This window comes from Lolium rigidum, chromosome 3, assembly GCF_022539505.1.
Source record: "Lolium rigidum isolate FL_2022 chromosome 3, APGP_CSIRO_Lrig_0.1, whole genome shotgun sequence".
Classification (NCBI taxonomy): domain Eukaryota; kingdom Viridiplantae; phylum Streptophyta; class Magnoliopsida; order Poales; family Poaceae; genus Lolium; species Lolium rigidum.
Window position 1 is genome coordinate 210,304,668 of NC_061510.1, and position 72,089 is coordinate 210,376,756.

General features: G+C 41.9%; 2 protein-coding genes across 5 annotated transcripts; one reads left to right on the forward strand and one right to left on the reverse strand.

Annotated features, from left to right (window-relative positions):
• The first annotated feature begins 19,024 nt into the window (after positions 1 to 19,024).
• LOC124702951 lies at positions 19,025 to 27,903 on the forward strand. Of its 4 annotated transcripts, none has more exons than XM_047235134.1 (9): positions 19,025 to 19,264; positions 21,988 to 22,097; positions 22,211 to 22,274; positions 22,366 to 23,170; positions 23,903 to 23,963; positions 24,044 to 24,162; positions 25,036 to 25,126; positions 26,095 to 26,142; positions 27,305 to 27,903. In XM_047235134.1, exons 3-9 carry the CDS (start codon positions 22,211 to 22,213, stop codon positions 27,344 to 27,346), a joined length of 1,230 nt encoding a protein of 409 aa, XP_047091090.1. In that variant the 5' UTR covers positions 19,025 to 19,264; positions 21,988 to 22,097; the 3' UTR covers positions 27,347 to 27,903. The 4 variants fall into 4 exon arrangements, 3 of the variants coding, with proteins under 3 accessions (XP_047091090.1, XP_047091088.1, XP_047091089.1); XR_007002841.1 differs by lacking the exon at positions 19,025 to 19,264 and having other exon boundaries at positions 21,993 to 22,097; positions 27,305 to 27,431; positions 27,463 to 27,903; XM_047235132.1 differs by lacking the exon at positions 19,025 to 19,264 and having other exon boundaries at positions 21,993 to 22,097; positions 23,906 to 23,963.
• A 20,938-nt stretch (positions 27,904 to 48,841) lies between these two features.
• Positions 48,842 to 50,629, reverse strand: LOC124698906 (UDP-glycosyltransferase 72B1-like). Its single transcript, XM_047231300.1, has one exon. The coding sequence runs from the start codon at positions 50,544 to 50,546 to the stop codon at positions 49,119 to 49,121; it is 1,428 nt and encodes a 475-aa protein (XP_047087256.1). The 5' UTR covers positions 50,547 to 50,629; the 3' UTR covers positions 48,842 to 49,118.
• Between the last annotated feature and the right edge of the window lie 21,460 nt (positions 50,630 to 72,089).

Consider the following 72,089-nt stretch of genomic DNA (forward strand, 5'->3'; position numbering starts at 1 on the left):
CATCATCATCATCGTCGGTATCGGGGGCTTGAAGATCTTTCCCGATGCCAAAATGTTTAAGATCGTATCTTGCTTTCGGTCCATCCTTGGACTTCTCTGAGTTGCAAAGAGTGCCAAGCAGACTCTCGGTAACGTTCTTCGTAATGTGCATGACATCGAGGCTGTGGGGCGTGTGGAGGACCTTCCAGTACTCCAAGTCGTGGAAAACAGACCTCGCTTTCCATACACCGAGCAGCGGCTCTGGCTTCGGTCGCTTCTTTCAGAAGATCATCGATTTCTGCACCGCTCCTCGGGCGTGGGGGTCCATCGGGCTCATCTTTACCATTGAACAGATCACCGTGTTTTCTCCACGGGTGATCCAAGCGAAGCCACCTTCGAGCACCTGGGTAGACGGTTTTCGAGGACCCGGGATCCCTTGGTAGTTGTAGATGCGGGGTATCGTCCATGCACTTCACACAGCCGTTGAATCCGTGGCCCACCCGGGCGGATACATATGCGTAACCAGGATAGTCCGTGACCGTCGTGATCAACGCGGCTCTCATATCGAAATAAGTTCTAGTGTAGGCGTCCCACGTACGGGGTGGCGTCTTCCACAACGTGTCTAACTCCTCTTTCAGCAGCCCGAGATACAAATGCATGTCGACACCTGGTTGTTTCGGCCCTCGAATGAGAATACTCAGGTGTATGTACCTTTGCTTGGTGCACGGCCACGGGGGTAGGTTGTAAGGCCATACAAACACAGGCCAGGTGCTATGCGTGCTACTCGGTTGCCGAACGGATTGAGTCCATCGGTGCTCATACCCAGCTCGATGTTCCTTGCGTCGCCCCGAACCTAGGGAAGGCGATGTCCAATGTTTGCCACTCGTCCAGCGTCCGAAGGGTGTGTCGACATATAGCCCATCTCCGGATCTTCTTCGGGCTTCGCGCTTTCCTCGTGCCATTGCATGAGCTTTGCTTCCTTAGGGTCCACGAAATACCGCTGCGGACGGGGAGTGATAGGAAAGTACCATACCACCTTTCGAGGTACCTTCTTGTTCCCAACCTTGTACCGTCCGTGGCCACACACCGGACATGTGGTTCTGTCCTTGTACTCGCACCTATAAATCACACAATCATTAATGCAGCGTGGTATTTTTCGTGCGGTAGGTCAAGGGGACACACGACTTTCTTGGCCTCCTCGGTACTACTTGGCAATGTGTTCCCCTCCGGGAGACGATCGTGCCAGAATTTTAAGCTCTTGCCTGAAGCCGGAATCGGTCCACTTGTTCTCGCGTCTTCATCTGCAGGTAATCAAGCGTTACATGCAAGCGCGTATCCTGCGGACGACACCCAGGAAAGATCGGAGTCATCCCGTCTTTCTCCATTTGCGACAGCTTGGCTCTCTCTCTAGCTGCAACTCTATCGTTGCTCGTCTCCTGGAGGAGCAGATCTTGAACATGAGAGTCCCGCAAGGCCGAAATTAGCGTGGTCGCGCCGGAATCTTCTTCTTCATCATGATGATGTTCTCCGCCGGCATCTTCTTCTTCATGATGATCTTCTCCGTCGACTTCTTCTTCATGATGATAGTCCCCGTCGGCATGATGATAGTCTTCTTCATGATGATAGTCGTCTCGCTCGACATGGTCTTCATGCGCACCATTTGATGGGGCCGGCCGCGCCTGGTTGTCTTGCATGAAACCGCGCCTCGGCAGGTGCTGCTCCGGTTGTCCGGAATCGGGGTTGATCCAGGCGCTCGAGTTTGCATGATCGACACGGACATCTTATCCGGCGCCTATTGTTCCGAATCATGTCCTCCTTCGCGTCTATCTTGTATCTAGAGATTCGAGCGGAACTCATCGAGAGGACCATGCTTGCTCGCAAATGGTATACATAGAACAGGAAATTAGAACCGCACCAAATGCACACACATGCATGGGCCGTACCTCTCCTCAAGGTATTACATGGAGTGGAAAAATTCGGCATGACCTCTCCTCAAAGTAGGACATATGGGTAGTGCAAAACTTGCCGAAACGGAAATGAATCAACATTTCGGCAAACATCCATGCACCACACCGGCACACACACAAGCGCTTCACCCGCAACAAGCATCCATACACACGACGGCCACACAAGATCTACAAGCATATGCATGTCTCCTCCAAGCATATGTATGTCTCCTCCAACTACTCACCTTCTAGATTCGATACCGAGACGAGACCGCGATCGATGACTTCGAGAGGAGGAGAGAGTATGGAGAGCCTTCTCCTCAACTCCAATTAAGTATCAACCAAAGTAAGTGTAATAAATACCCAAGCAAGTGAAAAGTGGAGTCAAAATGGTATGAGAGAGAAGGGGGGACGAGCTAGATGGAGGAAGAAGAATGGCTTGTGTAGTGTGGTAGGTGGGAGGTTGCTCACTTTTGTAGATCCGGTTCGCTAATTCCGTGGCGCACCAACCACGAGTGCGCCACGAGAATAGCTTATTTCTGTGGCGCACCGACCGCGATGCGCCACGGAATTACTTATTTACGTGGCGCACGGAATACGATGCGCCACGGAATACCTTATTTTTGTGGCGCACTGTCGCCGTGCGCCACGGAAGAAGTAATTTACGTGGCGCACCGAGGTTTGTGCGCCATAGAAATTGTAAAACCAATGATTGGGGGTGACAGGGTGTGGGGCCCACCAAGTTTTTGTGGCGCACGGTTTAGCGGTGCGCCACAAAATTAAGCTATTTACGTGGCGCACCGAGCTTCGTGCGCCACAAAATAAGTTTCTGTGGCGCACCAAAAACGGTGCGCCACAGAACTAAGCTTCGCCTATAAGGGTTTTCCTACTAGTGAATTGGGTGTGTCCATTACATCATTCACATAATGACATAACCTTGTTATTAATAACATCCAATGTTCATGATCATGAAACTATGATCATCTATTAATCAACAAGCTAGTTATACAAGAGGCTTACTAGGGACTCCTTGTTGTTCACATAACACACATGTATCAATGTTTCGGTTAATACAATTATAGCATGGTATGTAAACATTATCATAAACACAAAGATATATAATAACCATTTATTATTGCCTCTTGGGCATATCTCCAACAGACTAAGCGTATAGCCACACGGGGCCCATGGGAACCCCTTGGCCCGGACTTGCCTAGCTTACCCATGAGTCAATTAGTTTGCGAGTTCCATTTGCCATACACATGGGGAAAAGGTGAAAAGGGTTTTCAAAGGTGCATCATACAGGGCGTTGCCGGGGTAAAGGATGTTGGAGGCATTGAACTGGATCCCGTGCACACAATGACCGGGACCGTCTCGGAGAATGGCTACCTACGATGACGGAGTTCCCCAGTTAGTTTGACTCATGGAATATGCGAAGCAAGGGAAAGGTTTTGGTTGACCACCCTCTGCCGGCACACCAAGGAAGTGTGCTAATGTTCTGGAGTTAAGAGTCGGTCGACGCGTGTGCGTAAAGTTGTACACCCCTGCAGGGTTAGATCTTTTTGAAAAGCCATGTCACGGTTACAGATGACTTGGTGATGGATTCTGTGATCATAGACAACATGGACCTAATCGTAAAACTTGACAAATGTGTGATAAGGATCCCTTCTCAGGGTATCCAGGGGGTGATCCTAGTTGATAGGTTCAGGTAATGATGAAGATTTAGTGGATTCAATATGATGATCAGTAGATCTAGTGATATCGCTCTCTTATCCCTTTTTAAAATGATCTGAGTAGACGAGCTTCTACTCCCTCTTGTTTTACAAAGGAAAACTGGCTTTCCACAAAATAAGCTCTACATAAAGCCTCGCATACCAGCTTTGCTAATAGGTTGTACTAAGTCTTGTTGAGTCCTTGTACTCATCTTTGCATACTTTTGTTTCAAACGAAGTTGCTCCAACAGATGGTGGTTTCTAGGTCGACATCGACGAGTAGCTTGGGATTCCCAGGTGGCATCCTGGAATCTTTGGGCTGGGACGTTGCCGCTATGCTCCTGGCCTCTTAGGCCTTTTGCTATCTTGCTATTTAGAATATCATAACTTTGCTTTCGTTGATTGATGAAATGTCAGATCAGTGACATCTGCTTGTAATACTTTGGTTATTTTGCTCAGTTATGAGCTTGTATTACTCTTTGAATCATAGAGTCACTTTTGTGTTACCGATTCTCACCCTGTAGGTCCTAGAGATCTAAGTTAGGCTTATGCTAGAAGTGAATCTGGGTTTGTCTAGCCCTGACCTCCGGGGTCGCCACAACACCAAAGGTAAATATTATTATATGAATGATCTTATCCATGCAAGTACTACATACTTATCACCCCATGCTTATGTTTCAAAGACTGTCTGATCTCAACCGTAACAACTCTCCCCTTTTACATCATTGTTCCTTTTCGTCTTGTTTAAAGCTTTAACAAAATAATCACCATAGTTCCTTTAGCTTGTTTTGTTCATACAAAACTAGAATTGTTACACTCTAATTTGAGAGAATAAATATCTTTACATTCTTACTCCAAAAGATCATAATGTTACTCCCCATTGGTAGGTGTGATACGTTGCAAACGTATCTATAATTTTTGATGCTTCCTGCTTGTTTTACACCAATTGCTATATGTTTTGTTTACACTTCGTGGCACCTTTATGCATTTTCCGGAACTAACCTATTGACAAGATGCCACATTGCTAGTTCCCTATTTTTTGCTATTTTGTATTTCAGAAAATTTATACGGGAAATATTCTCGGAATTAAACAAAACAAAAACCAATCATCCTATTCTTCCCGGGACGAGGACGGAGTCCAGAGTAGAGACGGAGGAGGGCCAGAGAGGGGCCACACCATGCCTTGGTGCAGCCCATGCCCTGGCCACGCCATTGGGTGGTGTGCCCCCCCTGGAGTCCACCGACCTCGCCCTTTCGCCTATAAGAAGCCTCCCGACGCGAAAACCCTAAATCATCCAGCCTCCGTCCACGAAAATTTCTGTAGCTCCATTGCCATTGCAGACAAGTTTCGGGGGACATAAGTCTCTGTTCCGGCACCCTGCCGGGACGGGGAATTTCCCCCGGAGCCATCTCCACCGACTCCACCGCCATCTTCATCGTCGTTGTTGACTCTCATGATGAGGAGGGAGTAGTTCTCCCTCGAGGCTGAGGGCTTTACCGGTAGCTATGTGGTCTATCTGTCTCTCCCATGGTGTGATCTTTATATGATCGTGACCTTTGTAATCTAGTTGAATAAGTAAATGTTATTCTTCAACTATTATGCTACTCAAATGGTTTTATTATGTGATCTCTGGGGACACCTTGTCCCACGGTGTGAAGGTGACGGTGTGCATACTGTGTGTGTCTCAATACTTATGAATTCTGGTGTCTTGTTAGTATCATCTTTGTATGCTCAAAGTGATAGCGTGGGGCGTCCATACATTGGGAATGCGAACTTTAAGGAGTGATTATGCAGCCCTACGCAGTGAATTTGTGTTTTGTGTTCAACCGGGAAGTGGTTCAGAGTAGCATGTGTGAAGAGATAATATTTATGTATTCAATTATGATATCATTGTTGAGAGTGTCCACTAGTGAAAGTATGATCCCTAGGCATTGTTTCCAAGCATTGAAACAGCGTTTACAACCAGTTCCGCTACATGTTTGCTTGTTTTCATTTTTATTTCAGATTGCAATTACCGCTCATAATCATACATATTACTTGTATTTCACTATCTCTTCGCTGAAGTAGTGCACCTATACACCTGACAAGTGTATTAGGTGTGTTCGGTACACAAGAGACTTCTTGTATCGTAATTGCAGGGTTGCTTGAGAGGGACATCTTTGACCTCTACCTCCTTGAGTTTGATAAACCTTGGGTGTTCCACTTAAGGGAAACTTGCTGCTGTTCTACAAGCCTCTGCACTTGGAGACCCAACACTGTCTACAAGAATAGAAGCGTAGACATCAAGCTCTTTTCTAGCGCTGTTGCCGGGGAGGTAAGGTAAAAGGTACTCACATCCTCTGGCTACTAAGTTTTGTAGTTGCTGGTGAGTGCTCGAAGTTATTTCCTTTAGATTCTGCAATTATATCTTTTTGTTTCTTGTTTTTATTTTCACTAGTTAGGCTTAATGAAAAAACAACAAAATTAGAGAGTTTTATAGTATTTATCTTGAGTTAGGACATGAGGTGTTTGAAGAGAAAATTTAAAAACCTATGGAACTTTATTTGCATGCTAACATCAATGTTATTAGTATGAATGCTTTGAACACTATTATTGCTAATACTATGGAAAAGTCTAAGCTTGGGGAAGCTAGTTTTTATGATATTTTTAATCCCCCAGCTTTAGAGGAGAAAATTTGCTCAGATGATATTTTATCTCCCATATGTGATAATTCTAATGATGCTTGTGATATCTTAAATCAACCTACTAAAAGTATTCCTTTTAAAATACCTATGAAAATTGTTGAAAAGATCATGGATGAACGTTATGCAGGGGATGGAACCGTCCATCCAAGTGATCACTTGTTGAAACGTAAAGAACTTTGTGAGTTGTTTAAAGTTGCAGGTTTATCAAGAGAAAATGCCATGAAGAAATTATTTCCATTGTCACTTAAGGGAAAATCAAGGGAGTGGTATCAGCTATTAGATGATCCTCATCATTCGGAGTGGAAGGAGCTTGAATCTCTCTTTTACTTTAAATTTTATCCTCCTCATCAAATGCAGTTAGATAGGAATTATATTTATAATTTCATCCTCATGATGGATAAGGTATTGCCCAAGCGTGGGGGGGATTGAAGTCACTAATGCTCAAATGTCCCCTTCATGAGCTCCCTAGTAATATTGTTATTAATAATTTTTATGCAAGGCTTTCAAGATAGTACAAGGACTATCTAGATGCTTGTTTAGAGGGATCTTTCACAAGCAAGGAGGTTGAAGCTAAGTGGGATATTATTGAAACAATTCAAAGCAATACTGAAGATTGGGATAACGACAAAGGTAAAGAATCAGGTATAAACTATGAGTATGATAGCATTAAGTCTTTCGCTAAAATTGCTGATTTTCAAGAGCTTAGTGCTAAATATGATCTTGATCCTCAAATTATTGTTGATTGCTATAGAGCCTTTGCTTCTCATATTAATGTTCCTAAAGGAAATTGGGACATATATCATGAACCTTTTAAAGACACTTGCATGAAAAATGAAACTGTTATTAATGATTGCAATAAACATGCTCAAACTTCTGAAAGTACTATTTCTTATAAGCATGTTAATTTTTGTGGAGAACTAGACCTTGTGAGAAGAATCAAATCGATGAATATTGTATCCATCACAGGAATGGAGAAACTAGAATGTGGCACAGGGCTTTAAATGATCTTGGTGAAAAAGTTTGTGCCCTCTACCCTTTTGTTTGTGAACTTTGCTATGAAGTAGGTCATTTCAATTTTGAATGCTCAGGTTATGATAATAGTCTTTCGAATCCAATGAGTACTGCAGGTTTGTATTGTGATGACATGATCACTCCTAATCAGCATGATGAACTTACATTATTTTTGGGGTTTGAAGAGTTATCAAGGAGAACTTCTTTGGTAGACATGAGTGCTTTTGATATGAGCGCCCTGCATGGATGTCATCTTTATTGTGTTGATGAATGTCATGCAAATACTTACATACAAAATATTGTAAAAGATGAAACTTTACCAAAATATGACAAGACTAATATGTGTTTTGCTCTTATTAATTAAAAGGAGGAATCCTCCAAAGTTTCTTCTATGGTTTCTGACAATAAACCAGGGTATGTGGAGAAGCTTCCTTTCAAGCCTCTCACTCCTGAAGAGAAGAAGAAGAAGAGGAGGAGGAGGAGGAGGAGGAGGAGTAAAAGGATAGAGGAAACAATATTTTCCCCTAAACATGTTGCTCCTATTATAGTTTTTGTTGATGAGTCTGAACTCGATGATGAGCTTATGTCTATTACCTATAGTAGTGATCATGATTGGGAAAAGCACAATACTTTTGATATTGAAAATCTCTTTGGTACCAATTCTTAAAATGATGATGTCAATAACTTTTGTACTATTAGTACTATCCATGTTCCTTCCAATGATGATATGTTTACAAATGAACACACTTTAGAAGATAACTATTCTATTGCTTATGATGATACTATACCTCCAATATATGATGATTACAATGATGAATATGGTATTTTCAGTGCACCTACTATCGAGGAGGAAGTTAATTATGATTACAATATGCCTCCTATATTTGATGATTATGCTGATGAGAACAATAATGATAGCTATTTCGTTGAATTTGCTCCCACTACAATTAATAAGAATGACTATGCTTATGTGGGGAGTAATAATTATTTTATGCATATGGCTCATGACAAGAATGTTTTATGTGATAGTTATATTGTTAATTTTATTCATGATGCTACTAAAACTCATTGTGGGAGAGGGAAACATGGTTCTATGTATCTCAATAATATTAAGTTTCACCTTTTTATGTTGAAAATCTTGAAGTTGCACTTGTTTTGCTTTCTTATGCTTGTTGCTTTGTGCTTCCATGACTTGTTTATTTACAAGATTAGTTTTCATAGGAAGTGGATTAGACTTAAAGTTTTATATTTGCTTCTTGATGCTCTCTTTTACTTCAATTCATATTTCTTATGTGAGCATCCTCTCAAACTACTGCGACTAGCAGAAAGGCGTGAAAGAAAAGCACTCTTGGGAGATAACCCATGTTTTATTTATGTAATTTTTCTTTTGTTGAGTCTTGGAAGTTGTTACCTATGTAATAACCTCTCCTTATCCTTTTTATTTCGTTTTTGTGCCAAGAATAGCCTCTAACAGGAAGAAAGTAAGATTTGGGGAAGTTGCTATCCTGAAATAGATTATGTGTTGTCACCAAACAAATTCGTATTTCCAGCCATAACGTAATTTTGAGCTGCCAATTTTTGAGAATATGACCGAGGTTATTATATAATTTTCTTTAGTTTTGCACTTTTCAATTTGAGCAACAGAGGATTTTCTAAAAAATTGATCTTTACCTGCTATTCCGTTTTGACAGATTTCTGCCACTATTTGCATTTGCCTCTTAATATTTTTCTTTTTGAGTTCTTTTGAGAGAAAGAAATTTTTGAAGAAGTTGCTACATTAGATAATATTTTAATGGATGTTTGACATATGTTAGAACTGGACCAAGTGGATTTGTTATTTTGATGCACTAATGCTGCTACCGAAAATTGTGTGAAGTTTTGTATGAAGGAAATTTTCAAGTGTAGGGAGAGAAGAATGATGTAATGAGATGAAGAATGAACAAAAGCTCAAACTTGGGGATGCCCATATCACCCCAAGAAATATCCAAGAGGTACAAGCGTCAAAGCTTGGGGATGCCCAAGGCATCCCCTTCTTCATCAACAAAGTATCAGGTCATCTTTCTAGACGCTATATTTTTATTGCTTCATATGCTATGTGTTGTTCTTGGAGCATCTTTATTTTTGTTTTTAGTTTTTTTTGCTGTAGCGTATGGTTATATCCTAGCATTCTTGTGGGAGAGAGACACGCACTCTGTTTTCATTGCATAGAACACTCTAGTTTTCACTCTTATTGTTCTACGAGTATTCTATTTTGCTAGTACTACGTTTAGCTCTTGGTTTTCCGTTCTTATTTTGTTCAGAGCTTGTTAATTTTCTTTATTTAGGTATGATTAGCTCTCTGGTATTTATTGATTATTATCTATGAGAGTTGTTTCAAATAAGTTGATTGGTGTTGGAGACCAGTAAAATGTTTCATGTTTATAGTGGTGCAAAAGAAAGCTTGTTTAGACTGTGGTAGACTGTGGCATAGATTTTAGCATGTCATGTTGGATGTTATTCTTATAATATGCTTAGTAGTTATTGTTGTAGCATGACTTGTCTCAAATAGCTGAGAGTTCATAATGTGCCATTGAAAGAATCATGTTTTGTTTCCATCATAAAACGCATAATATTGTGGTATTCTCCTTTGATGTTTTATTGGGTTGACTTGGCACATGTTTCCATCATGTTATGACTATAAACCAGTCAACTAAAGCCTCTATGATCATTTAGTTTTTGACTTGTAATATCACTTTATTCTTTGATTAATAATGTTTTGTCGCTATGCATGATTATGGCTATTATTGCTCTCTTAGTTGGTCGCTCACAGTCTTTTGCTAGCCTTCGCCTGTACTGAGTATGAGCTCGACTCGTGCATCCAACCACCAAAAACCAAAGTTTTCAATTGTGTCCATCATACATACCTATTTTTGGTATTTCACTGCTAGTCCAAAGTGAATTTCTTGTGTGCTACCTTTAAACTTTCAAACATTACTACCTGTTTTGTGTTTTGTTTTAGCTCATGAGGAAGTATTGAATGGTTTATTGTATTTTCATGACTTTACACTCTGACTAAGCATGAATAATGTGCTAAGTCCTTAATATTGCAAAAAGGAGCAAGGCAACTAGGTGCCCAGACCAAACAAAATATAAAATAAACAAATAAAGTTTCACACATTATGTACTGGAGAGATCCTAAATAATGGTGTGCAAATGGAGAAGTACATGGGATCCACTCTTGAGGTCACTATATGAAAGAATGATAGATCATTTGATGCCATTCGTTGACATAGACATGCATACCTCTCAAAATATATTTTTAACACTCCTATTGCATTCAAAATAAAAAATCTCTAGCACATGAGTAATCTTGCTTCCCTCTGCGCATGGCCTCTCTTTTACTTTTACTAGTAAGCTTGCACGTGTCACGCACGTTTCATTAGTGCAAATATACACACTAAATAAGTCACTCTTTCTATATTCTGAAGTTATTTTCTCTATTTTGCTTAAAACGAATAGCTAAAATAGTCTAATCCTTTACAAAGATAAATCTCACATAGTGCATGGCGTATAAGAACTTCGCATTGACAACTATCATCAACCAGAAGCACTCCAATTGTGTGGTGCACAAATAGCAAACAATAGTAATGAAATAATATATAGTTCTTACTGATGTAGTATGATGAATTACCCTCAAATTTACAAAAACAAGTCAGCCAGCATCATCTAGCAAGATCAATCATACATGTTAAGACCCTGAAATTCACAAGAAAGAAACATTTACAAATCCCCTTATTCGATTGTCAAACATAACCATACCATGCCGTACTTATATCACTGCACTCTGTCCGTCATCCAAAGGACCCTTCCATTGAAATAAGATTTCTCTCGGTCATGCAATCTGCATATGAAAGAACATAAATCACTATCCAAAGTTTGATACTTATTATCTGTTAGAAACGAATAGTATTTCCGCAAAATAATGGTTTGACAAACTTGCACCGCAGGGCAGCCCCTGCTATTGTTGGTGCTCAAAACAAATATCAAAGCTAGAAACAACAAGTGTTGTTTAAAGTGGTAGGCAAAGTAGCACTATATTGTGGGGAAATTCAATTCGGCACATGAGAGTTTTCTAAGATACCTGGCCATGTCTATATTACTCATAATAGATCAAAGAGTAACATCAGCCAGATTTTTTTTGTACAAAAATCCAAAGGTAAATCTTATTCTTGCCCTTCTCCAGATAATAAATACTCTCCACCTCTTACGATGATGCATTACTAAGTGGCAACAACATACTAAATGGCAATACATCGGTCCTATCGTAAGCAAGAATTTTACAAACTTAATCATGACAAAGAAGAACTACGATATGATCCATAAAAGATATTAGAACCAAGAATTATCAAATTCTGGTCTTCACGTTGTCCAAATAAATAAGCACACAGCCTGTCTAATAAGAATTCTCCTATAATAAGAAGAAAATAGCAACAAACAAGAACCTGCTATACTACACAGTTTTAGGCAATTTTATCTCCTATAGTAATTAAAAAAATATCCTAGCCTAACTCTTTTCTTACATTTATATTGTGGTATCCACAACTTCCAAAACACCTAGTTAACTTAGCTAGAACAAGTTATACGTCTACTATAAATAAAATAAGAATTCTCATAGTATTCCAATAAAATTACATTAGCACACGTTACTACTTTTGTATAAAACTTGCATGACTTCTCGTCTTGCAAGAGCTGCATATCTGATAGTGGGAAATATATAAATATTTAACCTCCGGCATTTTAAGAAAATTAGTAGCAGTCTAAAAAATACCAACCTTGTGTGCTGCGAGACAATTAAGAAAGAACAATATGGGGACAATCAGAAGTTCTATAGTTTGGGAGTGCACCTCTTCTTTTTACCTCAGATTGTTTTCATTCAAAAAGCAAGAAGATTATACCGAAGTGGTTCTGAAAACTGCTCTAGATGTTCAACCAACTGCAATACTGCAATTATTAATGTCAATCCACAATCACATGGGCTGCCTGCTCTCTTCTCTTGTGATCCCAATATCGAATATTGCAACATCTTGTAGTATCCACATTATTGCATAAATGATGCTAAATCTGCCAAAATATCCACTCCAAAGGAAATAGGAAGATTCTTCTGTCCCATGTAGGCATATACTGAAAATAGTAATGAAGATGAGTAGTAAACAATTAGTAATAGCAGAACTGGATGGATCACATGTATTAGACATTCAAAAGGATGCAAAATTGAATGGATGGGAGGAACAATCTAGATGGATTTGTAGAACAAAGGTTAGCACATTAACAAGAAGAATCATGAATGTTGTTTAATTATATGGATAAGGCAAATTTTAAATTATAAAATTCGACATATGGAACAGATTAAAAGCGTGAAAAAATGGAAATAGGCTAGATCTAATCGATTCAGAAACCATGATCTAAATAAAATGCAAAAAGATAACCGCTAACTATTGGCATAAAAAATCTACAATAGTAAATAGAAATGTTAGGCTAGAAATGAAGCAAGTGGCAACAAAAAAAAGTCGTCCACAAATTCACTAACATTTCAAAACTAACTCCATATGAATCAAATGGCGACTGAACAAAATGAAATTTCATGCCAATGTACTGAACATTTGCAAAAAAGCATGTTACCAATGAAGATCAGAATGGTGATGATGAGACTACCATAAAGTAGGTAGGGTGCTATCAAACATCAGTCATGCGGACACTTGGCCAATGTAACCAACTAAATAAAGCAAGAAAGTATTCAGAATTTCAGATACATGCTATATCCGGTACCTGCAAGGCGCTATGTAGTACAAGCTGTACAGGTGGTATACAATTTTTTCAGATATAAATTTTGCCACGGGAATTGTACAAAAAATTAACTCAAATTCATACCAGATCAGAACGACAGTATCAAGAGGTGCATAGTAACTCAGTCAAAGTCGCATTTGAATGAAGCCAACTGAAATACAAATGTAAGCTCTATTTCCAAACCTGTAAAATGGACAATAAAATAAATAAAATTATTTTATGGGTATTATGTGAGATAGATATCTTGAGAGGAATTTAAGACAAATTCTTCAGAAAAAAAATGCAAAATGTCATTCAGTCATGGATAACAAAACATGTATAGAAACTCGCATTTTAGTGTCAGACTTTAACAGAGTTATAAATCGTATACAATGGTCTGCTTCTAAACAAAAGCATATTAAGGTAAAGCCTATGTAGAAAATACATGTCCATACAACAACCCGTGTAAACTAAGATCGCTACTGCATGTAGTAATTTCGCATGATAGAAAAGTTGCATCATCCAAGCAAAAGGTATATGAGGCAAATTCTGAAATCAGACAGGCCGACAGAAAGAACTTCACACGATGCTTGCACGAGGGGAAGGAGCTTGTCGTTGTAGTGGGGAGGATGCGGAGGAGTTGCTTGTGGTATGGAGGAACCAGGCATGAGAGACATCCATGCTGATGGTTCAATATTGTCGTGAAGAAAACACTTTACCATCCATGCCGATAGTTGCCTTGTAAGCATCATGACAACTTTATATAACCTCATCCGGTGTTACCATGACGGAGTTACAAAGAGCATATGTCGGCTTCAGGATCACACATGAAAAACAGTAGGTGTCCATAGGCGTCAACGGTTGTGTGATGGAACTTCGATTTTTCATCTTTCGGAACCGAGGATAGCCTTTTTTTCCAATTGGCAAATTCAATGTTGCTAACCTAAAGGATAGATGCAACAATCACAAAAATAGCTTCATGTAAACAAGTTTAATTGCAAAATTCTGCAACTTACGTCTTCAGTTTTCCTTGACGGCGGTGGCAGTTGCGTGGTCCTTGACGGTGGTGGCAGTTGCTTCGTCCTTGATGGCGGTGGAAATTGCTTCCTGTACGGCGTACCGCTGCGGTGGCGCTTGCATCCTCCACGGAAGACGCCGGCGTGGCGCTTTTCGGCGACGCGGTTAGGACGCCGGCGGCCGGCGGTGGCTCTTTTCGGCGACGCGTGATGGCTGACGGTAGAGTAAGGAGTGGAGGCGCGTACGGAGGCGGCGGATAGAAGTGGGAATGGAGGACTACGGCGGGGATCTCAAGGGCGGCAGAGTTGGTCGCGAGGAGGGCGTACAGCAGCAGCGGATGCGATGCCCTTTTTCTCTCAGGCGCAGAGCGAGAACGAAGGATGTTCAGAACTTCAGATTAGATGAGAGGGATTAGCGGTTACGTGGGAATCGGCGCTCAACGCGTTGAGTGCTCAACATTGGGTGGTTCTTGATCGTTGGATTTGCCTGCATGAACGGCCCAGATCATTTGGATCTGCCCCTCTCTCTCTTTTTATATTAGTGGAGATATTGAGTCTTCATATTTTTGCTTTATGCACCAATTAAGAGAGCATAGTTGTCATTCTGAGTATAATGTGCATAGTCCCAAAATTTATTATTGATTGATTCATGATTATAATATTGTTTGTTCTCAAATTACTTGTATCTAGTCACCCTTTGAACTTTGAAGGTGTCCTGGGCATTTATATTTTGCTACTTCATAAAGGACAAGTTGAGTACCACTTTGCTACGTTTTCTCTATGCTCAAAAGCAAACAGTTGCTTTCAGTGCACAATTATTCATGATCCTTTGTTTGAGTTACTTCTAATGTTGAAACATACTTGCTAAGTTCTATTGTTAGAATTATATCTTCCATGTCTATGTTTAGAGTACTTTGATCCCAGCTCACAATGCTTTTACAATAACTTGATCAAGATTGTGTTGGCTTCATGTCACCTCAAAAATTATTTTTGTTATCACTTACCTACTCGAGGACGAGCAGGAGTTAAGCTTGGGGATGCTGATACGTTGCAAACGTATCTATAATTTCTGATGCTCCATGCTTATTTTACACCAATTGCTATATGTTTTATTTACACTTCGTGGCACTTTTTATACATTTTTCGGAACTAACCTATTGACAATATGCCACAGTGCTAGTTCCCTGTTTTCTACTATTTTGTATTTCCGAAAAGTTGTACAAAAAATATTCTCGGAATTGGACAAAACAAAAGCCAAACCTGCTATTTTTCCCGGGACGAAGACGGGGTCCAGAGCAGAGACAGAGGAGGGCCAGAGAGGGGCCACACCATGCCTTGGCGCGGCCCAAGCCCTGTCCGCGCCATGGGGTGGTGTGGCCCCCCTGGCGTCCACCGACCTTGCCCTTTCGCCTATAAGAAGCCTCCCGATGCGAAAACCCTAAATCATTCAACCTCCATCCATGAAAAGTTTCGTAGCTCTGCCGCCATCGCAGACAAGTTTCGGGGGATAGAAGTCTCTGTTCCGGCACCCTGCCGGGACGGGGAATTGCCCCCGGAGCCATCTCCATCGACTCTACCGCCATCTTCATCACCGTTGCTGACTCCCATGATGAGGAGGGAGTAGTTCTCACCCGAGGCTGAGGGCTTTACCGGTAGCTATGTGGTCTATCTCTCTCCCATGGTGTGATTTTATGTGATCGTGAGCTTTATAATCTAGTTGAATAAGTAGATGTTATTCTTCAACTATTATGCTACTCAGGTGGTTTTATTATGTGATCTTCGGGGATACCTTGTCCCACGGTGTGAAGGTGACGGTGTGCATACCGTGTGTGTCTCAATACTTATGAATTGTGGTGTCTTGTTAGTACCATCTTTGTATGCTCAAAGTGATAGCATGGGGCGTCCATAAATTGGGAATGCAAACTTTAAGGAGTGCTTATCCAACTCTACGCAGTGAATTTGTGTTTGTTATTCAACCGGAGAGTGGTTCAGTGTAACATGTGTGAAGAGATAATATTTATGTATTCAATTATGATATCATTGTTGAGAGTGTCCACTAGTGAAAGTATGATCCCTAGGCCTTGTTTCCAAGCATTGAAACACCATTTACAACCTGTTCTGCTACATGTTTGCTTGCTGCCATTTTTATTTCAGATTGCAATTACCACTCATAATCATCTATATTACTTGTATTTCACTATCTCTTAGACGAATTAGTGCACCTATACACCTGACAAGTGTATTGGGTGTGTTGGGGACACAAGAGACTTCTTGTATCGTAATTGCAGGGTTGCTTGAGAGGGATATCTTTGACCACTACGTTCCTGAGTTCGATAAACCTTGGGTGTTCCACTTAAGGGAAACTTGTTGTTGTTCTACAAACCTCTGCACTTGGAGGCCCAACACTGTCTACAAGAATAGAAGCGTGCGTAGACATCAAGGTGCTACAACAATCCCCTTCACTTTGGGTTTATCATAGATCCAATTTATATGCATATAAAGCCCCCATGCTGAATCCGATGAGAACGCTTATGGTTTAATGATTGAGTTATCAATATTAAGATTCTCGAGAATGAATGCACTCTAATTCTCTAAAATAAGATCCACAAGTAGATGACTTAGAAGATTAACATGCACCTCGATACAATCTTGTAGTCGTTACAAAGACTAACATGTCAAGAATCCTTAGTGCAATGCAAGCGAGGGATCTTTTGTATGAGAACTATAGATGTGTCATTAACACTGGAGGCTTAGTTCCAATCACAAAGAATAACTTCATGCATCAACAATTTCCTCCTTGATCACACCTAGTTCCTTTGGTAAACCTGCTAGGGACCCCATCAGGACCTGGCGCCTTCAGCGATCAATTTTTTAACAATGCACCTACAATAGCTGGTTTAATAAACTCTTCACATAACTTTTCATTCATATCCATATTAACGTTTTATAGAATTACATCAAGTGCATCGTGCAGAGCAGTGGTTGGGTCCTTTAGGAATATCTCTTCGAATATGTAGCCATGTGCTCCATCTCAGTTGAGATCCGAATCCACAATCCGTCTTCCTTCCGTAGCCAACTAATCATATTTTTTGCGGGCTCTCCACAACTTTACGGTGAAAAAACTAGTATTACAGTCCCCTAGTTTTAGCTAGCTTATTCTTGATTTCTAAAGCCACACTATCTCTTCTCCATGGAGAAGTTCATCGATTGACGAGGGATTAATTTGTCAATTGCTACATATTGTAGACTTAGGGTTTCGTAAGAAGTAGAGGGCAAGTAGATCTCGAAGGTTCAGCCGACAAAGATGCTTGACTCAAGATTACGGTGGTTCTGGTGGCAAAGATTTCGATCCCTCATTTCTCCCTCGGCTCCCCTTTATATAGGAGGTGGAGCCGAGACTTTTCGTGTCGTACAAGTTACAAACTATCCGAGGCGTATTGGGCCTTTCCTATGTGGGTACAAGATTCCTACTACAACTCTACTTTCCTTATCCGAAGATCTCTGGGCTTCTGGGCCTCCAAAGTTTCGGGTCCGTGGGCTTCATGTCCTCTTTATTTAACCAGGGCACTTTATTCGGTATGCCTGCTAGGCGTACCTATGTAATCGATCATGTCGATCTTCTCTTGTATCATAGTTCTACCATCATTAGTTGCTTGGAGTTCCTCTAGCTCGGCTCTTGATCTTTCTAGATCACATGCGTAAAATGTCCAAATTTTTCCTTGCTCCACCTCTGGTTGTTTTGTGTAACCTAAATCACCACCGGAACAATGGCCATCCCAAGCTTGCTCATCCATTTTTGGAGGGAATGATTCATTTCCCACATAATCTCATAACAAGGTCTACCGTTCCTTGTTTTATCACCATACTCACACGACAATGAACCACAATAGGATATCAGTCCAATTTGGAAGACGTGAGCTGTCTGATCATTGCTCGAGGATACACGTCTCTCCAATCTTGATCAACACATGCTCTATGTAGCCAAACATGTACATTTTTATTGTCGCTTCTTCTGTTATCATATGTGGATGGAACCCCAAATCAATCAACTCACATAAGATAAGGATAGCACTGAAAACTGCCATCTAACTTTCCCTAAGTGGCGTGTTCATGCCGCCTCATGGTTTAGTTAAAAACGCCACAAACTAGCCATGAGACTAAGAATTGAGCCCTCACTCGTCAACCAACCCCACATGATTTGTCCATTTTCAACTTTTGGTTCCCCATACATAAAAGTTGCTCTCCAATTGTGACCTTTCACAACATCATTAATTAAGATATCAATGAAGCACATATTATTTTCTAATACAATAACTTGTAGTTTCATCCCAAAATAATGCAGGGCCTCCGCTAAGACCATTACTCTAACAACAGAGGACAAGCGTAGCCTGCTTCTTCACCTTTTCATCTTAACATCAGAAATTACCTGATCTCACACAAGAAACCATCCTTAAGGGCATATTAGCCTAACACACATGTCTAATAATTCTCAAAGATTCCCCCGCCTCAATACACACAGTACGAAAATACTCATTAGATCCGGCGCGACTCCACGTAAGAGCGCGCCAAATCAGAAGTTTTGTGTAGGGCTTAGGGTTTAGTAGTATATTTTTGTATGTCAACCTAAATAAGATTTAAGTGGTATTATTTTATTTTCTTTTTGTAAACTTGGGATCTTTTAGTGGTAATATACAAAACCTATTTCCCCTTTTCTTAGGCACATTCGAGTCGGACCCAAACCCAACAAGAGCGCAGGCCTGTTCGAACTGCTGAAAAAGCACCCCCCCGCATCCTCCGCCCGCCGCCGCGGCGTAGCCCGCCGTTCATCCCCGCCCTCCTCCGCCAACGCACTGGTCTCTCTGCCGCCGACATCGCCCTCTGCCGAAACCACCCTCCTCCGACGCCTGGTATCTTTCCCCTCCTTCCTGGCGCGGAAGCCTAGCTCACGCCATCGCCCTTTTCGCCCGTGCACGCGCCTCCAGCCTCCTTCCGCATCGAAGGAACTCTCTGCTCGCCCTCGTCGTGGTTATCCTGATCACTTCTGCGGCTCTACTGGTATTGGACTGGCGTGGAGCGGAGATCAATCAATACTTGGGGTTCGTTTCTTTCGCTGGTAAGGAACCCTAACTTGCTTTGATGGATTTTCTGGCTTTATGGGAACCTTTAATTTTTTTACAAGCAAAGAAACCAAGAATTTTCCCTTTATATCTCGATTAGTTAGTTTAGTAGTGGTATGGATTGTTGAGGCCTAGCAGCTATGAGCCATCTCATGGTAGTTAAACTGTTGTTCTTCATTCTTAGAAATTAGGGGAGAAGAGGAATGTTGCGGCGCTGCAGAGGTAGATGGTTTTGCGGCAAGAGAGTTCACGATTTATGTGTTCATAAGTTATAGCACATCGCTGGACTTTCTTTTTGCCGCTGGTTGTTAGAACGCCGATGCCGTCCTCTAACTGGTGGCAGGTTCATGACGTTATCCTATGTAGATGGAGGGACGGTAGGCAGCGAAAATGAAAATTCCGATCAAATGTTGCTTTGGGCGGGTGGGACGAGGTAGGGTAAGTGGCAGCTACCGGTAGCAGGCGGTGGAATGGAGGACAGGGGTTCGACATATGCATCGGCGGACCCAGAAGTTTCTAGAAGCCTGGGAAAACATGCCTACCATGATAATTTTTTGCCAAAAAGCTATAAAGGTCACGTGTTATAAGGCGTCGTGCTGCCGGCAAGCCCGCCGGGCAACAGGGATGGTGGATCCGCCACTGGACATATGCACTTGTAATATGCCTCACCAGTAATTTTTCAGAGGTGGTAGCATCCACTCTTGTCCCTTTTGAAGTCTAAGGCTCTTTCGGCAATAATTTATGGGTTACATCTGCAATAACATATAAGCCTTTTTCCCAAGCAAGTTGGGGTAGGCTAGATATGAAACCCAACAGAAACAATAAGGAAACCAAACGAGGAGAAAAAGTAAACAGGAAACGACCCCCCCCCTCCCCCCTACTATTTTCCATACTCTTTGGAATAGAGGAGGGTTGTGATAGGCTTGGCGAGCCAACGTAAAAATAGCCATTCCTATGGATATGAAACTCAATACAAATTTAAGGGTTACATCTAATATGGTATTTTTATTCATTATTACGAGAAGTTTAGCATCATAGCAATTTTGGATTTTGTTATAGGAGATTAAATTCGAGAAAATGCAATTCATGGTAAAAAATGCAATGGAGGATGAAGTGGCCTAATAAAGGGAATAATACCCATCTGGGATTGTTGATAATTTCATAGTAGCAGTGTCTTCCCAGAGAATCTGAATAAGAAATTACAGAATATACTTAGGAAATTAAAATTAAATAGCTTAGAGGTTACACATAACTGTGTATGGGCAGGCGACTTGTTTACTTGGTCCTGATTATTTCAATTGAGTACATGGCATGCATTCACTTGCGGCATCTTAATTATATTTGTCTAATAGAAGATAAGTGAACAATATACCATGTCGTTATCTTGGACTATTGATTCTTTCAAGTTTTACATCAAAACCAATTGGATATGTTTTAATATTGATGAAACATTTAGCTCAAGAAATTGTGGACCCAAAAAAGCACAATCATAAATGTTATCTCAAGTTTATTATTGTTTTGATTTTCCAATGCTTAGATGCTATCAAATATGTCAAACCCATTGCAGCTGTTGTTTTTCCTCCAATAATTTTTAATGATCTGTTGACACCTTTGTTGGTTTTAGTGCCCTACTGGGTATGAGGTAGGTTTCCGCTACACAATAAATGCTTCATTGACAATGTGAGATCTGAGATCTACTTTACCCATATATTTTGTTTTTAATTCTGGGTTTATTTCTTGTTGTGATTTTTTCAAATAATCATGTTGTGCTAGGCTATTCGCACCATGCTTCTACCTCACTTATGGATCTACTGCCACTTCTCTCTTAAGTGCCAACCGCAGTATTCTGAATCGGAGTTAGATGATTGGAGGTAGAAGCATAGATAAGAATTGGGGGGATGGGGGTGGGGTGAATTATAGGGTTTAATTTATATCTGCTTCGTGCGTGGGTGGCTGGTTTACGTTCATCACTTCATGCCATTACCCTAGATGTGCATGACTATAATTGAACCGTGAAATCGGTCTAAATTACATCAGGATGGCACAAAACGTAGTATTTTGAACTCAATTGGTTGACTTTGCACTCCTGTGTAAAAGCCCCCACCTTAGCCCGACTTCCGGAGCCTCGCTTGCCGACGCTGCCAATCTATTGTCTGGTGTTTAGTGGTGTCTGTACCAAGGTTGTACGTGTTAACCCACAATAATTACTTATCATCCTAGAACCAGTAATAGTAGTTGGTCAAGTCATTAATATGTAATACTATAATGCTTGTGTGGATTTTAATTGGGAGGAGGGATTTGGGATGGCAGTAATCCGCATCTACCCTACTATGTAATGTATCCAAATTGCATGATTTGATGGGGACGCTCAAAGTAATCTTCATTGATTGGACTTTGTTGCTGGCATAGGTCCCTGTATTCATCGGCTCCTTGATTTGCTTGTGATAATGTGTAGCTTGTGCTATACAATCTTTCTGAATTTTTGGCAAAGTTACTAAAGCCCGTGAATACAAACATCATTGTGTTTCTTCAGACTTTCAGAAAAGGTGTCATTGCAAGAATCATTAAAAAGCCGTTTGGTATATTGTACTTGTTACTTGTCTGCATGTTTCACACCTTTGCTAGTAAAGTTCGATCTTATATGTTGTGGTTCTGCTTTCTGGACCTCACTCAATGAGTTGTGACCTCACCAGTTCTTATTTGAATTATTTATATCCAGGAACTTATTCACTGCCTCGTAAAAGAAGGAACTTATTTGCTGGAATTGGAGGATGGGGTTACTACATTAAGTTTGAGGGTCAGCTTATTAAGCATCCTTGCAATAGACCGGTATAATCTCATGACTTCTTATATATGAGTACTTAAGTATGAATCTTCTTAATTCCAGTGTAGATGTCTTTGTCATCTGATTATATGTGGCGTCTGGTTATATTTGGTAACAGATGACTCCAAAATGGAGCGAGTGCCCTTCAAATAGTTACAGAGAAGAATCTTTGCATGAAAGTGGTGAGTGAGGTTTACACTTAACACAGGCACCCTCTTCGTCTACAAGTTATGTTTGTTTACCGGCTGTTAACACAATGTGCACTATCTGCAGAAAATAAGGATGGCAATGTTTATAAAAGGAGAAAGATGGATAAAGATTCAAATGCCCTTGTAGCAGATGAAGAAGTTAAAGAAATGGCAACTAAAAGTTGCACTACCGCTGAAGATCACTCTTCCTTACTGCGCCCTAATCCCTCAGATCCAACATTCTCAATTGTGACAGCAGGTAAGATAGACCCTGTCCTTGAGATTGAAGAGCCTGCTGGAGTTTCTTTGGAGCCAAATTCTGGTGTGAACAAGACATGTTCAGTGTCAAGTATGCTGCCATCTTCCGTGATGCTAGACAAAAATGCTGCTGCTGAATGTTCCTCATCATATATGAGCCCTATAGAACTGATAACAGAGATCACATCAGCAAGGGATCTATGCATTGCCATATTGAGAAAAGATGGGCTTCTCACCGAGTCACGAACTAGAATCACTTCAGAGGAATCGGCTGATTGTAATGCCAACTGTTTGCTGGCATGCAATACTTGTGGGAGCTTGGATGATCCACTAAAGATGCTTATATGTGATTCCTGTGAAGCAGCATTCCATTTGTCTTGTTGCATCCCTTGTATTAAGGAGGTACCAGTTGGTGAATGGTATTGCCCCCCATGCTTCAGGAAGAAACCTAAGAGTCTTTATGGTAAACTGTCAGAGGGAAAGGTGAAGTCTTCCGGGAATATGGAGCAAAGGCCTCATGGCATGAGTCATATAGAGTACATGTTCAAAGATGCTGAACCATATGTTTCTGGGGTTCGAATTGATAGAGATCTCCAAGCAGAAGTGCCAGAATGGTCTGGCCCCACTTTCAGGTGTGCTGCCATAGTTGCTAGTAGTTCTAACATTCACATTAGTTAGGAATGGTAACATGTAAATTTTGGTAGAATAAATTTAAGTACCTGAAAATATAAGTGACTATCATATTTTGTGCACTCATCATAATCTTTGTAAGATATGCTCTTTATAATCCTTGAATCAAATTCATAGCCGAATCATCTTCTTAGATATTAATTAACCTTTAAATCGTGCATGTGCCCAAGTACTTATTTTCATATATTCTAGTCGAGTGGTAATGGTACTAAGCTGCTACTTCACTTACCATTGGATATGAGTTTTTTTTTTGCAAAGTCTGATGATTGCAGAATAGTTACATGCAATGCTTATGCTTGATTGTTATCTGTTGAGTAATTTAGAAATTAAGATTTTCATAGAATGGAAGATCTATACGATCAGGGAACAGAGCAAATTTTAAAAATCCAAAAAAGAAACTAAAGGGTTTGAGAGCAAAGTTGCCTGCAGTCATGACAGGTTGGTTAGGAATATAGTGCGATCAGATGGCTTTGTGCTGCCAAACATATGGTACCGTCTACCCTAGTTCTGAACTAGTATCTACTCTGTTCAATGTTTTTAGTGTTGGTGTAGTTCAGTGAATAAATTTTGCTGAGAACTCATAATGTGTTATCTTGTTGTATGAGTATCCCCGACTTAGTTTTGCTTACATTCTTAATACTATTCTCATGTTTATTCTCCTTCGTTTCATGTAGTAGCGATGGTTATTTTGAAGCGCCCTCTGAATTTTATCCTGCTGAAGTCAAGAAATTGAATGTAAGATTTGTGCTTTACTGCTTTTGAGTTACTAGTACTTCCTGCATGAAGTTTCTTAAGCTAGTTTCTTGCTTGCATAGTGGTGTTCAATGAATAACCACATCAGATCTTCAAGTTCAACTGGTAATTGGATACAATGCCGTGAGATCTTGAGCACAAGAGATTCTAACAAGCCAGTAATCTGTGGCAAGTGGAGAAGGTAAACAACTTTCACTATTATAACTTTCAGTTTTATTTCAGTAGGTATTTATAAGAACTTTAATTTTACAACTCAATTAGTGAAAATATTAAAATTTTAAATTCCTACGTCAGCCTCTCTTGTCTGAGTCACTACATGTTGTTAGTCTAGTTATGGTTCCTTTTCTGTACAAGGTCCCTAAGCAGTTTTTTGAGTGTGGAAGCTACAACTATCTTTTCCATCCTATTTCAAGGTGGTTGGCTTTGGTCCCCACTGGGCTAGGTATAGGAGCTTGTCTGAACTATGAACTAGTGCCACTTGCTTGATTTTGGCCTGATGCAGCACAGAGAGTGACATTTAAACACGAGATTTGGAAACCGTCTTATAGCCTACATAAGATTTGATAGAAATAGGCGTTGGATATTCTGAGAATGTTGCAGAAAATTGGTGGTTGTGAGACAATGTTTGATGACTCGTCATATTTCGGCAGAAGCCTACATCTCCGGGAGCCCTTGCTCAGGTGCTCCTCCCTGCTGTATGGCATAGTACACGCACAATGAGTCGATGAAGAAACTCACAGAGGTTCCGATGACCCGCCATGGTTGGTCTATCCGCTTCTCGCATGGTTGCGCAGACCGCCCGTCTTGTGATATTGTGTCTAAAGTCTGAACCTGCGTGTTCCATCTAGTCTATTTTTGTTACCGCGTGGTACCTTTATATATTTGGCCTGAGTTACAGACTCTAACACCTAACCCTCTGCTAATGCTAAGTCCAACTGTAACCCTGTATACAAATCCGACACAAATTCCAACAAGTTTCTCTGTCCCTTGTTCATATCTTATGTATCTTTGGAGGTATCTCATACAGATTTCTTTCCATGGGATTCTCCTATAGGGCTCCCTTATATGTTGTTCAGACAGATAAATGGGATTGTTCTTGCTGTCTTCCTTGGGATCCAGCCCATGCTGATTGTGCTGTTCCACAGGTAATTCCTTCTCGATTTCTTAATGTACTGTATATATCCAGAGTTAGAGATGTACTTATTTTATATGCATGGGTTCCAAGAAAGCATAAAACTGTATTGTGGCATAAACGTCTTATAATCAGGAATGAAGGTAGTAGCATATAATGGGTAGTTGAATGATTGAAAGTATCTTTAGAAAAACAACTTTGAGCTCTTAGTTTTTAAGTGTATATAGTGTTTTAGGTTTGTAATATTTGCAATTATTATTTAATTCATGCAAATTACTTCCACACAGAAAATTGTACTTCTGTAGTTCCGTTGTATTTTGTGTAACGGTATATCAGTATATTGTTAGAAGGTACACTATTTTTTCAAGGATGCTCTAGCATCTGCCTTGTTCTTAAACACACTATACAGTGCCTTTTCTCCTCAGTAACCTAGAGCAAAACAGGCTGCAGCCTTAAGTTTAGAACCGAGTTTTGGTGCTAATATTTAAGCAGATTACCATGGTTCCACTATTTTCATGCCTGCCATTGTTGAACAACATTTACAGCCCAACATATATTTTCTTATTGCTAAACAAATTGAAGTATTTATGCATAAATTAAGCACTCTCTGTATTTACCTCTGTTAATAGATCTAAACACTGTTTGGATTAAGTATCCTTATTTTCTGTTCTTGGAAAAAAAATCTCTGCATTTAGCTGGAATTAGTAAAGGGTGGACTCTCTGTAATAGTTTCCAAATTTCGCCAATAATCTAGTGCTTTGAATATACAATGAGTTTGAAGAACTAAATGAGTAGCACCGGAGTTATAAAATGTATAGCAGATAGCTCAGGAATTCCTGCTGGTATCTGATCATCTACTAGTACCCCAAATCTTTGGTTTGGTTAGCCTATTTTGTGTCCTGTAATGCTGTAGACTACATAGTAGACAAATGTTTCTAAATGATGCCTTTTAATTTCCTGAAATATTATTTTTTTATGCAGGAATTGGATACAGATGAGGTTTTAAAGCAGCTGAAGTTTGTAAATATGGTAAAATTTCGACCCTATAAATTAGTGCATTTCATATAATTTTACTAGTGATTCCCAAAACTCCTTTTCCCTGTTTGGCACAAGTCTATGAAAAATAGAAATGAGGCCAGGAAGTGTTCAATTGTGTGTCTACAACAACAACATCAAAGCCTTTTTCCCAAGCAAGTTGGGGTAGGCTAAAGTGTTCAATTGTGTGTGATAATATTTGACTACTGATTCCCAAAACTCCTTTTCCCACTTTCCCACGGGAATGCAATAAGATTTTCCCAAGAGGTACGAGTCGATGAAAGTTTTTCTGTGAAAACTAATGCAAATGAGCCGATATGAGTTAGGCTATGGATTACAATTCACCAAATTTCCTATGCAAGTCCTAAAAACCAAGAGATCCTGCTATCTGTGAGTACCTCAGCTATTTTTAGAGTTATTATGACTGACCAGCCTACGGTAGGTATGTTGAAGTAAGGTTTAGAATGATCTATCCAAGCGGTTTTGGAGAAGTCCTGTGCACATCTCCCACTAAATGGATGAGCTCCAGACGTATATGTGTGCATCACCGGTTTGTACTTGTTGGGGTCAACCCAGACTTGCACACCCCTCGCCTATATCATCAATCGATGAACCTCTTGTTAGAGCATGGTACTAGTGGAGAGTGTAGTTAGAAATTAGAATCACAATTGGTCCAGCTCTAGCATGCCTATGCATAACGTGTTCTGGCTGAAGTTTCTTATTTATGTTCTTGTGTTCTTCTATGGTAGATTCTCGTGGTTTTTTGGTAGATTCTTCCAGTTAGATGACATGTTTACCATAGTAGAAAAGCTCTCTAGAAAAATCTTATGACCCTTAGTGACCAAAGTAGATAGCCCCATGTATATTACTCGCCTCTAATGGTATGGACGTTATATTTTGGTTTAGGGTGGTAGGCTTTTTTTGGGTTTAGAAAAAAAAATTTTATATCCGAAGACATGCAATGTAATTATGTAAATTTTGAATTTTTACCTACACCATTGGTGAATTGAAAATTTGTTGGTCTAAACATATTATCTAAAGAAACTAGCGGGCCAAACATAAACTATGTAATGTATATATCTTAAGATTAAATTATGTAGTGACCCCATTGTTTGGATTGGAACTGACATGTTCTCTCCGTTGTCAATATATTCAGGTGAAGAGTAGGATGGCTGACCGTAATCACAAGCTTGCTTAAATGTGGGGATGGCACAATCATGAAATTCCCAACAAAGGGTTATTGTGCTCCATTTCATGATGACATGTAGTGAGCCATCTGTTGTAGCCTCTTCATTTAATTTTTTTTTGCGGGGGAGCCTCTTCATTTAATTGACAATGGTCATCCTCTCCCCTTAAAATTGGCATCATAGTTTTGGATCCAAAAGAGTTGTGCAACATAGGGTTTGTTCAGGCAGTTTTTGAAGCAGTGTGCCGCTACTGATTTTAGCTGTTCGCTGCCAAACAATCTGCACCCAGTTTTGTTCAATGTAACTTTTGGATGAGCGGAGGAAACTAAACCAACGCTATAGATGTCAGTTTTGGCTATGATTGTTATTTAATGGATTTGACTTGAGGGTTGTATCTTAAGAGGGGACCAAGTTGGATCCCATTTTGTAATGCGTGTCAGTCATGTGCTTGTAGAATCTGTAGATATTGGAGTTCTTCGATGGCCCCAAAGTACTGACATTTTGAATCTGCCGTGGCCATTTTCTATAGAAAGGAAATAAGCAAACACCAGATTCTGCATTGGATATATATGCAATTTTTTTATAGATATTTCCTACTCCCTCCATCCCATGAAGATGTCAAGACATCTTGGGGACATCTTCATGGGACGGAAGGAGTACTATAGTTGTGGAATTATTATTTTCCCTTTTCATTTCATTTTTTGTATGATGATTTTTAGCGGCAACATAGGAAGACTCTTGCGGTGTGTTCTGGTTGCATCCGGTAGATCCAGCTTTTAGTTGTTTGATTGCATACATATATAGCCGGAGCCGTTGGAGATGTCTAAATCAGACGTTTCTTGAGGCAATAAAATCTGATCGTGCAAATACCTGGTGCAAATGTGTGTAATACACCTGGTTGAAGATTGGGATGAGGTAGTCGAGAAACTCGTCCGGCAGTGAAAAATTGGTCCTAATCGGCTAGCTGCTTACACCTGACGCTGTTTTTCTAATGAAAAATCCGTCGAAGTTAACACAAATCTTCCTAATTGACGGCACAACACATCGAGCAGTAGTGTCGGGGTCATGCCATGCCAGGTTGCTGAAGTGCTGAACCCATGCCAGGTTGCTGAACCCTTTCGGGGTGTATGGGTGGCAGCGCGCCTCGGCACGCCAGTGCAACAGCTCCTCGCCGTCAAAGGTCAAACCCACAATCGACGGCACGGCTATCCAGGACTCCCTCGCTGTCGCCATCGGCATCGTGAAGAGCGGTACAACACATCTTTTGATATACGTGAAGGAAAAAATGTGCAGCAAACTTCTCCGTTCCATTCTAAATCTTATGGTTAACCTAGTTTTTACAGTTTTTATGGTGTAAGAATCACGAGAATTCTGTGGGTGGATGGTTAGGAAGGTAGTAGCATCCCTATCTCATCAGAGTTTAAATTCCAGATTTGACATTTTGGTGTCTCATTAAAAGACGAAATATTCTTCATAGTGATAGAGTGTGCGTGCGTGCGTTCATATAGGTGAGTGTATGTATGTATGACCATCTGCGCCTAGTCACTAGACGATATTTATTGTTAATCCTATATGGATATAAATCGAGTTACAATGGAACCTCCACCATCAATCAAACCATGGTTCTATTGCCTACCACATAGTCATATTTATATTAGTAAAAGTAATAATTTGCTTTTAAATGCAGGAATAATACATATACTACTCTCCAAGTAATTTGATAAAAGTAATCAAGTGACATGAGCAAGCGATGAATTTGCATGGATGTTGTAAGGTACTATAGTTGAATGTTTTAAACTGACCCGGGACCTCGGGTTCTGAAAAATAACATCATTGTCTGGTGAGAGCAATGGTTAAAGATCCAAGATCCAAATGATTCATGCTTTAGTGGATTGTGTGGTATTACTCCCTTATGCTATGATTGTTGTTTAGGAATTTGAATTTGAGTTGATATGATAAGTTAAATTCATTTAAGAATAATGGTTAATTATTTGAATGAATTATAAAACAAATTGAAATTGACTTTTAGTGTTTTCTAGAATTCATCAATTTTTTTAATTAATAAGGATTTTTAATGCATTTTCCAACTTTATTTTAAATTCTTTTCCAAGAAAATGGAATTTTAATATATTTGTTATTTTAAAAGGTTTTTAATTTCTTATATCTTCTTTTAATATTAAATAATATTCTTTAATGAAAGTTATTTTAAATTAAGGAATTTTATTGTTTAAATAACATTCAGAAAAATAACTTAAAGATTATTTCTAATACATAATAATTCATTTTACAATTATACGATTTTTATTTATTTTTTGGGCTTATATTTGGGGTCTTTAGGATTTATTTAGCTTTTAAGAATTTGGAAAAGCCCAAAATACCCTGAGTCCACTGTCAGACCAACCCAATAGGTTTGGTCCGACCGACCCGGTAGGTTTCGACCCGCCGGTCGCATCTCCTCTAAACCCTAAGAAGTTGTTTGGAAGCCAGGCTTTCCTTTCATTTGTAGCATTTTGAAATGAATACATGTATTCATTTCATTTACATTCTAATTCCAGAAATGAACACTTGTTTGGTTGCCACATGAATTGCAAACGACAGCAGAATTCAATATTGAATTTGTAAATGGCTTCCATAGAGAAACGCGAATGATAGATCTCAGCTCAGAATCGTGTTTACACATGGCATCATTTTGCTAGATTTTCTAAATGAAATGACAGGTAATTCTGTGGCAACCAAACGACTTCTAATCATAATTTCTCCCCTTTGCTCTTCGCGACTCCCGCGTTGCCTGCGCCTTCGCCGACGTCCTCCGGTGAACTCCAGCCACCTTGGCCGCCGCCATGGGTCTCGTCCGGCGCACCTCACTCCACTTCTTTGAATGCTCCACGTCGATTTAACGCGCTCGTCTTTGAATGCTCCACGTCGATTTAACGCGCTCGTCCTAGCCTACGCGTGCGCATCGCCTTCCTGGCTATGGTTTGGGTGATGGTGGTGATCCTTTGCGTCGACGAGTGTGCGAATGCGTTCCTGGATACCTTGTTGGTGGCGGTGCCATGCCTCGGCCAATGGCTTGGTCGGGGCTTGGTGCAGGCCGTTCCGTCGTGCCTAAGCTGTGGCGCCGTGTGGTCGTCGTCCTCTGCTGCTCTAGGTGCCGCTCTTTCTCCTTCTCATTCTCTCCTTGTACTTGTCCTCTTGCTACCCTAGTGACTATTGGCTCCGCCCCCTCTAGCTATACATGCTTGATCGTGGCTCTGCTAGGTTTCTAAGCCTTGTTAGTGGATTTATTACACTTACGGTTAGTCTCCGGTTATGCCTAGTTGATCCAGGAACTTGTATTCCTTGATGTTTTCTGTTGGTTTAAGCTACTCTTGCTTAACTGATCTAAGTGCTACGCTGCTTCTAAATATCCTAGCCTCTTGTTACTATTGGTTCAGATCGGACATAGTTACTATGAGATTCTTAGCACATAGTATGAGTTTCTCATTGTGGCGCTAAATTTTGCTATTCGTCCATGCCGGACTAATATATCCCAATCTCGCCAAGAACAAGTTAAATTGCTTCAGATCGGGATTTTGGAACCATAAGAAGACGCTCAGCAATACAGTTTGGGCTGAACTTAGCCACTGGGGAGGAAAGGGGAAATAACTAGCACTAGGTGGTATCGTACACACATCGGACGGAAGTTGTCGTGTGTGAAGCATTTCCGAATTCCAATTCCCCAGTTTCAGCCTCAATTTACTCATCCAAACACAGTGTTAGCCTCTTGTTACTATTGGTTCATGGAGGAATTGAATTCCTTGGTGGATTCTACTAAATTCAATTAATTGAACTGTTGCCTGCGTTTGGCTTGGGTTTAGTTGAGTTGATTTACTCAACTCAATGGTTCCTAATGATGGTATTGTTGGGTTGTAAGGCCTTAGCATGAACTATGGCAGTGGTGCTTCACTTGTTTGCATATTTTCTTTACTAATGTCCCCGTGCATATGAATTGAGTGAAATTCAGTAGTAATTCACACTAATGTTTGTTGCTCGTCATTTGAATAAAAGCATGATTTAAGTGTGACTGGGTATATTTGGATGGTCTTGGAGTAGGTGATCATTCCTTGATTGCCACTACCGATATACTGTTAGGCAAAGCATGTAGACAACTTAAATGGATTCAGTCATGATGTTTTTATTCGCTGAATTGAGCTGATGGTTTTATGGCTAGTTAAGCTAGGTGTTCTTATTTAGCTTTTGGATAATCTCGTGCTAGTCTAGTTTGGTTTCTGCTGTGCTGATACGTTTATCAAGGATGCACGGCAATATTTACTGGTTGGGTGCTTTATTATCTGCTTGCTATTTAGATTGCCAGCTTAATCTGGTCCATGACCAAATGATGTCAAAACACTACGAAAACTTCTGTCTAATATGTTAATTGGGTTGGATCATCAGATACTTTTGGGAATAGATCATCTCCATTGTTTATATTATACCTTTCTCGAGCTTCTAGGTTTTAGCTTGGTTTGTTGATGATGATCTTGATAATCTTTACTTCCTTGAGCTATGATTGCTCCTCCTAGATTCTGGTCCTTGTTGCTCTGCTACTATGTGATCATCTTGGTGTTATTGAGTGTTTGGGAATGTCTGCTGGATGAACTTGATGATCTACTGGTTCTAAGATGAAATGGTGATGCTCTGGGTTTCTGATGTTGATCTGCTTGAGGTGTTGGTCGATGGATGGCTTGGTATGCTGTCCAAGTTCAATGTGTAAGCTGTTTAAATTGCTAGGCCTGCTTGACATGTGCCATGTGACTCCCCTTGGGATGGTTATCTCCATTTGCACTTAATTTTGGAATGCCATTTGGCAATTTCACTTGTTTTGCTTGTTTTTTTTTATATGTTGCAGGTTGTCCAAGAGGAAGAGATAGAAGATAATGAAGATAATAGAGAAGAAACGATGTAGCTAGGGCTTTAGATTTAGTTTTATATTTTCTGTTTTATAAATTGTAATTTCTCCTTTATCTTTTATTGTTGTAAATATATATAAATATCGTAAAGATAATGTATTATGTAAAGACAATGTATTATGTGTGTATATGAATAAAATTGCAATTTCTCTAATTTTTTAATGTTGTAATTAATTCAATTATTGTTTGACTTCTAGTTTAAAAGTAATTATTTAAATTTAATTATTCCTTGTTCAAAATTCAAATTTCAATTCCAATAATTTGTATTTGAATACAATTCAAATGTCTTCCCTCGAGACCATAAGTATCAGGGAGGTCATGTTAAAATCTATCGCACTATCGCCATGGATAAACCCTAATTCACAGCAAGGGAGAGACCTGGATCCCACTCGGTTTTAATATTAAAGCGTGATTTTTCCCGTCTTGAGATGCAGTCATGCAGATGCACAACCCTTCTAAATCTACCCCCACTTGACCTAAAACATGGGATGTTACAATGGACATGCAGGTGACCCTACCGGAGGAGAACCTGGTGATCCACATCGCGTACAGCTGGCTGTCGATGGCGGAGATCCCAACAACGTGAACACGGTTCTCAACATCATCGGCAACATGCGGTACCACCTTCGTTTGGAAAATCCATTAGTTATCTTGCCGCTCGTGTCTAGTTCTCGCGGCCACCATTTGGGATAGGATGCATAAAACTAATCACCGGAAGCTTTTTGGTTCCGATGATGCAACCTCGTCACCAATCAAAATGCTAAAAGTGGTCTAAAAATTATTTACAACATGCTATAAACCCACCCATTGAGTAGTGAAGCCTAAAAAATATCCAGCCTACCAAATGCCGTCCGTAGAGTGATTCCGTAGAGTGATTCGACGGTTAAAACTTTGAGTGTCCCCGAACGACAAACAGTGCAACCATTTGAGGGGAAAAGAAATACTTCTTCCGGCCCACCAAAAGTATCTTAACTTTATCAAAATCCAAAAGATACATCTAATTTTTTTTGATAAAGTTGTTCTTGCTGCTTCCGTCATTTTAGGAACTAACAAACGGGTCCCACCAAGATCGATCAGCTCTGGGCTTGATTGTAATCTTGGTCGTTTCAGAGTTTGTTGCGCTGCGCACGGCAACCGCCCCGCCCGAATCATCCATCTCCGCCCGCAGCACCATCGCCTTCCAAAATCTCTACGCGCCCGCGCTAGTATATACTCTTCGCCTCCGCCCGGCCACCTCCGCCGCACCAAATCAAACCAACCCTGCTTGCGTGCATAATCGCAAACACCTCGCGTGCACCCGCCGCCGCTTCGTCCTCTGCGCCGCGCCGCCGCTGCGTCCTCCGAGCCGCGCCGCCGCTGCGTTCCGGCCGTAAAAAGCGCCGCGATGGGCAAGAAGAGCGATCACAGGAAGGCGGAGGCGAAGCTGCGCGCGGAGGCGGAGGCGGCGCTGAAGCTCGAGTTCGACGGCCGCCACGAGGAGGCGATCGCGCGCGTCGACGATCTCGCGGCCAGGCACGAGGAATCCGCTCCCGTGCTCCACCTCGCGGCCAACGTCCACGACGCCGCCGCCAATCGCGCCTACCGCGCGGGCGACGACGACGCTTCGGCGCGACACTACCGCACGGCGCGCGGCTACCTCATCAAGGCCAGGGAGCTGGTCCCCAACTGCATCTCCATCGCCAACTTCCTCGCGAATGTGCTCTTCAGGTCCGGCGAGGTCGACGAGGCGGAGAAGGTGGCACGTGAAGCCGTCGGGATCGCCGACCCCGTCGACCCGGCGAAAAACAACGTCGCCTACGCCTACCGTGCAGCCAACACCACCAGGGACCAGAGGGTGCTGAACTGCAGGAATCTGGCTCGCCAGACCCTCGGGGAGATTGATCGCTCCAGATTGCCCGCCCGCGTCAGCGAGGTGCTCAAGCTCGACACCGGCGGCCATGACGGGTCGCGCGAGGCGCTCACCAAGGCCAAAGAACTCGCCAAGAGCTACCCCTCCTCGTCGCGCGCGCAGTTACTGTTCGCACACATGCAGCTTCAGCGCGTGCGCCTCCTTCAACCCGGACATGGACAGGCGAGGCTTTCTCGATCGTATCCGCGCAGACATGAAACAGGCAATTGCGAGCAGCTTCGGTAACTCGCTCGTCTTCGCCATGTTCCACGCCAAGCTCTGTTTCGTCCTGGGTCTGTATGCGGATGCGCACTTTGAGTGCGTACGGGCATTCGACATGCCGGACCCTGTTGACCCCAGGCTGGAGGACGTCCCTCCTCGTTCCGTCCAAGGAGACACGCTTGAGCTTAGGCTACTGTCTGTAGACGAGGAGCTCGGACGCTTGGTCAACAAGCTCTTTTCGGTGGCCGATGCTTTCCGGTGCTCAATGACAGCCGACAGGCAGGCCGGCTTCCTATCACTGGGACTCCTTCAACTGCAAGACTACTATCATCAAAACTTTGGAAGCTACCAATGGGCTGTGGCACAAACCATATCTGATGCACTCACCTTTGTCAACCAAAACAGATCATGGAGGTTTTGGATTTGCCCCTTTTGTGCTGGCAACAAGTTACTAAATACAGATTCTCTCCTGGAACACATCAACAGCAAGCACCTCCGCAAGCTTCGCTCAGTGTTTGGTTCAGTGCTCCCTGAATATTTCATTGAGGATGATGTTTTGGATGACATAACCATCTACCAAGATTCAGAGGGCCACCACTTCTTCCGTTTCAATAACAAGGATTATGTATTTGCATGCTTGTCTGTTCCCACTCAAGAACTGTCAATTGCTGGAGTACAAGACGAGATATGCCAACGAGGAAAGGAGATCCTGGAAGATATCGAGCTCAAGTTGAAGAGCTTGCCTGCAGACAAATTAAGCGCTGAGGTCTAGAAATTTTCGCTCTTGCATCTACTTGTTTCGACTTAGTAGGTTCAGCCTTGCGCATTCTTGCTGACTATCATCTTAATTTATCAGGCTAACCTTCAACTTGTTTGTATATTGCAGTTTGATACGGCTCGTTCTGAAATCCAACACCTGTGGGATGCTTTTGTCAGGAACTCTTTTTTGGATTATCGCATTCTCATCAAGAAATTGGCAAGACCCTTCATATGGGTGCGTTTACAACTGCAGCTGCTTGTTCATAAACTATGCCTAGGTATATGTTTGTTTTCTCCTACTGTGCACTGACATATAAGCCTGTAACCATCTCCGCAGACTAAGTTATTACAATCCTTGAGTGAAGACAAAGCTGCCAGTAAGATTTCCAATGCTGATATTGATGTGATATTTCCTAATGTTGTTGATGTGCGGTATGTCAAAACCTACTTCTCTTTTTATCCTGCATTTACTTTCACATTTTATGTACTAGTAAGCTTATTTTACTACCTGTGGTAGTCACCCGCGTTTCTTTCTGAAACAAATTGTTTTTGTTCTTGATTCTACTACATAACATAATGGAAGGTTTTCTACAGTTGAACAGAACTTTCTGTGTTTGCAACGTTGAAAAGATAAAAGCAGACCACAATTATTTAATTATAAAATATTAGATAATTAAAGTTTTATATCGTATGGTATACTTATGTGTATGATCTAAATTCCATTAAAAATGCCAAAGCTAATTTTTAACCGAGGATTAATTTTCGAGAGTAGCAGATAGACATGTAGTATCCTCTGTACATGCCAGTATGCAGTATTGGAGTTATTGCCAATTTCTTAGGGAGGTGAATTTACAGTAAGCAGAACGGACATACGGAAAAACATTAACTAGGACAAAAGTTTAGTTCGTTATTATAAGATAGACTAACAAACAAAATACATAATTTTCTCACGCAAAGCAAGATATGCAGTATTGGAGTTATTGTCAATTTCTTTTTTAATAGCATTAGCCTTACAGTAAATCAAGATTATGTCCTGATGTTATAGACGGTTGAATATGCATTATTATTTAATGCATGTTCTGCCAAACGGTCAATGCATCAATATATTCTAGAAATTTTGTTCCATATGAAGTTTTGATTTCAGATTGATTTGTCAAGATAGCTACCATGTGGTTCTAAATATTTATTTGAGTACTCTTCAGATAAAATGGTACCTGTATATTGCGAATTGATATGCATAAATGTAAAACACTTGAATAAACTCTGCATGATTCCCGCACACCCAACTTTTTTCATGGTCCTCTTGTGCTATCAATTTTTATTTATTATAAAAACCCAATGATAAACGAGAAAAATAATTATTGAAATAATAATTGTAGGCAATTAGTTCAATAAAATTTATTACTCCCTCCAATCCATAGCAAGTGTTGGTATTTAATACAAAGTTCTTTGTATTAAATCCCAACACTATTACGGACCGGAGGGAGTAATTGACTTTCAGCAAATCAAGCAGAGCTTCTTTTTTTTCACATTTTCAATATTCATTTTCGGTGAACTTTATTCGAACACTTGCAATAAGTTTCTTCATCTTATGCGATTCTAGAAAGCCTTGGGTTATTTTTGCACTTGATCATATTGATTTCTGGCTACGAAGAAATAAACAGAGTGGTACTAACTATTTGATCACAAAAGGTGCAAAGTTTATCAGCTGCATAACTGGCCATTTTTGAAGTTTTCTTACTCTGGCTACTTGAAATGATTTCCTTTCTCTGTATATAGTATTATATTATTTCAAATATGCACCTTTTCTTCCTTTATCATATTTAGTTTTATAGGATTTATCCTACGTACAACTCACAAATTTAATTATTGTTTTAGTGAGGTTCATGCTGAAGATAATGTGGGAAGATTGGAGATTCCAAATTCTGGCATTGCAGATGTTCAAAGTGGTGCAGCAGGCCTGAATGTGCCCAGCATTGCAACTGAGAATAGTGCCTCAAACCTTTTAGGTATTCACCTGTAATTTAAACAGCCAAAGGAATTTTGTACTCCATATAGCAAGAATAAGTAGGATCGTAAGTATATTTCTATAAGTTATACCAATGCATGGCTCATAGATGGAGCTCCCTTTCTGGGTTATCAAGAATTTCTAGTAGCACTATGCAGTTCATATTCAATATGTCATACTCTGTGCAGCAAGCAAAAGGAAGGATCATAAGTTTTCGTAAGTTATACTAATGCATCTCTCTTGGTGGAGCTCCATTTCTGGGTTTGTAAGAATTTCTAGCAGGAGCACTATGTAGTTGACATTCCATCAATATTTGCAGATATTGAAATGTATCATTGAACTCGTTAAATTACTCTTCCACTCCTATCCATAGAAAGTTAGGCACTAGATGCCTAAATTCTGGTTATCCCAGGTTTTTGATGGTACTATGTATTAACAAATCTTCTTGCATAAATTCAGCTGCGTGTCGTACTAGACCAACTCATTCCTCGGTCTGGATTTCAGGACCTGGAAAACCTTTCGAAAGGCTAGGCCCGAGCCTGTATCAGCCCAAAACCAAAAAGTTCAGCATTTTACATTTTTTGCAATGTGTTGGCTTATTATTTTATTTCTTTTTTGGGTAATTGATCTGAAATTTGACTCACACCTCAGAAAACCGTATTGGTCAGGCCACCCATGAATAAGGCCTAGCCTGGGCAGAAGTTCTGCATTACCGAGAGGACCATGCTGTACAGGTTATCTTAGATTCTTAGGAGGAAGTTCTCTCTAGAACTGGCTTTGAACATCCTTTTTACTCGCCGGTCATTTACTTAGATAACTCTGTACTGAATTAACATTAGTTGATTGTAATAACTAGCAAATGGAATAAAACTAAGAAGCAGTTTCTACATTTATGGGGTTCTGTGGTGCAAAGGAGATCCCACAATAACTGGATGACTATGTTACAATCGATTGTAACTTAATCAAGTAAGTATGTATAGGCAAGTCAGGTGATAACTGGTCAGTGCTAAACAAACTCAAACTTCTCAGTGCTGTCATCTTTCAAATCTGTTTAGTAATGCAGAAAAATGTTATTTGTTCTGATCTTGCAATCTTATCCAGGGTCTTCTAGCCAATGTTCTCAGGAAACAAGCATTTCCCTTTATCGAAAGAGTATCGAAGTTCTTGGCAAAGATACTGACATCTTTGTCTTGAATTTCATCATTCAGGTAGCTGAAAGTTGGCGCATGGCTATGTGCTTTGACGCACACTTTCTTCTAATATTGTATAAATATGTGCAGATATTATGGAATTGGAGGGGTTTCAGAGATGAATTTCTAAAGAGACGACCTGTGTGCACCCTGCCGAGCCATCAAGGCCCCTGCATTAGTCAAATGTTATACACTATCTTCTCTGGCTGGCAGAAAGATGATCACCACAGAACTTATTCACTGATTTCTATCAGGGACACAGTATGCCAAGTTTTAAATGACAGAACTGTATTTCAAAATGTATGGTTACAATACCTCGTATATACTTGCACGCCCCTTATTTTCCTTGGTTTATTTACCCTTTTTCATTCCTTACTTAGTGAGAATGTTTCCAAGTAAAATATGGATGTCATATATTTTCACTAAAGAAAAAAAAGTTCCTAACATTTAAACGAAAGTCTCCAGTTTGAATTTCCATGTACCAGAATTAATCATGTTTGTTTCTCTGTATGCACATTGATATACTAGGCATGTCTGCATATGCACTATAATGAACACAACTGACATGTCCTTTTGTTTGTAATCTCTGTCAGATATTTTTCTTTTCCATATAACATTATCTGCTCCTTTGACTTATGTGTGAAATGTCAACTGATCCATCTGAAACTACTGACATCTAAATCTATCTGAACATGTCTGGAGAAGTGTAAAACTGGTGCTGACTTTTCATTCCTTTGCAGGTTAAAGTAAATACATCTTCTTACATTGTAACCACCATTCTTAACGCATTGCTAATGCCAGAAGTTTTTCTGGAAGTACACTATCCTAAGGATTCTGAGACGTCGAAACAGCCAGCCAATCCAGCAATGGTGCTGTGCAATAAAGAAATAATCTGTGAAGGGTTTGACATTAAAAATTCTACTACATGTGGCGATAAACCCAATGCAGAGCCACTTCAAATAGTAAAGGTGTGTAGCATATGCTGTAGATTTATTGTGTAGTCAACATTGTATAGGTGGATGTAGCTTTCCGGCAACTAGTAAATGTCGAGTTTTTATTTGTCCTGTGCAGGGCAAGTCAATTGCAGATGACAAATGCAGGCAAGTTGATCCTCTTTCTGTTAGCACGCCAGAGTTCTCAGGTAAATATGTTCCCCAGGAACAATACATTGCAATTTTAAACTCTCTGGTCACTTCACAGTTCTTGGGTAAATCTAATTTTCCCTCCATACTTAAACTACTCAAAAGGCTGCTGCAGCAAAAAAAAAATCACTTGCCACTAGTTCACGTCATAAAGGTAATTTGTTTTCTGTTGCTTATTATGTTGCAGTCACGCACTGTGCAATGGCTGAGAGGGAAAACCAGCGCACCCTCCGCGAAGTGATAAAGAGCCTGGCATTGGACCCTGATTACTTCTTCTTCCTTGATGATCCAAATATAAGTCCTGACACAATGAAATGTACATTTGTCTCAATGGTATGTACAAAGAACCTTTGCTTCTACCAAATTAAATTGCAGATGGAACTGACTATTTAATGTTTGTCCTTAAATGATGATGTTAAGGTTTTCTGATGAAGGTGAACAATGAGGTAGTCTGTATTATTGGTTGATACAAATTGCGCTGAGTGTTTCACAACAAATTTACCAGTTCGTTGTGTTATTGTTTTGACTGGTGTTGGGATGCTACGTTCCTTTAAGGTGCACCCACGTATGTTAAATCCCTCAATACATGCTGGAATAAAACAATGTATATGAGAAAGGTATTGTATTAAGAAAGCTGGAGTTGCTCTGGAGTCTGAATCGAGGTATTTTCTGAGATCGTTTATAGCAATGTTACAGGAGGTGGTTCAAGGTTCTTAAAGCTACCGTTGCCTGAGTTGGTCTCATATTACAATATATTTTGGGAAGTTTTCTGGCTGCGTTTTTTTTGTCAAGTTATAAAATCTTAGTGGGCTGCGAACTGTCAAATGGTTTGCATGTGACACTTAAGATGCACCTGTAATTCATATGTAATTACATTGTGGATGATTGCAAGACAAGAATTTGTGCGGTAATCAAGTATATGTATGGGCAGTAAAGGAAATAACAGAACTGAACGTAATTGAATGGTCATTGGAGAAGTACTGCGTGACTAGGTAATCTTGTCAGAACTTGCAACCTCGGATAGTCACAGTTCCTGGTTTTTGTATCTTTCATGAAATGGTTTCATACAATGGCATGTATTAGCTGCAGGAAATGTAAGCATTTCTTCTCTTGCCATGCACTGTTCGTCATTCATGAGTTTCTTGCATGCTTATAGGATCATCATAACACTAAGCGTACACTGATCCATATTATGTTTAAATCCTATTACAGATCTTTTATCATGAAGGGAAGCTTCTCGGTATTGTTCGAGAGTACCAGAATAAGTGGCTCGTATTCGTACATAACGATGCTGTGGTTACGGAGGTAACTTGCCCTCTTAATCAGTGTAGCAAGTTTGCCTTTTCATCCTAGACTGTTCTATTAGTTGATCTAAGGCCTAGATCGGACTGTGCGATTTTTCATGATTCTTAAGAACTACCTGGAATTTTGTAACTGTTCCACCCTCTTCTAATAGAAAAGGCAGAGCTCATTCCAGATTCCTCAAAAAATCTTGTGTAATTCCTGCGTTGCAAACAGGCTCTGAGATTTTTGGGCTGCTGTAGTTGTTGCCTTGTTGGATGGTGATCTGAATACCTTCCAATTGCCATGCAGTTTAATTCCTGGGAAGATTTGCTACATGGTTACGGAGACTATGAGATACAACATTGTGTTTACTTTTTCGAGATCATCAAGATCATCATCAAATAGACAGGTATGTTGCCATAACTCTGAGATCGGGAGTTGCAGAAAAATTGTTAGCTTCTGTTTATAATGCTCATGTGGCCATAGCAAGGACAGTCGAAGCTTGAATAATCCTTCTGTTTCCAAACTCGAAAGATAAGCAATTAGGCATGCTTTGATTTGATATGCCCTGTTTGCACCCCACCAATTACAGTTTTACTTTTTTTTTGTTTCTCCCTGAACCCTGTGTTCCAATGATCAGTAAATTGCTATTACATGAAGCAGGATTCCAAAGAGATTGTGTTTCTGCACAAAGACATGCTCCCCAACCTCTTAGCTCCAGTGGCGTGGGACCAACATCTGAGGAGAAAAGAGTTTAGATCCCACCTTTTCTTAGGAAGCTTATTACATACCACTTGGTGGTACCCGGTTTGGCTGGTAATGTGGAAATATGGCGTTGAACCTTAATTGGATGCTGATCATGGACGAGAAACGAGATAATTCTTGTTTGTTCGGTGTATATGATGATCTGGACCCTATTCGGTTGCTCTTGCTCGTATGTTTCGGTGAGAGATGTCGCATGTGATTTTTTTGTTGTTGAACAAACGCATGTGAATATGTGATGGTGTCGTTACCCTGTCATCTTATTTCAGTTTTTTACATGTCTTGGTCTTGCTACACAAATTGCATTCACCTTTCAAGCTTGAATAGGTAGATATGGTGGACACAATTGGCAACTTTGGTTTTTGGTGGTTGGATGCACGAGTAGAGCTCATACTCGGTACAGGTGAAGGCTAGCAAAAGAATGGAAGCGACCAACTAAGAGAGCAATAATGGCCATAATTATGCATAGCGACAAAACACTATCAATGAAAGCATAAAGTGATATTTCAAATCAAAAACTAAATGATCATAGAGGCTTTAGTTGACTGGTTATAGTCATAACATGGTATAAGCATGCGCCAATTCAACCCAATAAAACATCAAAGGAGAATACCACAATACGATGCTTTTATGATAGAAATAACACATAATTCTTTTAATGACACATTATGCACTCTCATCCATTTAAAGAAAGTCATTCTAAAACAATAAATACTAAGAATATGACAAAAATAACATTCAACATAACATGCCAAAGTCTAGACAAGCTTCCATTTGCATCACTATAGTTATGAAATATTTTACTCGTATCCAACACCAATCAACTTATTTGAAATAACTCTCAGAGATGAAATACAATATGGACCAGAGAGCTAATCATACACAAATAAAGATTACTAATGTGCTCTGAACAAAATTCAAGTGAAAGAACAAGAGCTAAACGCGGTACCAGAAAACTAGAACACTCGTAGAACAATAATAGCGAAAACTAGAGCGTTCTATGCAATTAAAAAGGAGCGGGTCTTTCTCCAAAACAAATGTGCAGGGATCCAACATATGCTACAGAAAACAAAAAAAACAAAAATAAATAAAGACGCTCCAACAATAGCACATAGCGTATGAAGCAATAAAAATATAGCGTATAAAGAGATGACCTATTGCTTTGTTGATGAAGATGGGATGCCTTGGGCATCCTCAGCTTTGACGGTTGTACCTCTTGAATATATCTTTGGGTGCAGGGGCATTCCCAAGCTTGAGCTTTTATCCATTCTTCATCCTATCACATCATTCTTCTCTCCCTACACTTGAAAACTTCTTTCATACAAAAACTTTGCATAATTCTTCATTAGCAGCATTAGTAGAATCAAAATAAACAAATCCACTTGTGTTCAGTACTGACATATATGAAACATCTATTAAATCATTAGATACTGTAGCAACTTTTTAAAAAGCTCTTTGATTAATAGAACTAAAAAAGAAAGAGATTTAAGAGGCAAATACAAATACTGCAGAAATCTGTCAAAACAAAAAAGCAGGTAAAGATCGAAATTTTAGAAAATCCTCTATTGCTTATTTAGAAAAGTGGTAAACTAACGAAAATTAGATAATAACCTGGGGCATATGCATAAAAAATGACAACTCAAAATTACGCTCTGGCTATTTTTACGAATTTTTATGATAACAACACAGAATCTGTTTTCAGGACAACAACTTCCCCAAACATTCTTTTCTTTCGATTAGAGGTTATTCTTGTCACAAACATGAAATACAAATGATAAGGAGTGGCCATTACAGTAGTAATAACTTCCAAGACTCAACAAAAATTAAAATTACTGTAAATAAAACATGGGTTGTCTCCCATAAGCGCTTTCCTTTAACGCCTTTCAGCTAGGCGCAGTAAAAATGCGAGCATCAAGTATTATCAAGTGAAGAAGCATCAACATTATAAATGGCGGAAGCCTTGCGCATACCTCTCTTATTCTTAAGCTTTTACATATGGAAACGATGAGAACCACCTTATGGGGTGGTGAAGATCATGATACCTTCCCCAAAATCAATCCTTGCTCCCAGGATTTTTAGAAGTGATCGCCCAAGAGTGATTTGTTCTTTTCCTACACATTCAATGACAATATAATCAGTAGATACCATCCTTCCTAAAAAAAATTATATGCACTCCTTCAGCAATTCCAATGGTTAATATAACAGCATTATTGGTAAGAGATATTTCTTCTCCTCCCTCAGAAAGTCCCCAAAGATTTAAAGACTCGTAAATATCTCTAGGCATAAGGCAAAATTCAAACATAATATGACAACTAGCATAAAAAGTTTCACCTCGTATATCAATTTTTACTGAAGGGAGCCAATTTGTGGGTTCATTATTTATTGGAACTTGATCACATTTCTCCCTAAGCATGCTATAACATTTGTTCACTCGATACATTTTCTTTACTCAGGGAACAAACCATTCATGGTGCATGTGTTTTCGATGGTGTTACTAAAGGAGACAACTATCTTTCCCAAACTCATGTTGGTAAAGACATTGACCATCATTTGTATAAAGGCCATAGGCAGGATCCTTGCGTGTTGCATCGTCGGCCATTAAAAGAGAAATCCGTTCATTCATGACAACATCATCGATGTGGCCGCCATCGTACTTCTCATTAAAGTCCCATTAATCTAAGGAGAGGGAAATCAGCTTGGCCCCTAATGAGCGCAGATTGCACACCGTTGGGGAACCCCAAGAGGAAGGTATGATGAGCACATCTGCAAGTTTTCTCAGTAAGAAACCAAGGTTTAATCGACCAGTAGGAGAAAGGCGTGACTTCTGAAGGTATTGCTAGCTGACTATTGGCGGGGCGCACTACCGGCGTCAGCAACAACGTGGAACCTGCACACAACACAACCAAAATATTTTGCCCCAACTTACAGTAAGGTTGTCAATCTCACCGGTTTTGCTAAACACAAAGGATTAAACGTATCGTGTGAAAAGAGATGTTTGCAGTGGAATTAAAGAGAACTGTGCTTCCAGTAAGTAAATAGAATAAGATTGCACTAGATGATATTTATCAGTATAAAAGAAAGGACCGGGGTCCACAATTCACTAGAGGTGTCTCTCCATAAAGATAAATAACATGTTGGGTGAACAAATTACAGCTAGGCAGTTGACAGAATAAAGACCATACATGACAAGATAATTACTATGAGATTCATTTTGGGCATTACAACATAATACATAGACCGTAATCCAACTGCGTCTATGATTAATAATCCACGTTCAGGTTATCATCCGCACCCTTCCAGTATTAAGTTGCAAGCAACATATTATCACACTAATCAATGTGTGTAAAGTAAACAATAGAATTACCCTTAGATAAAACATTGTTTTTCTCCCTAGTAGCAACATCACATCTACAATCTTAGAAGTTATTGTCACTCTTTCAGAAAACTAGAGGCATGAACCCACTATCGAGCGTAAATACTCCCTCTTGAAGTCATAAGCATTTACTTGGCCAGAGTATCTACTAGCAACAAAGAGCATGAAAGATCACAAATAACATATGACAAGTATATAATCGATCTCAACATAGTATTCAATATTTATCGGATCACAACAAACACAACATGTAACATTACATAAAGATGATCTTGATCATGATAGGCAGCTCACAAGATCTAAACATGAGGCACAAATTGGAGAAGACAGCCATCTAGCTACTGCTATGGACCCGTAGTCTAGGGATGAACTACTTACGCATCACTTCGGAGGCGGGGTGCCGGGAAGACCTTCAGAACCCTCCCGAGCTAGTGTCGGCGATGGCGGCCACGATGGAACTTTTCGTGGATGGAGGCTCGGGTGTTTAGGTTTTCCCGAGATCGTGAATAAATAGGCGGAAGTGAAGGTCGGTGGCCGCCTGGGGGGGCCCACACCACCCCTTGGCGCAGGCCCACCCTTGGTCGCGCCATGGGGTGGTCTGGCCGCCCTGTGGCGCCTCTTTGACCCCCGTCTGGACTCTGTGTTTGTTACGGTAAAATATTGACTTCGGCTTTTGTTTCGTCCAATTCCAAAAATATTTCTGTACAACTTTTCTGAAATACAAAACAACTGAAAACAGGGAACTGACACTGTGACATCTTGTTAATATGTTAGTGCTGGAAAATGTATAAAAGTGCAACAAAATGTGAGCAAAACATATAGGAATTGGTATAAAACAACCATCGAGCATCAAAAATTATAGATAAATAGACATACTTAAATTAAATCTTGGTTTCTTACTGAAGGAAAATTTACTGCTGTGCTTATCATACCTCCTCTTGGGGTTCCCTAACGGTGTGCAATCTGCGCTCATCAAGCTGATTTTGTGGCGCCGTTGCCGGGAAGAAAGAGGCGGCATAACAAATTGATCCTCGCAATGAGAAGCTGGTCGAGGTGCTCGCCGTCGGTGGCTCCAACGCCATCGTAGCAGACCCGCACCCAGAGAGGTGGATGCACGGGATGGGCGGTGCGGTCGGGAAGGTCCAGATCGGCGAGCAGCAGGAGCATTGTGAACTTCCCCACGCGAGTGTGTTGGATTCCCGACTGCGATTTTTTTCTTGATTTATCCTGGTTTGCATTGTATTTGGAAGTCCGTACTTGTTTCCTTCTGAACGTGATTGAGCTGGATGTCTTTCCTTGATTGACGTTATATGCATTTTTCCTTGATTGAATCGTGATTTGCGTTATACTGGGAAGATCTATGATGCGCTGATTTACTTCCTTATAAATTGTGATTTGCAATAAATGTGTGATTGATGCTTGACTTGATTTAATAGGCGATTTTGGAATGATGGACGGATCGGATCTTCCGTTTGATATCAAAGTGACATCATTCCAACTGCAATATAATAGTAAAGATTTTCTTTATGGTTGATAAAAATTTATATACATGGCTAACAGCTCTAAACTGCGTTGAAGCATAGATTAAGATGTCCACGAAATTGCACTCATCTATGGCCAGCGTCGTAATGTCATGAAGGACATATTGGAAAAGGACAATACGGAGTATATGTTTTACGTGACAGTGAATGGCGGGATGAACTTGGTCTCATGGATCTTGGCTAAGTAAGCAAGAAACATCAGCCACACCCTTTGTGAAATTGTGAGTGTCCAAGATACACGTAACTTCTGTCTAGAGCTACTAGTACAATCCGGAACTGTGACATGTGAAAATGATGTGAAACTTGTACCGACTCCCATATATTGCACAACGTCAGGCAACGGAAATAACGAAGTCAACATAGAGGACGGACACACCCATCCAACTGTTTCCTCCGCGACCACTTCGGCAACGTTGTCACTATCCGGATAGGTATCACCGTTAGAGCAACTCTAGCAGATCCTTTAAATCTTGGCCTGTAAAATCGCGAGTACATGGCATCGAAAACTCACTTCCGTTCGCGTTTTCAGCTCGCGCAGATCAGATCTCGTGAATATGAACCGATAAACTTGAAATTAAATTTCACCGAAGAATTAAACTACAAGTTCATCATCTGTTCGAGTTTGTCCGTGCAATTCAAGTATATACATCATAGGTTTTACAAAAGTAAATCCGAGTCAATTAAAAAAGAACGGAGGGAGTAACACAATAAAATCTAATTGTACGCAGTCGCTAACCTAGTTTTACCAAAAATCTGCCCCGGGATACCTCACCGGGGCCTGTAGGCGCGGCGTCGGCGGCGGACAACGAGCTCTAGTCATCTTCGAGGATGACGCGCTCGGTCTTGATGCAACAGACGGCGGCCTCCTTCTGGGTGGGCTCGAAGGCGTGTACCTGGCGGACGGCGGCGACCTCCTCGCGCCTCCACGATGCGTCCGCCTCCTCCTCGCTGATGATGCGGGGCACCTCGATAGCGGCCGCCTCCTCCTCATCATTGTTGACGTAGTCGCCGTCCTCGAACCGCTTCGCGTGCGCCATCTCCTCGTCCGAAGTCGCCTGGTCCTCAGATGTTGAGGGAGAGCGGCGACCGGCGAAGGTCGACCCCTCGCCAGAAATGGCGCAAGGGGCGAGCTTCCCGGGCGGCACGAGAGCCCAGTTGGTCTAGCGTCGTGCGATCGCTTCCGCACGGCCACGGAACACACCCATTGCGTGCGCTGCTGAAGACCAGCGACTCGCGACGGGGCGCTTTGGCCTCTATATATACCCCCCCCCCCCCCACCTCGAAATGTTTACGAGTTGGGCCGCGAATACAGGATCTGATCAGCGAGGGAAACCGAGGAAAACTGTAAAGCTGCCAAAAATTACGGGTTTGGACCGATTTTGGGGATATGCTAGAGTTGCTCTTATACTCATTCATAAGTCATCAATCTTTATTCAAGATATAAATGCAGTGTTTCCCTAATCGGCCTCTAGGATGGACATAAAATATGCTAAAATTTTAAAATGATAATAAATTCTAAATGCATTGATGTATTTTTTAATTATGTACATATATAATATTAAAAAAATGAAAATCTCGTAGTGTTATGATATTATGATAGATTTTTACGGTTCGATGTTACCGCCAAGAAAACGATACTGACAATCATGCTTGCGCCCGGCCGTTTTCAGGCTCGTGCGGTGGCCGCTTCACCTGTCACGATGGACTAGGGAAACCGTCTAGACTTGGTGACGATCTCGTGACAGCATGCCAGGTCTGTGGTTCAAGTTTTATTTATATATGTATATATATAGGTGTTTACTTTTTGGAAAAGATTGTAGATCCATACGAAAGAATCACATTTTGTTGACAAGGACATTTTGAGACCACGTACGCAAATGCACTATAGTACTGCCAGTGCCCAGTAGGTAGGATCGGCATAGCACCATGTTTTTATTTATACTAGACTAGAAGGAATCCTGTCTGGCCGTACGTCCGTCCTTTTGTTGATCTGAGCTAAACAACTTGGTTGGGAAGATTTGTGGGAATAAAACAAGAGAATAAAATTAGGAGATTGGGTCTGTCTCCGAATAAATTTTATTTGTTCCATGTCTGGGCATCCATGGTATGGGTGGAAGGAGTTGGTGGAAGAGACTGGAAGTGTCTGTGGCACACAACTCAACAAGTCGATCATTTCACAGGTGGACGACGGATGAGACAATTGTCGAAACAAGTCTGAAAATCTGTGCAGATAACTTGAGCAAAGAACCCATTGTTTAACTTCACCAGATGAGATCGCCTGAATCAGTCAGTATATTCCCATTCCGACAATGGCATGGCATGGCATGCATATGTAGCTCCGGTTGCTAATTAAGCTAATGTGCATTCTTTCAAGTTGCAAATTTGAAATCAGGATGATATTTCTCTTCATTCGTGGGACACGGCATACCTTCCAAATAAAATATGGGGGTTGAACAGTTTCGGCTCACAGTGATGATGAAAACAGAATCAGAAGCTATTGACAAGTGTGCCAACCGACGCCTAGTTGTCACCGCCGTCTATATATGTGGGGTTTGATGGAATAATGTGGGGTTTGAATAGTTGCAGCTCACGATAATAATGATGAAAACACAATGAGAAACTATTGACAATTGTGCGCCGATGGACACCTAGTTCTCCCCGCCTTCTATATCCACCTGCGCACCACCTCGTCCAGCGCGACCGTGGCGGCTCCTCCCTCGGCGAGACCTTCCTCCGCCGCCTTCTGTAGCTCCAACACCTTGGCTCGTACCTGTGCGCCTTTGCCTTTGCCCACCATGATTTCCCTGACCGTGGCGGCGATCTCGTCCTTCTTCTTGGTCTCCGGCATCCGTATGGCGGCCCCGATCCCGTCGGCCAGCATGACGGCGTTCTGCCGCTGCTCGGCGAAGAGCGGCCATGCGACCATGGGTACGCCGTGCACCAGGCCCTCCAGCACCGAGTTCCAGCCGCAGTGCACCAGGAAGCCTCCCGTGGCTTGGTGGGCCAGGACCTTTATCTGCGGGGCCCAGGACGGCACGAGGAGGCCCACGTCCTTTGTCCTCTCCACGAAGCCGTCGGGGAGGTAGGCCAGCGGGTCCTTCTTGCTCTCGGCGTCGTAGTAGTTGGCGTTGAGCGCCCCCTCGTCGCTCGGGCTCCGCACCACCCACAGGAACCGCTGCCCGCTGAGCTCCAGCCCCAGCGCCAGCTCGTGCATCTGCTCCCTCGGCAGCGAGCCCCCGGACCCGAAGGAGACGAAGATGACCGACTTGGGAGGCTGCCGGTCCAGCCAGTCCAGGCACGCCGCGCGCGGAGCGGGGCTGGCAGCGTTGGTCTGGATGAGGGGACCGATGTTGTACACCGGAGGGCGTCCGGGCTCCGGGACCCGTAGCGCCGCGATGGCGCCCGGCTCGACGGCGTCGAAGGAGTTGACGAGGATGGCGTCGGCGTCGAGGTAGCGCTTGCCGTGGTGCACCATCCACCGGTAGCTCGGGTTTGACTTGTCCTGGAGCGGCGCGAGGACGTCCTTCCCCGGGATGGGCACGCAGCCGGGGAGCCTGACGGGCTCGGCGAGGTCCCGGAACTCGCCGGGCACGGTGGCGTCGAGCTCCGGGAGGTGCATGATGAGCGTGAGCCCGAGGAGGTTGGTCGGGAAGAAGAGGTACCTCCTGGGCACCCCGGCGGCCACGGCGGCGTCGAAGGAGTCCGCGCCGAAGAGGTCGGCGACGAAGGCCACCAGCCGCGTGGTCTCCCTGAGCTCCGACAGGACCGCCGTCAGCGCCGGCACCAGGCGGACGCACTCCTCGGACATGAGCGTCTCGATGGCGGCGTCGGGGGCGAGGTCGGAGAGGTCGACGGGCGGGAGGGACAGCGCGGAGATGGTGGGCGGGAGGGAGGCGAGGAAGGCGCGCTGCGTGGCGGACGCCGTGGAGGCGAAGGTGATGAGCGTGGCCGTGACGCCGTGCCGCGCGGCCAGGCGCTTCGCCAGCTCGGCCAGCGGGATCAGGTGTCCCATCCCGGGCGTCACCAGCATCGCCACGTGCGGTGGGCGGCGAGACTCCGCCGTGCCGACGCAGACGCCGTTGGCCTCCACCATGGTTTCTACCCTGAGACTGAGTGAGTCGGGGCCGATTTCCGTGGTGCGGGTGCGGGTGCGTGTGCCGTGTGGTGATTTGGTTGGAATTGTGTGGAGGTTTGGTTGGTTGCTTCTGTTGTGTAGTGAGGGTGTGGGCAGGCGTGGTGGGGTTTATAAGGAGGGAAGTGGTCAGTGTCGTCTGCACTGTCTCCGTGGTGGGGTGAGTAGGGAGGATGGGAAGACGAGGCAGGAGGCAATAATGGATTCATCATGGTGAGGTCATGAGTGTGTCATGATTACGTGCATAGAAAATCACTAACCCCAGGTAGAATGGATATCATAGGGAAAAGAAGAAGAGGAATATGCGAAATTCATACGATATTTTTTCAATCTATTTTTCAAAACCTTTTGGAGTAATCTATGTAAATTTTGGTTGCGTCTTTCGTTCCAAAACTATGGATACGAGAAATTCGTATGAAACTATTTCAATCAAAAAAGAAAGTTTAACTCCATGAAACTAGAGTGTAAGGTGTAATCCATATAACCACGTGACTAGTCGCCAAGGTTTTGCGGGAGAGAGGAGCCGCTACCGCCACCACAATCCAGTCGGTACCCCACGACTCTGGTCACCGCCTTGGCATCTCAATGTGAGGGGGACCTCATGTTCTTCAACTTGTTGCTAAAAGACTACAATGCAGTGATTTTTCTGGCATTAGGCCTTTCACAATGGGATATATCTTAGCGTGTTATCCTAGGTAGTGGTGTGTGTTAAGAGACAATAGCCCCAATACATTGTATCTTAAAGATTGTCTCTACATTTAATGATTTTGTTGATATGTATGCATGTGATTGGGTAGCAAAAAAAAGAGTAATCCATGTAAATTTTAGCAATGTGGTTCCCTTGATACTGTAGAATTCTAAAACTCATAAGATTTTTTCATCAAAAACTAAGGATACCAGTTTTTTTAGCTAACTAGCTTCTCCGCTGGCACGATGGACCACTAGGTAAGGCTAGAGACAGTGGCAAACAATGACAATGATAATAAAATGGGAGGATCCGAAGGTTTGTTGTGGCAATGGTGGCACGAAACGGGATGGGGAAAAAAGCATTGTTGGTTGTAGGTGGTGAAGTGAAAGAGATATATTGGAATATGAAACTTAACTTGATCTAATCTAATGCAACCTGGGTCCTTCTAGACCTTCTGCATTGCTCGGGGAGAAAAGCAAAAAAAGAGAAAGACGACATCGATATGGCCACTCCGATGTCGGTGAGAAGAAAAGTTCATTAAATGGAGTAAAGTGCAGAATTACGGATAGAACAAGAAGACCCAAAAGAAATGAAAATAGAAGGGATAGGGTGTGCGTGACTGCGTTCATAGAGGTGAGTGTGTGTACGTCCGTATGAGCATCTACGTTTATACTGAGTTTCGCAATAAAAATGAAAATGTCCTGGACTTGGGATTTTTTTAGTTTTGCAAAATATGCAGGTGTTGTACAAGGTTTGTTTAACCCTGAATTACACATAGTAGGATAGGATCTCTATCAAAAAAAAGAACCGCACATGCGCTGGCCGCCCATATCAAACCGGATGCATGCCTCGCAGCTATCGAATATACATTATCAGGATGTTTCCATTTTCCTTGTTCCTCCTTTTAGACTACGACACGAAACAACCTGTGTCACATCGTTAGTTTAATGTTGGATTCCCGATCCATCAGGAAAAGGGAGATACCGACGGCTGTTTTCCTAACTATTCTACCAAACTAAAGCTATTTTTCCTTCAATCACAGAGTTTCGCTGCCGCAGAAAGATTTTTCCTTGTGATACGTCGACAGGTACAGGACATACATACGTACTTCACCACGTCAACAGCAGCAACGGGAATGATTGGGTAAGCAGGAGTCAATCGTCAGGCATGTCGTCATATACTAGCTACACGTACTATTCGATTTGGTCTCTACGGTTTGACCCAGCCAAGAAAATGTAGCTAGGGAAACTAGGCAAAAGTAGTATGCACGATTATAAACAGTGGGAGTTCCGTTCAAAAAAATAAACAGTGGGAGTACTTTTCTTAGCTGGGAGTACTATGCATGATTATATGGATGGCTGCGCGTGTGCGGGGGGCTTCGACGTCAACGACCCAACAAAGCGTCCACCGTGACGACCAGACGACGACACGCAGATGATTGCCGCACATAAGGCCGTCCAAAGTTCCAACATAACAGCCGTTCTACCTTCCTTTTTTCCCACATATGTTTTTTTTCCGAAAATTCCGTCAATCTATTAATAATCATCAGTAGCAAACAGAACCAAAAGTAATAAAATTTACAAACAGGTCTTCGGACCACCTAGAGACGACTACAGACACTGACGCGAGCCGAAGGCACGCCGCCGTCCACGCCTCTCCATCACCGGAGCCAGTCAAAGGTTGTCGTAGTAGAGCTTGTTGTAGTAGACAAACGGCAAGTCGTCGTGCTAAGGCCCCAAAGGACCAATGCACCATATCAGCAACCATAGCCAAAGATGACAACCGTAGATCGAAAGAGACTAATCTGAAACCACACCAACAAACACGAAAACCGACCAGATCCTATGAGATCCGCCGGACACACGCAAGACGCACCACCGGAGCGAGGATAGGGCGGGAAGGACCTTATTCTTACTTCAAGATGTAGCCGTCTACTCGGGTGAGTTTGGGTCTCTTCTTCTTGTAGGTTGTCTGAAGGGTTTTCCGTTTTCGTTAGGTCATGGTGATGTGGCAGGCTGCAAGGGAGATGAAATGGAGCCAACACTTTTCAGTGAAAAAACGAAAATGGAATAATATCTTGGGGAACACACAAGGCGTCTTATGGCGGAACTATTGGATGATGTTAGACTAGTCATATCATATAGCAGTATCATGCATATGATACTATTATGTATTACCTCCATCCTAAAATTAAAGTCTTATATTTTTTGAAAATTAAACCAAATAAAGTTTGACTAAATCTTTAGAACAAAATCTATCAATATACATATGAAAATATATTTTATTATCGATCTAGTGATATTGAATTTGTATTTTACATATTAATATTTTTTTAGTAAATACTTAGCTAAACTTGGCATAGTTTGACTTTCTGAAAATAATATAAACCTTAAACTTTAGAATAGAGGTAGTGTTTTTACCATATATCATGATACTATTATATGATACTATCTCTATAATACATTGGTATCATGTAGCAGTATCATTTTCTTACTGAACTGTAAAATCTTAGTTATGCGTGTATGATATGGTATCTAACTATGATACCACTATGCTCTCTCTAGCTCATAATTAATTATAGTGATATGTCATCTTTTTTGTATGCGTGACACTCTTCTTTTTTGTATGCATGATACTAGTACCTACGATAATCTCATTATGGGAGTATAGCCTAGTTTTTTAACAATTCGGACTTTTAGAAACTTGCCTAGTGTATTAATTTAATATTGTATCAGAGCCAAGAGATCAAGTTCAAACCTCGACTAACACACTATTTAATCTCTTTAAAATAGTTGTGGCCTCCCATTAATCCCACGAACAACATGAGCTCTTGTCTGCTTCTCTGGTTACTTAGATGACGCTGCAACCACCATTAGCCTCCCCAACAAATGTTAACTCAATTCTGTGTCTTATACACGTATAATGAAGGCTGCTTGCCTCATGGAGCATCTGGCTATCATGTTCTTTTCGTAAGTAACAACCATGGTTGCGCTATCCTTTTGAGTCATATAGATTATAAAAATATATGTGACTTTCCGTGCGAGCTAGCATGTAATTGGTGTTAAAAAAAAATTGAACAAGGGTAGGGTACCCTAAGTAATTGTTAATTGAAAAGACTAAGCAACATACTGTACTTGCTTTATTTTTGTATTAAAAACTTTGCTTCTTTGCGAGAGCTTGCTTGGAACAGGTATTCAATAGTAAATTTAAAAAGGAACCGCTAGAGCTCTCAAAGCTGGAGCGCTAAAATATTTGGAGACATTATACAACAGGTTGTTTGGGCCAGCATCATTATTGGGTGGTTGATCAAGCGGAGGAGAGTAGAGGGCTCTCTTTTCAGGAGAGATGGCTGCGAAGAGAGATCAAAAAGAAATTGTTGGGTTTATGCTATGTGGAAAGAAACGTTGTGATACAAAGATCTAGACTCACATGGCTAAACTTGGGTGATGCTAATACCCATTATTTTCACATTCATGCAAGCCATAGAAGGATAAAAAAAAATGAGAAAAGTGTGGTGGAGCAGGACCCCTTTTTTGACTTTTTCTTTTTCATATCCTACAAACTAGCACAATACCCGTGCGTTGCTACGGGTTAACCACAATTAACTCCATATGTTTTAAAAAATAATTAAATTTTGTTATATTTAAAAGAGAAGCAGAAACATGTCCTTCTTGTACATGTTCATATTAAAGTATTTCATCAAGCTTAATAACATTTGCAATAGATTGCTTTTGCTCTGACAATTACCATAGTTGAAATTAATATTGGAAATATCTTGATGTCATCGTTTTGAATGAAAGGAACCATCAGAATTTTTTTAATTGAGAATTGTTGTGGTGTCGGTCTATAATTTTGGTAAGAATAAGTAGTTTTTTGATCAAGAGACCATCCCATTGGTCTTGATTGAACACTAATAATTTGTAAATGAACTAAAAAATAGTAGATTTTTTTCCGAAAAAATGTACGTCAATTTACCCTCTATTTTTGTTCATTGTGACCCTGTCGAATTTTTTATTTATTTTCGGTTAATCTGTCCTTCATTGTCACTGATTCAGTATGTTCAACCACGAGAGCATATCCGTTGTATTATATTGGCACATACACGATCATGGCCCACTATACTCGCTATAGAAGCTGAAAGATAAGGTGAAGCCCACACCATCACACCATTCTTCTTTTTTCAAACTGTTCATCCCTTCAGCTGATGCAGCGGTCGAGTAGAAGTTGCTCACACGGTGTCCTCCCAACGCTTCTATCACTTTTGCATTCCACTCCCTTGTCCTTTCTTTCAAACGCGATCGGGTCCGTTCCTGGTTCTTTCCCCAACCTGAGACATTTCTCCCGAGCCCATCGTTCGTCACCATCCTTTCGATCCCGCACGACCCTGCGGCCGGCGCGAGGTCTTGGTGCGGAGCTTCGTGTCCCCCTCTCATGGCTCCCCTCCTCCACCCAATTCCCCACCTGCGCATTCTCAATCGCAACCCCGTCAGCGCCGCCGCCTTCTCTGCATCGCGAGCGAACGGACGCTGCTCCGCCTTCTTGCGTTTCTCGGTCCCGGCCAGCACGTCCACGTCCGCCTCGCTCCTGGCGCTCCTCCGGTTCCTCACCGCCTGCTCGAGCTCGCCCACGTTTGTTTCTGTCCACGTGCTCCTCCGCCCTCTCCGCCGTCATGGAACGCGTCCGACATCGTTTTCCTCTGTTGCCGCTTCGTTCGATTCCCATCCCGATGGACGCGCTTGTCCCCGTCGGGCCACTGCCCAGTGTCGTCGTAACCTTCCCCTGCACCCTCGAGCCATCCCTCCGTCGTCTTCTCTCCCTTGTGTGCCTCTGCTCCACCGCCACCTGATGTTCCGCGCGCGGAGCCAAGGTCGCCCGGTAGTGGACGCCGCTACGCCTTCATCCAGCGCCGCGCCTATCTCCAGCCTCCCGCTACCTTGCTTCACCTCGCCCGACCACGACCGCATCACAGGAGCCCCGCCAACACCACGTCCGTGGCGACCACGGTTCCATCTCGTGGCTTTGCTTTGGTCGGTGCGGAAGGTGTCGGTCGAAAAGACCGGTTTTTTTTCCTTACAAGAATCAATCCGGTTTTCTTGACGTACGAAGATGGTTTTCTGACGCACGGACACCACCGATTCCAACAAAGAAGATTATATAATATTTTGATTAGATTTTTTCGCAAGCCACTTACAAATAACAAATAGAATGAGGGGAAATAGTCCAGAATTTTTTTGTGTAAATTTAAATTATTATTCAAAATAAATTCCTGATATATTTATATACATGAATATATAAAAAAATCTAAAATATTTTTCCCATAGTCTAGTTGTTATGTTTGAGTGATCTGTAAAATTTCAAGTTCAAAAATTGTGTGGTGTGAGAGATATAAAAATGAGAAGTTGTTTGAGAGAGGGAAAAAAGAGCTAGTACGAATTTTGATGCAATGTAGACGGTGTAGATACAGGTGCGCACCAAGTACCTACTCTAAAAATTCACTCTCTAAAAAAATATTAGAAATCTGAATGATAGAGAAAGTATAGTCTCTACTCAAGAAGAAACTCAGGGCACTCATTTTGAACACTTTGGACCGAGGCTTGGAACTCCTGCATTAAGGCATAGTATCCTAGACCGGTACTTCATTAAGATGGGGGCTAATTTGGATAATTAGAAAATTATTTCTCAGATGAAGTAATTTGTCAAGCAGACAAGGAAATGCCTAAGAAAAAGGCTCCCGGGCCTAATGACTTCATTGTTGCCTTTTATATATATAAAATGTTATAAGGATCATCAAGAAGGATCTTATTTAGGCGTTTAAGAGTTTTCACTCGTGTGATGGTCGTGCACTTGAGGTAATAAACAATGCTTATATGCCCCTTCTACCCAAAAACAACGTGTGAACCTGAAGATTTCAGGCCAATAAGCCTTGTCCATAGTGACACAATAATACTCTCAAAGTTTTTATCTAGACGATTGGCACCAGTGCTTCCAAATATTGTGAGAAACAAGGGTGCCTTTCTTAAGACATAGCTCTCCATGAAGAATTCAAGCTTATTAAGGAATAGTTAAGCCGTCAAAAAACAAAAGTTATATAAGTGTTCTCCTGAAACAAGATATTGCAAGTCGCATGGCAGTTTTCACTGTAAGTGCTGAAGAAGAGTGGCATTGTTTTTTTTTTTTTTTTGAAACGGGGGCAAAAGCTTTACCCCAATCTATTGATTAAGTGAAGAAGTTTAACATGAAAATACATGCAAATGAATTACAAGGGATTACTCTCCCGATATCATTCCGCCCAACCTTTTGGCGCCCGCAATAACCCAAAGCCTAGCCTCTCTCTTAACTCTATCAAAAACTACGTCAAACGGAGCACTTTTGTTGCGGAAGACACTATCATTACGCTCATTCCACACCTCCCAAGAAACAAGGAGGGTGATGGAAGCCATGGCCTTGCTGATGAGGACATCCCTACTACACCACTACCTTTGTCATTACCAAATGAAGATGAACCTGCTGTGAAGCTCAAGTTCAATGAAGTTCGGATTGGACCTATTACAAGGGCTCGCGCAAAGCTACTTAAACGACAGGTGAACTTGTTCCTAAACGATACCTTGATTGATGAGAACTGTATACTGCCTAAGTCCTGTTACTTATGTATCATCAGGTATGAAGAGGAGACAAGCGTCGCACGAGGAGGAGAGGAGCAGCTGGACGTGAAGAAGGACGTGAAGCTGGACATGGAGCTGGACATGAAGATATCTCATGGACGCGCGAGGGAGGAGCGGGAGGCATGCGCGAGAGGAGAAGAAGAAGTCCAGGCCGGCCCAGCATCCGGTCAGACCGGCCGCCACGCCGGCCGCCCGGTCCCTGGCCCGGTCCAACCGGGCGGCACGCCGGATGCGCTCCGGTGCCAACCGGACGCGACGCTGATGCCAACCGGGCGGGTTACTGCAGAGCAATTCCTGCGCCCGGTCAGCACCCGGTCACTGGCCCGGTTTGAACCGGCCAGCCCGGTCCCAGGCCCGGTCAACCGGCCGCCATGCCGGTCGTGTCCGAGTCTGTCTCGACCAGATCTATTCTGGGTCGGTTATTCTTGTATCTTTTCGACCAGAAGTCGTCCCGGACGCCTATATAAGTGCCCTGGACGCCCCCTAGCTGCTTTAAACCATGTTTAAGATAAACCCTAGTTCATAGTTGTTTGCTAAGCAAAACTATTGTTCCCCAACTCTCCAATTCGTTGCGATCTGGAGTTTTATGCTACTGAAAGTTTGTGTGATCTGCTGTTCCATTGGGGATTAGAAGATTGCAATCTACCTCTTCGTGGTCGGCGGCTACGTGCGCAAGTGTGTGGAGTTGCGAATATCTTGCAGGGTTGAGAGCTGTTGCATTGGCGACAGGAATCAATCGAGAGACGTCGTCGGTGTCATACAAGTTATCCTCCTCATCATCATCGATTCCATCCGCTGCTACCATTGCGTGTTCATCACCACCCATCGCTTACTGAGAAGATCTGGCAACCCCTTATCATCTTGGTATCAGATTTCCAGTTTTCCTCGGTAAGCCATCCACAATCCACCCCATAGTTGAGTTGTGAGTGTTTTCCCTATCCAGAAAAAGCCATAAAAAGTTAGGGTTAGGGTTCGCCATAGCCTTAGATTGCACTAATTTCGAGTTTTAGTTGCTTTTCGTAGTTGTTTTTGTGTACCTTTTTCTTTCCATCTAGTATTGTTAGGGTTTGAGTCTTCACAATTGTCTTGTGTTTACTTTATCAGTGGTGTCAGTTTTTATTACTCCGAGTCCACATAGCGTACAGTGTGCTTGTTCCCAACCATAGACACAGCCTTTCGATATAAAGTGAGTAGGAACTTCCCCAGAAGAGACTAGTTTTACCGCTCGACAGGCTGCTCGTTAGGGTTTTGGTGCTTTGCATATTTTGTTGGCCGTGTTATCAAGGAGTTGAGTCAGAAAATCAAAAAAAAGGGAAAATAGAAAAGAAGCAAAAAGAGCTACATAGCTGCGTGTTATACAAAATAGAAAATCCAAAAAGAAAAGTGAAGTGCTAGAAGAATCAAGTGAAGGCCTAAGTTTACTTTACTGCACCCGTAGTTTAGCAATCTTGTGCCTGTCTCGTTGAGCTTTGCTAGCGTCTCTCTAGTGCATTGCAACCTTTCCTACATATAGTTGCATTGCCACATTTTATCGCCTTGTGTGAGTATCATTGGTTGTCTACGGTCAGCGCTAGAGCTTGTTATTGGTGCAAATAGGTAGCCCACCTACAGCCCCACATATATCCTGCTTTGTCGTGTGATTTGTTCTTATACCCTTGATATTCGCTTTGCTACATCTGTGCACTAGTCCGTCAATCCAAGTTGGTAAGCAATACTAATTCACTTTGGAGCGGTAAGATTTACCCTTCTTATCAGTTTTGAGTGAGTTGTGAGAGTACCACCAAAGATTTTTGTTTAGTGCACTAACCTACTAATCATGTCTACTGAGGATGTTGATGTGATGCAGAAGAAGGATCCAGCAGCGACAGTTACTTGGCTGGAATTTGAGGCACTTCGCGATCATATGCAACATGAAATACGGGTTGCTAGTGACGTGTTGGATAAAGATATTCAGAGTGTCCACTTGAAGGTCGATGAGGCTACTACAGCGGTTAACACCGTTCAAACATCGATGACGACTCTTCAAGCGTCTATATAAACGTTGACAAACGCCGTTGGTGAGATACGTACTATGGTGCAACCACAACAACCACCGCATGATGATGATGGCAGTGTGCAAAGCGATAATGCTGAAGCTGCTAATGCTCAAGGGCGTGGTGTTGGTCGTGGTCTTGGACGTGGCGTTGGTGAAGCGTTTTGTGGTCGTGGTTTTGTCCCCGTCGGAGCCCAACGTATTCCTCAACAACAAGAAGATGGTTTGGGTAAGCCCAAGTTCTCAATTCCCAGATTTGAAGGAGGTACGGATGTTGAAGAATATCTCACATGGGAGCTGAAACTTGAGAGATTATGGCGTTTACATCCTGACTATACTGAAGATAGGAAGATCAAGCTTGCTTCCTCTGAATTTGATGGCTATGCATTGCGTTGGTGGGATGGACTTGTTCGTGCTCGAGAAGAAGATGGTGAGCTGCCCATTATCACAGGGGCGTGTTATGAAGGCGACAATGAGAGCTCTTTTTGTGCCTACCAATTACTTGCGTTCCGTCTTTGACAAGTTGACCCAATTAAAACAAGGTGTGTTGACAGTTGATGCTTACTACATGGAGATGGGGATGCTTATGCAGCATGCCCGTGTCTGTGAGTCTCTTGAGATGACCCTACAACGATTTCTGAATGGTCTCTGATTTAACATCAAAGGCATTGTGCGTCATCACACTTACGCTACTATGAATGAGCTACTACATCATGCAAGAGAAGCTGAGTCACAGTTGGCTGAAGAACTGCAAATGAAGGGCCGTGCTACAGGCGCTGGGCGTTACACACCCCGGACGCCGCCCTCCATGGCGCCATCTTCGCGCCCTGCGGATGTTCCTACTTCGTCTAGCAAGCCGGTCTCTACGGTGTCTAACACAAAGAAGCCCGTTCCTGCAGCAAGTGGAACTAGTTCTAACATGTCGACAGCGCGCAACTGCGATATGGCTTGTCATATATGCGGTGGCAAGGGTCACTTCAAGCAAGATTATCCTAACCGCAAAGTTATGATCATTAATGAGGACAATGAGTATGAAACTGGAGAAGATGTTGATCCCAATGCTCCAGATGAGGATGATTATGACAGTGATGGTTTTCCTTCTGAAGCTCAAACTATTGTTGTCTCGTAGCGTGTTCTTAATGTGCAGTCAAGTGCATCTACACAGCACTGTAATTTGTTTCAAACAAAGGCACTAGTTGGTCCTGATAAAGTTTGCAAGGTCATTATTGATGGAGGGAGTTGTCGCAATCTACCAAGCAAAGAGTTATGTGCCAAGCTGAAACTGAAGTATCTACCGCACCTGCATCCATATTATATTTAGTGGCTGAGCAATAATGGTGAGATGAAGGTGAGCCACATGGTGCGTGTTGATTTTGAGATTGGACCGTATAAGGATTCCATTGATTTTGATGTGGTTCCTATGACGGTTTGTCACCTGCTGTTGGGCCGGCCATGGCTCTATGACCGTTCTGTGCAACACAATGGTCGCGCCAATACATATCACTTGGAGTTCAAAGGCAAGAAAATTAACTTACAGCCTATGTCACCACAGCAAATTGTCAATGAGTCTCGTCAGAAAATTGAAGTAAACTTGGAGGATGCATCTATAGATATGTGATAACCCACAAGTATAGGGGATCGCAACAGTCTTCGAGGGAAGTAAAACCCAAATTTATTGATTCGACACAAGGGGAGGTAAAGAATACTTATAACCCTTAACAACTGAGTTATCAATTCAGCTGCACCTGGAAAAGCACTAGTAACAGGGGTGATGTGAAAGTAGCGGTAATATGAGAGCGATAGTAACGAGTAACACAGCGACAGTAATAGTAACACAGAGGCAATGGCACCAGAAAATAGTTGATACTACTTCCAATGACATGTAGAACGAGTATATGATGATGAGAGATGGGCCGGGGTTCCCAGCTATCTTCACTAGTGGTAACTCTCCAATAACAAGTGTTGGGTGAACAAATTACAGTTGGGCAATTGATAGGATTGAAATAGCATTAAGACAGAACATCAAGATTATTAATCATGTAGGCATGTTTTCCATATATAGTCATACGTGCTCGCAATGAGAAACTTGTACAACATCTTTTGTCCTACCAGCCGGTGGCAGCCGAGCCTCAAGGGAATCTCTCGGAAATTAAGGTACTCCTTTTAATAGAGCACCGGAGCAAAGCATTAACACTTGGTGAAAACATGTGATCCTCATACCTACGCCTTCCCCTCCAGTTATCCCGATTCTTTGTCACTCTGGGGCCTCGGGTTCCGGACATAGACACGTGCAAACAACTTGTAGATACAATCTAAGCAATAAGTATAGAGCTTAAATCTAAGGCCATGCCACTCGGGCCCTAGTGACAAGCATTAAACACAACAAGATTGCAGCAACAATAACTTCACAAACTTTATAGATAGACTAATCATAATGTAACAATCCATCGGATCCCAACAAACACAACACCGATTACATCAGATGGATCTCAATCATGTAAGGCAGCTCATGAGATCATTGTATTGAAGTACATGGGAGAGAGAGTACCAACTAGCTACAGCTAGAACCCGTAGTCCATGGGGGAACTACTCACGGAGCATGATGGAGGCGGTGGGGTTGATGGAGATGGCTTCCGGGGGCACTTCCCCGTCCCGGCGAGGTGCCGGAGCAGAGCTTTGTCCCCGAAACGGAGTTTCGCGATGGCGGCGGCGCCCTGGAGTCTTTACGGAGTTTCGTCAATTGGTATCGCGTTTTTAGGTCGAAAGGGCTTATATAGGCGAAGAGGCGGCGTAGGAGGGCGCACGGGGGTCCCACCCCATAGGGCGGCGCGCCCCTTCCGAGCCGCACCGGCCTATGGTGCGGGGTCCCCGGGCCTCCCCTCCGACTCCCCTTCGGTGTCCTGGTCCGTCGCGGTGAATTATGATGTTTGGTCTTCGTTTCGTCGAATTCGAGAATATTGCCCGAACAGCCTTTCTGGAACCAAAAACAGCGAAAACGAGAGCCGGCACTTCGGCATCTTGTTAATAGGTTAGTTCCGGAAAACGCATGAAATCATTATAAAGTGTGAGCAAAACATGTAGGTATTGTCATAAAACAAGCATGGAACATCAGAAATTATAGATACGTTGGAGACGTATCAAGCATCCCCAAGCTTAGTTCCTGCTCGCCCTCGAGTAGGTAAACGATAAAAAGAATAATTTACGTAGTGACATGCTATTTACATAATCTTGATCATACTATTGTAAAGCATATGAGATGAATGAAGTGACTCAAGGCAACGATCTATATTTGCTAACAAATAGATAACATATAGCAAAACTTTTCATGAATAGTACTTTCAAGACAAGCATCAAAAGTCTTGCATAAGAGTTAACTCATAAAGCAATAAATTCAAAGTAAAGACATTGAAGCAACACGAGAGGAAGATTTAAGTTTCAGCAATTGCTTTCAACTTTCAACATGCATATCTCATGGATAATTGTCAATACAGAGTAATATGATGAATGCAAATAAGCAAGTATGTAAGAATCAATGCACGGTTGACACAAGTGTTTGCTTCTAAGATGGAAGGAAGTAGGTAAACCGACCCAACATAAAGTAAAAGAATGGCCCTTCGCGAGGGGAAGCAGGGATTAAATCATGTGCTAGAGCTTTTTAAGTTTTGAAATCATATAGAGAGCATAAAAGTAAAGTTTTGAGAGGTGTTTGTTGTTGTCAACGAATGGTAGTGGGTACTCTAACCCCCTCATCAAACATACTTTCAAAGAGCGGCTCCCATGAAGGACGTTATCTCTACCAGCAAGGTAGATCATCCCTCTTCTCTTTTGTTTACACATGTACTTTAGTTTTATTTATGGTTGACACTCCTCCCAACCTTTTGCTTACACAAGCCATGGCTAACCGAATCCTCGGGTGCCTTCCAACATTCACATACCATGAAGGAGTGTCTATTTGCAAAATTAAGTTGCTTACTTGATGAATCGAGGGCAAAACATGTGAAGAGAATTATTAATGAAAGTTAATTAATTGGGGCTGGGAACCCCGTTGCTAGCTCCTTTTGCAAAATTATTGGATAAGCGGATGAAGCCACTAGTCCATTGGTGAAAGCTGCCCAACAAGATTGAAAGATAAAACACCACATACTTCCTCATGAGCTATAAAACATTGACACAAATAAGAGATAATAAAGTTTTGAATTGTTTAAAGGTAGCACATGAAATATTTACTTGGAATGGCAGAAAATACCACATAGTAGGTAGTTATGGTGGACACAAATGGCATAGGTTTTGGCTCAAGGTTTTGGATGCACGAGAAGCATTTCCTCTCAGTACAAGGCTTTGGCTAGCAAGGTTGTTTGAAGCAAACACATGTATGAACCAGTACAACAAAACTTACATAAGAACATATTGCAAGCATTATAAGACTCTACACGTCTATCTATAAAGTTTGTGAAGTTATTGTTGCTGCAATCTTGTTGTGTTTAATGCTTGTCACTAGGGCCCGAGTGGCATGATCTTAGATTTAAGCTCTATACTTATTGCATAGATTGTATCTACAAGTTGTTTGTACGTGTCTATGTCTGGAACCCGAGGCCCCAGAGTGACAGCAACTGGGATAACTGGAGGGGAAGGCGTAGGTATAAGGATCACATGTTTTCACCAAGTTTTAATGCTTTGCTCCGGTGCTCTATTAAAAGGAGTACCTTAATTGCCAGTAGATTCCCTTGAGGCTCGGCTGCCACCGGCTGGTAGGACAAAAGATGTTGTACAATTTTCTCATTGCGAGCACGTATGACTATATATGGAAAACATGCCTACATGATTAATAATCTTGATGTTCTGTCTTAATGCTATTTCAATCCTATCAATTGCCCAACTGTAATTTGTTCACCCAACACTTGTTATTGGAGAGTTACCACTAGTGAAGATAGCTGGGAACCCCGGTCCATCTCTCATCATCATATACTCGTTCTACATGTCATTGGAAGTAGTATCAACTATTTTCTGGTGCCATTGCCTCTGTGTTACTATTACTGCTGCTGTGTTACTGTTACTACTGCTGTGTTACTGTTACTACTGCTCTCATATTACTGCTACTTTCACATCACCCCTGTTACTAGTGCTTTTCCATGTGCAGCTGAATTGACAACTCAGTTGTTAAGGCTTATAAGTATTCTTTACCTCCCCTTGTGTCGAATCAATAAATTTTGGTTTTACTTCCCTCTAAGACTGTTGCGATCCCCTATACTTGTGGGCTATCAAGACTATTTTCTGGCGCCGTTGCCGGGGAGGCATAGCTCTACTCGTAAGTTGACCTGGGGAGTACACTCTACCTCTCTCTCTGTTTTTGTTTTATTTTATTTTGTTTTGCTTAGTTTACTTTTGTCTAGTTTATTTGTGCTTAGTTTATTTCTGTCTAGTATTATTTTGCTTAGTTTAATTTTGCCTAGTTTATTTTTGTCTTGTTTTATTTTCTCTATATACCCGAAAATCCATAAAAATTTGAAAAACCGAAAAATTAAAAACTGTTGCTATGGGAGAACCTACAACCTATTTGGAGCTTATTGAATTATATAATAATTATAGAGAATCAAGAACGGGAAAATTTATGAGTGATGTGATAGAAAAATTGAATGCAATTGCTAAAATCTTGCTTAAACGCCATGATATAAACGGTTGCTCTAAACAGGATACTAAACATCTTAAATTTCAATGTGGCTTTAGTGAGGAAGTTTTAATTAAGAACTATAATTGGAATAGCTATATTCATTTTGGGTTCGAAGAGGTAGAAAAATTTGTCTTATTTATGGGAGCCTCTGAGATAGAATCCTTCATAGCTAAAAATTATGAAACTTGTGCTGTTTGTAAGGACCTTAAAGATTATGTCTCTTCTATCCTTAATTTTTGCATAGAAAGCTACAGTGATAATCCTTATATCATTGATTATAAAGAGAGACTCATTAATGCACAAGAATGCACTCACAATTTGCGGGAACCAGTGGAAGAAGAAATTGATAAACCTGAAAGCTCATTGGATGAAAAAGAGGAGGAAATTGATGAACCGGAAAGCTCATTGGATGAAAAAGAAGAGGAGAGTGATGAACAAAAGGAGGAAGAATGGATTAGCTACCCATGCCAACCTTCTAATGAGAGTAACTCTTTATCTCTTACACTATTTGATTGTCCTCCATGCTTACCAAAGGCGGATGAATGTTATGTTCCTGTGGATTCTCTTGAAATATTCCCTATAAGTAAAACTTGTGAGAATAATTATGCTACTGTTATCTATGATAATCCATGCTACTTCGATATATCTTATGATAATGCTTTGTTTGTGCCTGATGTCGAAATGCATGGTACTAACGAGTTTTGCTTGGCAAATGTTTATGATAAATCTCTAGATGATGGTCCTATGTTACTTGATAATATTAATTGTACTACTAATGAAAATGGGATTGGATAAGTCTTGACTTTATCTAGGAGTCCCATATCTTTTGAGATTGATCAATCATGTTGTTATATTATTGATAAAAGTGGGTTTGAAAGTTTTAATCCTATTATTTCTGAGCTTGATAAAAATTATGTGTTTATGGATCATGAAAAGCATGCTTTATGTGATAGTTATATTGTTGAGTTTGCTCATGAAGCTACTGAAAATTATTATGAGAGAGTAAAATATGGTTGTAGAAATTTGCATGGTACTAAAACACCTCTCTACATGCTGAAAATTTTGAAGTTACTCTTGTTTTACCTTCTTATGCTTGTCACTTTGTTCTTCATAAATTTATTTGTGTACAAGATTCCTATGCATAGGAAGTGGGTTAGACTTAAATTTGTTTTGAACTTGCTTTTTGATGCTCTCCTTTGCTTCAACTCTTATTTCTTGCGAGTGCATCATTAAAACTGCTGAGCCCATCTTAATGGATATAAAGAAAGCACTTCTTGGGAGATAACCCATGTCTTTATTTTGCTACTGTTTTGTTGTGTCTTGGAAGTTGTTACTACTGTAGCAACCTCTCCTTATCTTTATTTTATTGCAATGTTGTGCCAAGTGAAGTCTCTAATAGAAGGTTGATGCTAGATTTGGATTTCTGCGTAGAAACAGATTTCTTGCTGTCACGAATTTGGGTAGGATTCTCTGTAGGAAACTCAGAAAAATCTGCCAATTTACGTGAGTGATCCTCAGATATGTACGCAACTTTCATTAGTTTTGATTTTTCTGATTTGAGCAACGGAAGTACCTCTTAAAAATCCGTCTTTACTGGCTGTTCTGTTTTGGCAGATTCTGTCTCTGGTTTTTTGCATTGTCTCTTGTGGACTTTAAGCAAGGCTTTCTAGACTTGGAGAGCTGTAGCTAATGTTTTATTGAGTTCTTGCAATATGTCACTACAGGACTAAAGTGGATTAAATTTTTTTTTGAGTACTAACCCCTCTAATGAAGTTTATGAGAAGTTTGGTGTGAAGGAAGTTTTCAAGGGTCAAGAGAGGAGGATGATATATGATCAAGAAGAGTGAAAAGTCTAAGCTTGGGGATGCCCCGTGGTTCATCCCTGCATATTTCAAGAATACTCAAGCGTCTAAGCTTGGGGATGCCCAAGGCATCCCCTTCTTCATCAACTTATCAGGTTTCTTCTATTGAAAATATATTTTTATTCGGTCACATCTTATGTGCTTTACTTGGAGCGTCTGTGTTTTTTTTGTTTGAATAAGATCGGATCCTAGCAATCCTTGTGTGGGAGAGAGACACGCTCCCCTTTTTCATATGAACACTGGTGTTCTTCGTTTTACTTTTAAGGTTCATGACAAAAGTTGGAAGCTATTGCACTTATTGCTATTTGGTTGGAAACAGAAAATGTTTCATATTGTCTTGAATAATTTGATACTTGGCAATTGTTTTGAGCTCTCAAGTAGATCATGATTAAGCTCTTGCACCATGTAGTTTAAACCTATTAGTGGAGAACTACCGTAGAGCTTGTTGAAATTGGTTTGCATGATTGGTCTCGACTAATCATAATGTAACAATCCATCGGATCCCAACAAACACAACACCGATTACATCAGATGGATCTCAATCATGTAAGGCAGCTCATGAGATCATTGTATTGAAGTACATGGGAGAGAGAGTACCAACTAGCTACAGCTAGAACCCGTAGTCCATGGGGGAACTACTCACGGAGCATGATGGAGGCGGTGGCGTTGATGGAGATGGCTTCGGGGCACTTCCCGTCCCGGCAGGGTGCCGGAACGGAGACTTCGTCCCCCGAAACGGAGTTTCGCGATGGCGGCGGCGCCCCTGGAGTCTTTCTGGAGTTTCGTCAATTGGTATCGCGTTTTTAGGTCGAAAGGGCTTATATAGGCGAAGAGGCGGCGCAGGAGGGCGCCTAGGGGTCTCACCCCATAGGGCGGCGCGCCCCCCTTCCAGGCCGCGCCGGCCTATGGTCTGGGGGGCCCAGGCCTCCCCTCTGACTCCCCTTCGGTGTCCTGGTCCGTCTCGATGAATTATGATGTTTGGTCTTCGTTTCGTCGAATTCCGAGAATATTGCCCGAACAGCCTTTCTGGAACCAAAAACAGCGTAGAAACGAGAACCGGCACTTCGGCATCTTGTTAATAGGTTAGTTCCGGAAAACGCATGAAATCATTATAAAGTGTGAGCAAAACATGTAGATATTGTCATAAAACAAGCATGGAACATCAGACATTATAGATACGTTGGAGACGTATCAATAGGCGAGAGAATTGTAATGCCGTGAGTGATATAACGAAAAGTGAGAGAGTGAATTCCTTAGTCTCATTAGCCACCAAACAAGATATGAGAGAATTTAGTGAGGATCCTACAGCCATGCCTCTTGTGCTCATGTACAGGGGTACGGTTTTGGTTTCTAACGACATGAACCCTCTTACTCTTGGTGTTTCTAATGTTTTGCAGGAATTCAGCGACGTGTTTCCGGAAGACGTACCCGCAGGACTTCCACCATTGCGAGGTATTGAGCATCAAATTGACTTGATCCCCGGAGCTTCGCTGCCCAATAGGGCGCCATATAGGACGAATCCCGAAGAGACGAAGGAGATACAGAAGCAAGTACAAGCGCTACTCGACAAAGGTTATATCCGCATAAGCCTTAGTCCTTGTGTTGTTTCTATTGTTCTTGTTCCTAAGAAAGATGGTACATGGCGTATGTGCGTAGATTGTAGAGCGATAAACAACATTACTATTCGATATCGTCATCCTATTCCCTGTTTAGAGGATATTCTAGATGAATTGAGTGGTGCTGTTGTTTTACTAAAATTGATTTGCGTAGTGGTTATCATCAAATTAGGATGAAAGAAGGGGATGAGTGGAAAACCGCCTTTAAAACAAAATTTGGTTTATATGAGTGGTTAGTAATGCCTTTTGGTTTAACTAATGCACCTAGCACTTTCATGCGACTGATGAACCATGTTTTGCGTGATTTTTTTTTGGCAAGTTTGTGGTTGTGTATTTTGATGACATATTAATCTATAGTCGCAATGAATCTGATCATACTATACATATTCAACATGTTTTGCAAGTGTTGCGTCATAGTAAACTCTATGGTAATCTTGAGAAGTGCACATTTTGCAAAGATAAGGTCATATTTTTGGGTTATGTTGTCTCTAAGCATGGAGTAGAAGTAGATGTGTCTAAAATTGAAGCTATTCAAAATTGGCCTACTCTCATGAATGTGAGTCAAGTAAGAAGTTTTCATGGTCTAGCTGGGTTTTATCGCCGTTTTGTGCCCAATTTTAGTACTATTGCTGCACCTTTGAATGAATTGACTAAAAAAGGGTGTTGCATTTGAGTGGGGCGTTCCCCAAGATCATGCTTTTGATGAACTTAAAAAGATTGTTAACTTCTGCACCGTTGCTTGCACTTCCTGATTTCAATAAGCAATTTGAGATTGAATGTGATGCTAGTGGTATTGGAATTGGTGGTGTGTTGATGCAAGAGGGTGGCCCAATTGCATATTTTTCTGAGAAACTTTCTGGTGCTAAGTTGAACTATCCTATCTATGATAAAGAATTGTATGCTTTAATTAGAGTTCTTGAGGTTTGGCAACATTATTTGTGGCCAAAAGAATTTATCATACATTCTGATCATGGACCGGGCCAGGGACCGGGCACGCCGAATGCGCTCCGGCGCCAACCGGACGCGTCGCTGATGCCAACCGGCGGGTTACTGCATTGCAATTCCTGCGCCCGGTCAGCACCCGGTCACTGGCCCGGTATGAACCAGCCAGCCCGGTCCCAGGCCCGGTCAACCGGCAGCCATGCCGGCCGTGTCCGAGTCTGTCTCGACCAGATCTATTTTGGGTCGGTTATTCTTGTATCTTTTAGAGCTGAAGTCGTCCCGGACGCCTATATAAGTGCCCTGGACGCCCCCCTAGCTGCTTTAGACCACGTTTAAGATAAACCCTAGTTCATAGTTGTTTGCTAAGCAAAACTATTGTTCCCCAACTCTCCAATTCGTTGCGATCTGGAGTTTTATGCTACTGAAAGTTTGTGTGATCTGTTGTTCCATTGGGGATTAGAAGATTGCAATCTACCGCTTCATTGTCGGCGGCTACGTGCGCAAGTGTGTGGAGTTGCGAATATCTTGCAGGGTTGAGAGCTGTTGCATTGGCGACAGGAATCAATCGAGAGACTTCGTCGGCGTCATACAAGTTATCCTCCTCATCATCATCGATTCCATCCGCTGCTACCATCGCGTGTTCATCACCACCCGTCGCTTACTGAGAAGATCGGGCAACCCCTTATCACTTGCGGTTTTTGGCGCTCCCCCCCCCCCCCCCCGCCATGAATTGCCACCATTCGGAGATGGTGAAGTTTGTCGAATCATGTTGAACGTCTTCGGATATACCCAATCATTGCTTGATGGCGGTCCATAAGCGAGTAGTGAAGTGACAATGGACGAAGAGGTGGTCGACGGTTTCCACACATTGTTTGCATAGGGGGCAAGGGCCGCAATTTGGCCACCCTCTCTTGGCCAACCGGTCGGCCGTCCAAAGCTTATTTTGATTCGCAAGCCAAGCAAAAAATTTGATCTTAGGCGGGGCCCAAGCCTTCCAAACTATCTTGTTCAAGGGGGATGTGGTGCAGCCGAAAAATTGCATCTCATAGGCCGATTTGGTGAAGTAGAGGCCATTTGTCGTGAGCTTCCAAGCAATCTCATCGCTCACCCCGGGGTTAAGATGTATGGTAGTAAGCTGCGTCCACAGGTCCACAAATTGCATGAAATGGTCTAAGTAGAAGGTGTGTTGTAGGTCAATCTTGTCAATCCAAGCATCTTGGTGAAGAGCTTGCGCCACCTTCCAATTCTTTCTCTTGGATCTCTCGTAAATCAATGGTGCCACATCTATGGGTTTTCTTCCGTCTAGCCAAGGTGCATGCCAAAAAGGAGTTTTCTTCCCGTCCCCAAGAGTGATGCAAGTTGCGGCATAAAACAAATCCATATCCTCGTTGGTGCATGGGTTGCCGGAACCAATCCAAATTTTGGTAGGATCTTTCCATTCAAGCCAAGGCCACCGTAGCCGCAGCGCCGCCGCGAATTTTCCCCTGTGTAGCACCCCCAAACCTCCATAAGAAGAATGTTAGTAAATGTTGTTCTCAGCAACGTGGCGATCCAATTCAGCCAATAACAACCAATGCCACTCTTCTTTTGGTACGAACGCCCAGCCCAAATAGAGCCCATCGTACCAGTCGAGAAAGAAAATTCTAACTCTGGGTACGATGCGCGACACTGTCCTCGCTGATCTCCGAGCACGCGGGCACGAGCTTGTCTCCGGCGGGCGAGCATGATGTCCCGGCAGGCGAGTATAATGTCTGGGGCAGAGGTGAGGCGCTTTTATGGTGGCCTGACGAATGGACCGGGGCGCTTCTGCGACAGCCTGATGTTTGGGGAGAGGCGCTGCTGCAGCGTCCTCAGAGCATGGTTAATAACGTAGCCGGCGGCAGCCGGTTGTAAGCTTGTGTCAGCTCATCTAACGCCTTCGTACAGCTCTTAGTCTAGCTCTATGAAATATTTAAATGGAACTGCTATTCAATGCTTGCATGCACATGCAAGACTGCATGGAAGAGAAAGGCTAGTTTTATGCGGAAAGTGTCT

Bases quoted from the DNA above. Each gene is read 5' to 3' on its own strand.
- LOC124702951 (XM_047235134.1), top strand. From the start codon at position 22,211: ATGACTCCAAAATGGAGCGAGTGCCCTTCAAATAGTTACAGAGAAGAA. The intron at 22,275-22,365 runs GTGAGTGAGGTT...CACTATCTGCAG, and splicing joins AGAATCTTTGCATGAAAGTG to AAAATAAGGATGGCAATGTT. The intron at 23,171-23,902 runs GTGTGCTGCCAT...CGTTTCATGTAG, and splicing joins TGGTCTGGCCCCACTTTCAG to TAGCGATGGTTATTTTGAAG.
- LOC124698906 (XM_047231300.1), bottom strand. From the start codon at position 50,546: ATGGTGGAGGCCAACGGCGTCTGCGTCGGCACGGCGGAGTCTCGCCGC.